Source organism: Netta rufina (assembly GCF_964035555.1).
Source record: "Netta rufina genome assembly, chromosome: 17".
NCBI lineage: Eukaryota > Metazoa > Chordata > Aves > Anseriformes > Anatidae > Netta > Netta rufina.
In genome coordinates this window covers 9,090,363-9,161,016 of record NC_140141.1, presented here as the reverse complement: position 1 = coordinate 9,161,016, position 70,654 = coordinate 9,090,363, and the positions used below count along the sequence as shown (strand labels likewise).

Sequence of the window (70,654 nt, the reverse complement as noted above, 5' to 3'; positions counted from 1 at the left end):
TATTTTTGTACCAGCGCACGCGTGAGCCTCCCGGATGCTGCAGGTTTAAGGCCTTGAATTGCATTTTGGGAGACCTACCCTGGTGCCTGCGCCTGTGTATGAAATACTTTTATAAAGTCTCCTTTCCAGGTGCATTTTCCATGATGTGTATGCATATACCAGAACCCCTACGTGACTGTACGGGGGGGGGGGAACAAAGTCTTTTTGTTACTTTGCAGCTCTGCCTGAGCAGCTTTCAGGACTCCCAACCTGGCAGACCCTGAAGTCCAGGCACAAAACAAACAGAAAAGGCTGGGAGTTGGGGGGGTGGGGGGAAGAAGGGAGACGTTTCTATTGAAAAGGAGAAATTTCTGACCATGCTACTTTTATTGGCCTGGAGGAACCCTATAGATTAACAACCAGCAATACCCCCCACCCCCCCCACGCTCCTTCCCTGCCACCCACCCCCACTCCAACCCGGAGACCTTAAACAATCCGGTAGAAGGTGTGACTTCAAACTTGGTGGTAGGGATAAAGAGAAAGGAAGCCGGAATGTAAGCACTTGTGTGATGTGATTATTCCCAGAAATGCCTCGACATCTCCCCGCTGTCCCGGCACGGCTGCCAGCGGTGCCGCCGAGCTCCGAGCTAAGGTGCTGACCGCGGACTGCAGAGACACTGTGATACCTTATCGAGGAGAGGCTTGGGGTCTCCTCGTAGTTACAAGCGGAAATAGGGCCGGTAGCCAGCCCAGCCTGCTGCCAGGCCTCGGCACCCATGAGACCCTGCCTGCTGCCAAGGTAAAGGGGCTCCCCTGGGCCCCCCTGGCTCCCCCTTGCCTGGGGGTTCCCTTGGCCACAGGCTTTCGGGCTGCGCCTGGGGTTGGCCCCTATGGGGTTGGACACGAGTGGGGTGAGGGCTGGGGGGATCCGTGGGGGAGAATTGGGTGGGCGTGGGGTGGAGCTGATGGGGTGGGCAGGCGCTGGCTGTGGCAGGGGGGTGCCCGTGCATAGGTGCGGATGTTGTCTTTAGGTTTGGGACTACATGGAGGGTTTGGGGGATGCTGCCCAGAGTGGTGGCTGCTCTGCAGTGGGCAGAGGGTCTGGGGCTTCCTCTGCCAGGGTTTGAATATGAAAGCGCCAGAAGATGCAGTGGTAGAAGCCATCTAGCTGCTTCCTAAATGCCTTATTATTCATGTATTCACCTTAAATGATGCCCGGTTCTCCAGCTCTGGTCCCATATGTCAAGGGAGAAAAACAATACTCTTATTCTCTCATTTTTTGCTTTCCTTTTTTTTTTTTTTTTTTTTATTTTTATTTAAATGATTTCATTTACAGGGGAGGTGGAAGTGGGAGAGGGCTAATGTATAACAGGTGTTTTGATTTCATGTTACTCTTTGAAAGGCAAATCTTGCCATTTGGACCCCGTATTCACCCTGGGTTGGCAAAGAAAGTAATAATAGGAATTGTTTAGGAATTCATCAAAGAAAAACCCACCCCCTTTCCCCGCCTCCCCTTTCCTTCACCATCGGTGGGATCCAGCACCCCCTGATTGTACGTGGCACAAAGCTTGGGGCGTTTTGGCTCTTTAATTTTTTTTCTTTTTTGGTCTCTTTTCGAAGACGCTTTTTGGGTGATGCACATTAGCAGCTTGTCACCGAGGCTGTGGGGCTGGCTTTTCCCTCCCGACAGCTGCAAGGGACGGGGCAAAGAAGGGGGGCAAAGCTCAGGGAAATGCAACCGGGTGCCTGGGGGTCTCCCAACCCTACAACCAGGGGGAGGGGGAACGCGGCCGAGCTGCTCCCGAGCCGCCCCCAGCCCTGGCAGGACTCCGCTGCAGCTCCGCGTTTGTTCGTGTCCAAGAAGTAGCTCTGCAAAAATATATATTTCTTTCCTCTTTCTGCTTCCCTCCCACCTCGAAAATAATGAAAACCATTATTCATATGAAGCCCGACCCGGCCACTCGGTTACTGCTGGAAGTGAGTGGGGTCCGCAGGCAGGGACTGCGAATATAGGGCATTTTCTTCCAGTTTTAGGAAAAGTATCGTTAGCCGGATTAATCCCGTTTCGATCGATTTCGCGTCGTCCCAAAGCTCGGAGGTGCATCCCCACCCGTCCGAGGATTCGTAAATCCCTAAAGCAGAGTGTAGGGCTGAGGCAGATCGTTGTAGCGGGGGGAAATGTGCATTTCTCTGGGCGGGTTTGCAGCAAAAACAGTGACTGGGGAATTAATGTCGGGATAGAAACGTGATGGTAGAGACCCTGGCATGCTGAGGGGTTCAGTGCTGTGTTTAAATCGAGGTTTCGAATGCGCCTAAAATGCAAGCATCTTACAGCTTATGTCTTCGATGTCAGGATAAACTGGATTCAGGATCCCAAATGATACCCAACAAAATATATATATATATATAGGATATCCTCCTCAACCTAAAAAAATTAACCAAATGTCTCGCAATTAATGAGCCCGATCCCGCAGCTGGTTTCAGAGATTGCTTTTGATGCCCGTGGGCACACAATTTGGGGTTTTGCTTTCTCCTGCCTGCTCCCGCTGGAGGTGTTTGTGCACAAACTCCTCGCTGTAATTGCTGCGAGGTTCAGGGGAGCCGTGCCTTTCTGGAGCCGAGGATAATTTTCCTACCAGTGCCCTACGAGGCTGCTCCATCCCCAGAAAGAAACCCGGGATAATTTATCGGGATGGTTTAATATTCACCCCGAAGGCGAGGGAAGGAACCAGCCCTTTCCTCATCCGGCTCTCCGGGTGATTTCCCTGCTTCAATGTGAGCACAGGGTGATGTGAGTGGTATCCCTCGGAGCTAACACGGCTTTTGGAGGAAAGCTGCAATAGAACATCTTCCCTCCGCCTTGCAAAAATCCTGCAAAAGCTCCTCAGCCCCTCACCCCGTCGTGTTTTCTCCGGCAAGTGCAATGCAAGAGCTCTGCGGCTCGGGAGGCGTTTGTGTTTTAAATTATGGGGAAAGGAAAAGAGAAGTGTTTTCCGTGTCGAAAACAGAGAAATTCTGTCTTTTTTTTCCTAAGGAAAAATATTGCTTTTTCTTGTGTGATGAAGCCGTTGTAATTTATCACTCGAGCTCGTAGCAAGTCTGATAATATTTTTTCGCACCGAGGCCACTGCAGCTCTGTCCCTTCGTAGCCCGACTTCACGTCTGCAAAGAAAATGGGACCCTTGCTAATGTTGCCCGTAAACTGCTTTATTTTCCACCAAAACGGGGCTTCGGTGATTTTCTCTAAAACTCCCCCCAACCAGCCCCCGAAATATTTCGTTAAATCCAAACCCGAACTGCTGGCAGACCTGGAGCTGCTGGGAGTCGCTTTGGACACGGGTTTGGGGGATTTCTTTTTGGTTTAGCGTGTTTTTAAAGGAAATACTTTTCTTTCCTATTAGACACACACGGACACCCTAGAATTTCTTCCTCCCCCTCAAGGGGTCCCGATTTGAAGGGGGGGGGACACGAGTGAAAAGGAAAAGCCGCCGTGCGCAGCCCGAACAATAGGAGCCATAAAACGAGACGAGTATAAGAAAGTTGTCGGGAGGGACGTAGGAACCACAAACACATTTTTTTCCCCTAACCATACAATGTGGAAACTCTTAAAGGGCGCTATCTGTAGACATCTTGCAATCACTGGTCTTCCTTGTCATCTGAAGGAGAAAGGGGAAAATATATTAAGTGAAGACACACTTTAAAATTACTTATACATTTTAAACATGCTGGCAAAGGGAACTGCCTGATAAACTCTTGCCCAGATTTCCTTTTTCTGGGGTAAATTATTTCAAGTTGTTACACAAATATCTCCCTCCTCTCTCCTTCCTCCCCCCCTTTTTCTCGTTTCTTTTTCTTTTCTTTTTCTTTTTTTTTTTTTTTTTCTTTTTTGCTTCAAACGAAGCCGCGGTCTCGCAAAGAGCCGGGGCCGGGAGCGCAGGGCCGGTCCCGCAGCCCAGAGGGGGGTGCCCGTTTTGGGGCTGGAGGGGGAAATTGCTCTGCTTTGGGTTGATAACAGCACGGGTGGAAATGCCCGATAACCCTCCCGCACCCCACCAGGGTCTGCAGCCAGGTGCGGTGGTGTTGGAGGAATGGTCCCCGGCTGTGCTTGGACACCTTCTCCCCAGCTCAAACCTCCCCACACCAAATTATTTCTCTCTGAACGAATTTCCGAGCTCGGGCTCCTGTGCCTGACTGCCAGGGCTTCAGCCAAGAGCACGTTGCCGCCTGTAAAACCGCCAGCTAGAAACGAGTCAAGCGGTGGAGATTTGGGAATAAGGAGCGCAGATTTCCCACCGGGCGGATGCGCTCCGTGCCTGGAGCTGGGATTTGTTCGGGAGAGGGGAGCGAGGCGAAAAGGAAGGGAGGGCCCGGCCGTTTGGTTGCTCTATTTTTCGTTTATGGGAGATAATTTCGATCTCTTTTACTATTTTCGCTCGTTAACAAAAAATCGGGAAGGGCCTGGATTTGGGATAGAAGAGGGAAAGAGGGGGCGCTGCCCAGGTGAGGGCATCCCTTCGTGGGGTGGGACAAAATCCCTTCGTGGAATGGGAAAATCTCTTCGTGGGGTTGGAAAATCGCATTTGTGCCTGGTCTAAAAGCGAGGGACAGGATCGGGCCCTCCTCGGCCAGCGGGGTCGCCCGCAGCTCCCAGCACCATCAAACGGCGTCCAACGCACAACCTGAGGGTAAAGGGGTGGTGGTAGTGGTGGTGGTTTTTTTTTTTTTTTTTTTTTTTTTTTTCCTAAGTCTCTTTCAAGCTGAATTTATGTTTGTGTGATGAAATGCCCCTCTGTGTTTAACATTCCCAATGATCATTTGTTTCCTTAGCTCCATTACTCCTTTATGAGAGCGCCTTTCGCCCGGGCATGTTTAATCATAACCGCTTACGCAATATTTTCTTTGGGATAGATTCACTCAGCCTTATTACATATCAATTATTTCCTTACAACTTCGTTCCACACCAGCTGCTTTGTTATCTGGGCCTGCCACCCCCTACCCCCCCGGCGTGTGATGGGAAAGGAGGGAGACGTTTGTTTTTCCTAGGATAAAATACTGCTAATAATAATGCAGATTGAGGGGAAGGAGCGGGTGGGGGGAGAAGCCCCGCAGCCGGCCGGGGCTGGGTGCGCGGTGTCGCCGGGGATGCTCCGCGCTGCTGGGGGCACTTTGAGGCAGAGAAAGGGGGCGCACGGGACCGCTGTGGGTCGCAGCCCCTTTCCTCGCCGTGGGGGCTCCCTTCCCGTGGGGGTGCTGGGGAGGTCTCCCCGTTTCCCTGCCTTGCGCCAAGCTCCGGGGTGCTGCGCCGCGCCTTGCGCCGTATTTTGGAGCCGCTGCGCGCTGCCTGCGCCTCCTGGGCTTGGCGCAGAGGAGAGGCTTTTTCAGCTTCAGAGCCTCCCCCGAGGACATTTATCCCCCCCTCCTTCGAACATCCTGCAGCCGCACGCCTGCAAAGGACATTTCGAGTCCATTTGAGCTCCCTTCCCAAGCCCTCCTTGGGTTGGAAATATTTTCAGCGTAAGTTTTATCGAGATTTTACATCGTAAACGCGCTGCCAGACTTGGCTTCTCTCTTGCTCCTCTTTCCGATGCCTTGGAGCTCGCCGACTTCCCACGGGGTCTGCCCTGGGGTGCCCTGGGATGCCCCCCCACCTGGCCACCCCCAGGGATATGCAGCAGCTCTGGCCCTGTTCTCACGCCTCATCCTCTGCTTTTTACCCTTCTTGCCCCGAGCTCGGGAGGCAGTATTTAATTTCTCATCTATAGAGTCCATAGCACAACCTAGATATCATTTTTTTTCCTTTTCTTTACTTTTATTTTCTTTACTTTTTTTTTTTTTTTTTTTTTAATCTTTCTCTGATGTTGAAAACCCTGAAATTCTCTGGTTAAGCCATGCCTTTATAGGGGAAATATACATATTTCTTTATGTGGGTTATAAAGCTACTTTTGGGGAAGCAAGTGGGGCCAGTGTGTGTCCGACCACGAGTGGAGTGGGGGACACGCGGGTTTGGAGCACGGCAGGAGTCCTGGCCACGTAGGAAATGCTGGGGAATTGGGGGGTTAATGCTGAATTTCCTGGCTCTGGCGAGATGGTCTCTCCATCATCTTTACGCGCACACACATATATGTGAACAGATGACTTGGCACTGGCGAGCAACACTTAAAATAATGCCTCTGCCTCTGACCAGGCCTGTGTAAATATCTCGCTCTCCCACATGCCCGCCTAGCTTTTCCTGATGCTGCGTTACTTGATCACAAATACATAATTTGCAAGAGTGTGTGTATACATAGGGCCGCTTTGATCTCGGTGCAGAAATACCCCCCCTCACATTTGGAGGGGCTGCTGCCCCGAGAACAAAAGCAGAGAATAAAAATGGTCAAATAACACATTTTCAAATGGGAAGCGTGTGTCGGCTTCCTCGAGAGGTTCTGGCACTTGGGGGGGGGGAAGAGAGAGAAAAAAAAAAAAAAAGAGACTTTATTGAACATATAAATTTAAACTTAGTTACCGCTAACAGTTGCCTTATAAAAGGGGTCCATATAACCCACGTCAATTTTTTTTCCCGGAGTCCCCCGGCACGTTTCCCAGCGCACCCGATCTCTTGGCAGAGGCGGCTGCGAGGAGCGGGGCTGGCTGCGGGCTGTGCAGGGGGAGATGTTTATTTTTCAGTCATTGTTGGCTCCCTCCCCTGGATTATTTTACTGCTGCAGATTTAAGCCCTCTACTTATTTCTGATTCTCTGGCAGCTCTTTCCACGAGCACTCCCAGCTCTGCGCTTTCTCCCTTCGCTGCGTCTCAGGGTGGTGAAATTACAGGGTATGAGGGAAATGTGTAAATTATAGGGTTTATTAAAATGTAGGCGAGCGCGGCTCTCTAGGCGAAACAGATGCAGGATGGCTTGAAGTCAGCCGGCCTGACAAACTGCAGAACAGGGGAATCATTAGAGGGGCATTTCCCGCAGGGAGAGAGGAAGCGGCTCTGGGGTGGGGGGAGAGGCTCTCCATCAGGGAGCCGAATCCCCAAAGCAGGGCTGCACCAGGGAGGTTTCTCCCAGTGAGCAGGATGAGGCCTTCGGGTGCGCATCCCCGGTGCTGGCATCTTGCATCCGCCTCTGCCAGCCCCCGGGGGGATTCTGGTGCTCCCTGGTCCCAGCAACACTCCAGAGCTTTCCCCCTCCTCTCCCCACCCAGCCTTGCAGGCGATGATTTATTTAGGCTAAAGCGTAATTCTCAGTTTATAGTTTGGCTTCTCTGATATTAACCTCGGCCGCTTTTATGTTAGTTTTAAGGATGATGAAGGGACTTTCGGCGGCAGGAGAAAGCTCTCAGCAGGACTTCGGGGTTTGGGCACTGAGGCTCCAGCTCACTCTGCAAACTGGCAAGAAACAGGGCTGCAGCAACAATACAGAATAAGGGAGAGAAAATTAGCCCTGAATGAGGTCACCTTAGAGCTGCCCCAGCTGCATGAAGCTGTTGTCATCCTGCAGGAGGGCAGAAAAACTTTCTGTGGGTCCCTTCTCATCTCAGGAGCTGCCTATACTCTTGCCCTTTGCCATCCTTGTCAGTGCTTGACCGCAGATCCACGACTTAATGGGAAAGTTGTCTTGAAGACAACTTATCTGCCACAAGCACTGCCTTATTCCATGCCTGAGGTGTCCCTTATTGCAGTATTTCACAGAAAGCCATTAGGAAAGTGGGCTGTGGTGTTTGAGCTGCCTAGGATTGTGCAGTTCAGCACAGGGCAGCGAGGATTAAAACCAGGTAGCAAGCCAGACAGCCCTGCTCAGGCTACTGGGACATCCTCTGTGGATCCCCCATGGTCTAAGGTAAATAGGTGGAGTGGTGCAAGCTGCAGTACACTGAAGTTTCCCTGAGAGTTTTACCAGCCCTGCCATGCTGAGGAAGCACAGAATAGCCTTTGAGCTGCAGAAAATCACACAAAATCACACCTGTAGGGTCTTGCAAGTCCCTTAGTCCCACAATATTGATTGCTCATAAAAGATCCTGCAATGGGAATGCTGGAGATATTCTCCCGTATCCATCAAATGTTTAACACGATCGAGTCTTTTTACACCACTCCTGTTTCAATATCTCACGGGGCTGATGAGGTCTGTATTTTTTCATTATGTTCTGTTTGTTTTGGAGGATGTCGGATCTTGGCAGAGCAGCGTAAAGCAGACAGAAAGGTTAACAAAGGAAAACATTGTTTACTAATCCCTTCGCGTGCTCCCAAAGCCTTTGAGGCAACTAAAACATGGTAATAAAATAGTAATTAGTGAGTGCATTCAGGTATTCATTCAGTTTAGGGATCTCCAGCAACCTGGTGTTTGTTAAGCACCACGTAGCTGTCATCTGCCCCTGCTCCTGGGTCAGAATTGGTGCAAAAGGTGCCTGCCACCCCCTCATCCCTTCCTTGATTCACGGCAGTGGCCATCAGGTGTGACCCTTGACTAGTGGCCTGAAAGCTGACCTAAGAGCTCATCTGCTCTTCTTCCTCCTCCTTGGTTTTCAGCTGCTTTGGGTCCCTTCTAACTTGGATTTTGTTTAAGGGGAATGCATGGAATAGGAAATGGTCCTTATGCAGCTCTGGGAGTGGAAGAGGAGACAGGTCTGGGTAGGAGAGACAGCTGGATTTTAAATAACAAGGATGTGGAAGAGCTCGGGCTGGATAGTGGGAAAGGGAGAAGAGGGCAGGTCAGTGGGGAGCAGGGGGAGAGCAACTCCCTGACAAGCTCGGTTCCTCCTCTGGGGAAGTCTTGCTCTAGACAGATGGAAGAATTGGTGAGAGCTCTGTGTTCTCATTCAGTGTAGTTTCCTAGCTAAAATGCCTTTGAAAGACAAGCAGATTTGCAAATAAAGGACTGTCAAAACCAGCTCCTCAGTTCAGATTTCTCTCTTTTTTGAAATAGGAAGGGGAGTCAAAAGAGGCTGGTTGCTGAATGGAAATGTGCCTAACGTGATGTGGAGAGAGCTTATGCACTCAACAGTTGTATTCTCAGAGCAAATAGGGGTCTTTTGTGCTGCTTGATATTTCAGCAAAAGCTTAAGAGGAAATGAAGCAAACCCGTCTGCATTTCCAGGGGGAATTGTACAGTGTGCATGCTGGAATATCTCCCCCTTTTCCCTTGGACTTTATGGCTATTTTTATGTCCCCAATCCTGGGCACTCTGACTACTTCTGGGGTGCTCTTATTATTCTTATTGATATTTGCTTTTGATTCTTGAACATTGGCTCTTTTCCCCAATTTTAAAATGATTTTTTGGAGATGACTAGGTTGCCTTTTCAGCTGCTGGCTCAGCCTGGGTGAGGGAGATCTTTGCATAAATGTCAGTGCTTTGCCTCTGCACTTATCTCAGCCGTACATAATTCTTCCAGTGCTCCGCTGATTTCCGAGACACGCACAACGTGGCGAGTGCAATGCTCATTGCTTGATGCAGAGGACCAGGGGAGCGGGTTCATGTGTTTGGAAACATTAGGACAGCTGGCTGGGCAGTAGCTATCAAGTGTGAGGGTGATTAACGGAACGGAGGCCTGGAGGCTGCAGGAGCAGAATTACTGGGCTGTGGAGATGGAAGAAGGCAGGTGTCAAGTGCTGGCTCTCAGCTGTGCATGGAGCTCGTGTTATTCCATGATCTAATGCCCAGGCCAGTCACCCCCTAGTACCGAGCTTAGATGTTCCTCAATTAATGAACTAAACAAAGCAAAGGTGCTAGGTGAAGAGTCGCTGGGTAAAATTGTCCTGCTAGAGCTGTAGCCGCACTCGTAGGACGTGTAGGCAATAGTCCTGACTGATGTAACAGTGAGTAAAGAGTGCATGGGGCTAGCTGTGTGCAGGAGGCGATGATAAAACAGGCGATATTTAGTGGGAGGGAGATCCTGCCTCGCTACTGAGCAGGTCTGAGCTTCTGCTGCTGGAGTCAAGTGGCTTGGACAGTTGCCTGGGCTCTCCGCTTCAGCAGGCTGCTCCTCCTGCTGCATCTATCAGCCTCTGACTTCTTGTTTCCACTCCTGCGCCAGCTTTGCCCATCCGTGTCACGTTCCAGAAGAAAAAGGTCACGTAGCCATTCGTGGTTTCTCTCTCGCCTGTCTGCTTTGCAGTGATGGCACTTTGATCGACAGCCCACCAAGCCCATTTTCTGCTGCTGTGTTTTTTGGGCTCTCCATTCCTCGGCAGCAGGTCTGTTGTCACAACCGTTTGCTTGAGGTTTGCTGTCTTGGCATACGGCTGATGCGTGAACTAGGCACGAGTACTTTTTTTGCAAGCGTGTCTAGGCACCATATCCTTTCTGCCTAAAAATGGCTTGGCCTGTTGTAACGATCCCCCTTGAAATTATCAACGCGTCCCTCTTCTGTTTGCTGCTGTGGCTTCAGTTCCTCTTACGGCCGCTTGGGACGTGACATGGGTTTTATATGCGAAGGCAGAAAAGCCTAGAGGATTTTATTGTGTGATATGGGGAGGATGGATGGAGATGGGAACCCTGAGAATTCCCAGCTAAGGATCGGAGGAGGCGCAAATGAAGCAAAACTGAAGCAGGCTATTTGAGGCAGGGGGGGACTTCTGCTGGTGGGATAACAGCAAAAGTGGTCCTGGCTTTTCCATTTGAAAGGAAGAGCAAGGATGTGGGAAGGGAAGAGGTATACGAGCCCACTGTGGGAGAGCAGAGGCTGAAAGGAGGCCCCAGCATGAATTCTTCCCTTCCCACTAACGTAGAGCGTTTTCTCTATTCTGTACAGAACATGATACTCTCTTAGGAGTGACCCCCCTGACCTCCCGCCTCCTGATAGGATGGCGAGTAAGTGAGTGCAAAATAAATGGCACCAAATAGACTTTTTCAAAGAGAACAAGGGAAATAAATCAGGTTATTCTGGTGCTGCATTGACAGCACGTCAAAACAACTCCCCAAAGCGTGAAACTTGGCTGGGGAATGGTAATTCCACTGCCATGATACTTGCATGCCAGATGTATAGCTTATCATCATGTCTGTCTGTCTGCCTACCTGTCTGCCTACCTGCTGTTATTCCAGGACCAATTTTTTAAGGACAAATACAATTTGTATGTTCCTACCTCTGGCTTTGGAGCAGTAAGTGGGATCTAAACATATGAGGATTGCTCAGGGAGGGAAGCCTACTAGCTTGGAGTGGCTGGTGATGCAAGATAGGAGAATAATCTTTTGGTCAGTGAGGTTCATGGTTGTGTTTTACTTACTGTAGAAGTTCTCTCACTGAGATGAGTACGTGCATGGGCAGGTGGAAGGCCCCACTCCAGGCTAGCATTACCCAGAGCACCTTCCCACCTTTCTGAAGAGCAGTGACAAACAGATCTCGAGCTTTTCCTGCCAGAAAACGCATTGCATCGTATTCTGCTGAGACCCAGCCTTCATAGCGCACACAGAAAATTACTGCTCGGTAATTCCACAAGGAAATGGAGAAATGAAATCCAAACACGACGAACACCTCCTAGGCCTTCAGCATTGATCTGTGCTGATCAGTATGAGCTGATGAACGAGGTGTAAGAAATCAGGCTGGGGAGCTCCCCACCCTCTCCTATGTGGTTCTCCGGACATACATCGCTGAGCTTGCTGCGTACAGGAGTCTTTGAGAGTGAATGCATTTGTGGATTTCATGCCTGCAAACTTGATGGTTACCCCAGTATGCACAGAATAAAGAAGGCTTAGAAATGCTGATGAAGTTAGTTAGTATACTGGAACATTCCTGTAGATTTCTATAAGTTCAGGAAAAAAAAACTGTAAAAAATTATACTCCCTAGTAATTTCCAGGGCTAAAGGCTGAGCTCACTTCCAGTAGTGCAGCTGCTGTAAATTTATACTAATTAGCAGTAGTCTGAGTAATTTGGGGTGTAGTTAATGTTTTGGCATTGGTGTGCTTGTTTGTTTTTCTCTTTGGAGGATTAGGGGGAAATATATCTGCGCTGCACATTGGAGCTGGGAGCGGGAGGGGGGTTCTGTTGCTCATTTTGGACCAGATTTCCCGGCTGTGCAGTGTGTCTGCACAAGCAAAGTTCGGGACATAGCCAAGGGCTTGTGCACAGACCCCCTGGATCCCAAGGAAGCCATAGCAGCTTGGTCCTTTGGGTATTTTGTGTTTCTGGAGACAATCCCAACGCTGTCTGTGGGCAAGTGTAGGTCTCTCAGGAGCACAGTGTGCTATCAGCAGCACTGCTGTCACAAGAAGCACCCAGATCAGGCAGATGTGAGCTTCAGGATGAAGCCTCATCCATAAAGTAATCTTGATCCATAGGTATTTTTTGCCTGGGCTTAAATTTAGTGATTTCAGACCGGTTTGCCATGCAGGATGTCTGTCTGTCTGGTTCTCCTTCCATTGCTGGACACAACCAGTACTGTACCAGCACCCATCCTACTCTCTGCACTGGGGTGTTGCTGCATGGATGAATTAATGATGTAACCAGGAACGAACTGAGTACAGAAATCTGTACCCATGTCACCCAGCAGGAAGCTTCACACTGTACCACTTGATGCTGTGCTTGGTTTCAAAGGTCTGGCACTTAATAGGGATGAATCTGTCCTGGTCACCTGCTCTGCAGGAGTTGTGGAGACCCAGCTAAGGTCAGAACCACAGTGCTAAGCTCATCATGTGCACTTAACAGGGCTAAGACATCAAAAAATCAGAAAGTTTAAGCTGGTTGTCTAGGCTCTCTGTGCTCTCAGTGGTTGGGTAGGGGCTAGTCAACCCTACTGCTTTAGGAGGTGTCTTAGGACTGGACAAAACACCCACCCCAGTCTCTCTCTCGATTTCAGAGGGATCCTGGTGTAACCAGGTAGGGCTAAAAGCCTAGCCAGGGGAGTGTGAAGGAGGGAAGGGTCCCATGCAGCCAGCCAGTAGCAAGACAGGAGTGGAGCCCAGGTTTTGTAATTTCCCAGTTCCCAGGGCTTCAACCTTGTTTATTATCCTAATATCCCCCATCACCTTGGTTTATAAGCACCCCATTTCAAATAAAAGAGAGGAGAGATGTCACACGTGACTTTGCTGCATGCGCAGTTCCCTCATAGTTTGACGTCAGAGCCCTGCTACTGGAAGGTAAGGGAGGGGTGACAGCACGGGGAGGGACCACCTGCATCACCGAGCACAGGCGCTCACAATTACAGGTGACCATGTAATAGCCGCTTAATCCAGAGGGGTCCCCAGAACATCCACTGCATACGCTGCAGGCCATAAAACACTTCCCAACACCCTATAACAAATTTAAGACCCTTAGTACAAAAGACCAAAAGCCACAAAAACTCTAACATGCAGGAGAGATCAAGGGCATTGCCAGTGTCCCAGGTCCCGGCAGTAGCAGGGAAATTGTTAGGTGAAAATGTCCAGATGATCTTAGGAAGTGGACCATGGCCCACCCTACAGAGTAAAGCAAGAAAACCTTACCAGCCCCTGCCAAATCTGACCCGAGGGGAAATTCTTTCCTGAATACGGGCCAAAACCCAAAGTAATTGCACATGTAGTCTTTAAAAATGGATTTTATTTAGGAGAAACACATTGTCATCATCATCCTGTAAACTGCGCCAAATGTGCACTAAGGACTTCCCGTAGAAGTAGAAATTGAAAGGCTATTTTATTTTTTTATTCTGCAGAAATGCAGCAATGAGTAAGGTGGCTCCATCCCACCACAACCTGGTTGGAGGCCCCTCTGCAGGTACCCCAGATAGCTCAGGGGAAGAGGCATTGCTCAGCTGGAGCTGTTTTTTTCTCTCACCAGGGTCCCCAGACAGCTAGGGTGTATTGGATTTATGGCTTACAATCAATCTCAGCCTTTTGAAAGGGTGACAGAGCTTTGTGGAGGGTTTACTTGAGGTCCTGGTCTGAGGAGCCCTGCTTGGTGTTGGTACATCTGCTGTGGTGGGTTTTGCACAGTGCAGCTCCTCTCTGTTTCACACAAAATTTTCTGTGATGCACAGAGCTTGTAAAAGTCGCAAGTGCCACTTAAATCTAACTGAGGGATACTGAAGGACCTGTTCTTAGGGCAAATTTGCTTCTGTTTCCTGCAGTCCCAACCCAGTTTCTCTTTTTTCCTTCTCTGTGATTTGACTTTCCACTCTTGGTTATGGCAGTAATTGCAGTGAGAGCTATCTAGGCTGCAGTTTAACAGTGTCTGTAGAAGGATACAGATTTTAGAGTGTTTTCTAGAAAGGCTTACCCAAATTAAAGGGCTGCTGAGTCTCCAGCATTACTAATGTAGCCAGCTATATGCTCTGGATAGAGTCAAGACCAGGGCTGGGAAGGCACGAGCAGATGCTTCTTAATCTCTTAGATCCTAAACTGCTGTATTATGAAAGGGCACACCATTCTTCAAAGCATGGCCCTAAATGGCACAGAGCCATTGGGCTTGGACTTTCCAAGCTCCTGGCTGGTGTCTTAGGCACAACTGTCCTTGGCAGATGTGGGGATTGGTGCTGACATGACTGGCCTGTGCCCAGAGCTCACCAGGAAACTGCTTTGGTACTGCCTGCGAGCATGGGACGTGTGCTGGTTCCAGGTGTAATAAGGACACTTATGCACTAGGGACTGCACAGACACCACCAAAACCAACTCAGGAGCTACCCAACGGGACAAGCCACAGCTGTTACACTCGGGGTTATGGAGGGCCATCAGGGCTGTAGGTATTTGCAGCCCAGTGGTGTTGAAGTGGCCACCTAACTATTGGTTGTATCGTGATGGTGGTGGTGCATGCAGAGGACTGATATTTCCAGTGCCATGGGTGCTGTGAGCACTCCCTGGTGCAGCTGTGGGACAAGAAGCTGGGGCAGGGGGTCTCCAGCTGGGCACTTCCATAGAGTGAGGATGAAGCCCTACTGAACATCTTCCCTGCTCCGCCCGGTGACCTCCTCTCTGTTTCAGCTTTGTCCCCAGGACAGTGGCTTGCAGGCAGCCTAGGCAGGGCTGTGGCTTTTGGTCCAGCAGCGTGCTTCTCCTCCAAAATCTGCTGGCAGAAAACCTCTGGCAGAGGCAGCGTTGTGAGCAGCAGTGGTTTGTGTGTGCCTGGCTGCCCAGTGGTGATTCTCTGAGACAGGAGTTGGTTCAAGTGGAGGTGCAACTTCATGGCTCCTCCTGGCCCCCAGTCTGTTCTCAGTTGGCATCCAGGGCCTGCTTCCTTCTGAATTCACTGTCAGGATGCTCAGGCTGGCTGCTGAGCAGGCTGAGCTTTCTGGCAGCTTGGCTTTGATGGGAGCCTTGCTGCAGGCTCCCTTCTCGTGCCTGCTGAGAGCCAGGAGCAGCACGATCCTTCTAGGAGCTGCTGCAGGGGAAGGGACAGCCCTGTGCCAGCCCTCACAGCCCACATTGCCCTTCCCAAATCCCACCAGCTCTTCCCTTGCCCAGTTATCATGGCAAAACCAAAAAAGACAAGATTTAGTGACAGCTAAGCCATTACAGTCAAAGAGCCAAGTGTTGCTGAGTGTTGGCATCAATATTTTTAATAGAGGATTTTATATATATATATATGTGCATGAGTATTTGGAAAGAAGAGGCTAAAAGCAAAAGTCAGTGTTAAGTACAAGCAAACATAAAAGAAATAAAAATAGCCCGGGTTGGACTGGATGAGGAGAAGAGGAGGTCGCACTATTTCCATTAAGCGTGACATTTAAATGGAGGGTGAACTTGATGCTTTGACAGGACCGTGCGCATCCCCTCCAGAGCCTGCTCCCGCAGAGCAGCGGCCACACGGCTTTCCCTGCTGGTGATCTCTTGTTAATTTGAGTGCTCCTCTTGGGTGCGGGGAAAATTCAGTGAGAAGAGGGATCATGAGCTATTTTCCAAAATTCTTGCGTCAGTATCAAGCTGCTCTGCTACTGGGGACTTGATTTTGGAACTGATGCACTCTTCATTCCTCTCTGTGAGAAAAACGTATTAAAGGACGCGCTTGAGTGTCACCCTTTTTAATGAAGACCTGTGAATGTTTAATGATGCTGGCTTGGCTTTGAGGTATCTGTCCGGACTTTGGAAGGGTTCAGTTCTTCCGTGTTCAGAACCTGCTGAGCCTCAAGGCTGGATCTGAAGCTTGTTGTGGGTCCCCAGTCACTGGGGCCAGATCTTTGCCTGTTTTCATGGGGTTTGTCTTTCTCCCAGCCACAGAGTGGCCAAGGGGAACCTGAGCATCATCTCCTTCCAATCCACTGCAGGGAAAGCACGCATGGCAAATGGAGTGACAAAAAGTGTGAGCATACAGTTCGCTGTACTTCCTGAAGAAAAAAATAGAAACCAAGAAACCCACAAACCCACCCAATTTCCACTTCTCTGTGATTCCAAGTGGACAGTTTGATGCGGTGAGATGTGTTCGGGCTCCGCCGAGTGGGGCCACCCTGCCGGTGCTGCTGGAGTGGGTCTATCCAGGGACAGTCCCCAGTGCTTCCCTGCACCCCGTGTGGCTGTAACCCCAACCCAGCCTGCCAGGCAGAGCCCTCTGCAAGCATTAATAACCCGGGGAAGGTTCCTGGTGCTGCGGCCAGAGCAGGCCTTGCTGCGCTCTGAGTCCTGCGCCAGTCGTAGGGGTCAAGCTAATGCTGACACTGGGCCCTTTGATTGTGCTTGATTCATGTGCGTACACCACTGGTAGGTCAGATGGGCCGTTAATCCCCCAACCCTTCCCCCTTCCCCAGAAAAAAAAAAAAAAAAAGGTGGGGGGAAGGAAAATGAGAAATAAGTTTAGAGGGCGACTTCCCAGCTCGTTTTGAGGCTTGTGATGTGAGCTGGCTGCAAGGTCTGGTTGTTTAGGATTGAGGATGTTTTCTGTGCTCTTTGGGTTTTGTGGTAGCCTGGTGATTGAAAAGCACAGGAGGAGAAAAGTGGAGCTGATGTGAGCAGTGGAGCCGGGACTGGCAGATCCTCTCAGGAATGGGTAGTGGCTGCTGAGCCCTATGGCAGGTCTGGGGGTGCCCTGGGATATACAAACAGAGATTAAATTCCTATTTACATTTATATTTCTATTTAAATTCGTGTTTATTTAAATTTCTATTTAAATTCTGCAGCCGGTGGGCAGGAGGAGGCAGAGTCGTGCAAAACAGCGCATCCCCACCCGTTGCCCATACATAAGAGAGCTTTAGTCCATTCATTTCCTTTCTTTGTGATTTTTTAATTGATTTACTTAGTGTTACAGCTGATGAAATGAATCGGGTGTCATGGGGAGCCCCCGTCGGCAGTTTAGAGGTTTCTTCTGCCAGGACACAGGGGGCTGGGGCAGCCCCGAGGTGGGATTTCTGCGGGGGTCGTCGGGCTGGGAAATTCCGAGATTGGGGCTGGAAATGGGGGGGCTGGGGCCCTGACACCCCCCTGGAGGGCTGAAAATAGCCAAGCTCCGGGCTGGGGAAGCTGGTGTGGGCAAATGCCCAATTAGGGAATCTTTGTCAGATTCGGGCAAGCCGAGATAAGTTTCTTTTATCAGCCTATAAAAATACCACTTTCACTTATCTGGAGCTACCTACGCTGCGCAGCTGCAGGAGGGGGGGGGAGAGGAGGGGTTACGGAAGGGCTTGGGGGGGTGCAAAACCATTTTGTGCTCCTCAGCGAGCCTTCTTCCCCTCCTCTTCCTCCCCTTGTAGTGGTGCCAGGGCACGAGTGGGCTCGGATCGCAGCACGGAGGGCATCCCCCCATCCTTTTCCCTTTTATTTTTCCATTTTCCCCCAAGCGTTGCGCTCCGGCTGAGCCCACGCGTGCTTAGGGCAAGGCTTCGGGGATCCCGTGGCACCCATGGGTGGGCGTGAGCCCACTGGGTGGGGGGCACCCACGAATGCGGGTGCGTACCAAGAACCCCACTTCGGGTGCGTAGCTGTTGGCTGGGTGCCCAACCGTGCACGCATTTTTTTTTTTTCCCCTTTTTTTCTGTGTTTCCATACAAATTCTCAGCTCCCCGCAGCTGGCACCCCGAGGCCAAGGGGCTCTCAGCCGGCCGTCTGTCCGGCCGCTGGGTGGCTGGAGGCACGGGGGGGGGGGTTAAAAAAAAAAACAGAAGACGTCGTGCATCTGGGCGAGATCCGCCCTGCACGCATCTCCCCAGGAATACCCACACGCAAACAGAGGATCAAGACGTGGAGAGAGTGCTAACATGCATTCCTACTGTGGGAAAACATGCTGCACTTTGATTATTTTCTCTGTGGTTTCCAGTCTATTTGGGCTGGAGGAAAACGATCAGATACAGCGTGGAGGGGGGAAAAAAAGGTCAGGCGTCTAAAGCCAAATGACTGCTTTCGAGGCTTTTTAGGGGAGAGTGTCGGTGGAGGGAAAAGATGATGGAAAAGGCGGGCTAAAGTTCGGTTTTGGGTTAAAATCCCCCAGTCGGGTCAGCCCAGGTGGGGCGTCTTCCTCACCCCTTGTCCCCTCGAGGTCGGGGGGGAACGAAAATAGCCCCTTGCTATTTTTTTTTTTAAGGCAGAACAAGCAAATCCAGCTGGCACGGGCAAGCTCAAAGCCGCTCCACGGATATCCCCACCGTCGCGGGGGGGCCGTTAGGTAAATTTTAGCCATCGGGGCTGGAGGGTTAGACCGGGGAGAAGCGTTTCTCTTCGGATTTGGGCAGGCAAAACTTTGCACGGGATTTTTTTTCCTATCCCCTTTCGAGGAATAAACGCCGTCCCCGCCGCGGGTGGGACGCGGAGGCTGGCAGCGGAGGGACACGGAATGGGGGGGACAAGGGGAAGGGGCAGCCCCCAGGGCAGCCTGTCCCATCGGGCCCGTACCTTTCGCACAGATTTGCTGGAAGGGCTTGGAAATTCTTTTCCAAATATAGCCCCGGAGCGCCCGTGTCCCCCCGCCTCCTCCCGGTGCCCTTCACCAGCGCAGCCCCCACCCGGGCCGTGCCCGGTAGCCGAGGGGGGGAAAGCTGGGTAGCCTCAGGGGTCGAGCCTTCCACGCAAAACACGCGTGGAAAGCCGCCGAGCCCAGCTGCTCTTCACTTTTCCTGGGAAATTGATTATTTTATTTTATTTATTTATTTATTTTGAGGGGGAGAAGGGGATGTTGCGGTCCCCATGTTTGAATTTTCGTGTCCTCCGGGCGTGGGGGGGGGGGGCACTGCTGTCACCTCCTGTCCCTTCCTTCCCGAAGCAGGGCACCTTCCCCGCCTGCCGTGATACCCACGCAGCGGAGGGCCAAGAATTTCCTCTCGTAACCACGCGGCCTAACCAAAAACTGGGAAATCCCACCCAAAAGTCCTTGGAGGAAAAAAGGGTGCAGTGCTGGTGTGGGGGAAACGCCCAAAGGAAACGCTCAGCTCCGGGGCTTGGGGGGAGGACTGAATTTTGGGGAGAGAGCCCCCCAGCACCATTCCTGTCTTCGAGGGGGATTTTGCCGGATTTCTCCCATTTTTGGACCACTGATGCCTGTGTGGTGGGGGACAAGGAGGGGACAGCACTTCTCTGCCGGGGGAGCCGAACCCCCTGCCAGCACCTGGAGCGGGGGCACCCCTCCCGGGGAGCCTTCAAAGATCATTTTAGCAGCGCGTTTCGTTGTAATATATATTTTTATATATTTTTTTCCATTATGAAAGGCTCCGCCTGGGTTGTTTCTCCCCCATCACGTTTTTATAGTGAGATCAAGGATAAGCTTGTTGCGTTGTGGTGGCGAGTCCTTAGTTTCCCCCCCCTTTTTTTTTTTTTCCTTTTTTTTCTAAACTCTCTTTGGGGTAAAGCTCTAAGAAGTTTGCTGTTCGCCCGGTGCAATTAAGAGGGAGAGGGAGCGAGATCTTGATTGCTTCTGCTCGTTCTGATCGCTTCGCAGGCGGGGGGGGGGGGAGAGGCGGGCGGGAATTGATTTTAGATTTCTCTTTTATGTCGGGTCTGGTTTCTGGTGATTAAATTTCTCTCTTATGTGGACTGAACCTACGGATAACTGATTAATAACATGCCACTTGGCGCCAACACGGGGTCTCGAGGCCTTTAATCGGCAAGATGCACAAGAGAACAGAGAGAAACACAGAGCAGGACAAACTCCACCAACTATTTTAGCCTGCTGTTCTCTGCCTCGGCGGATTTTTTTTTTTCATCTATTCAGTATTTCCTGCTAAACTCGTAAACTTTATTTGATTTACAGCTATTTCATGAACCTGCTTAAACTAACATGTGTTCCGTCTTGTCCAACTGAATCATAAAAAACAATCTTGGATCCAAACGAGATTTTTTTTTTTTTTTTTTTTTTTTTAAGAAACAAGTTATTAATGACAGAAAATAGGCATTGTCTCGAACGGCGGCTGCTCCGGCCTCCGGGGGCCGGCAGCCGAGGGGGGAACCGGGCTCGGAGCCGCAGGTAGTGCCCGGGTTCTCGGCTCCACCGGGGGAGGGCTTTGCGCGGAGATTTGAGCTCTTTTCTTTTTTTTTTTTTTTTAATTATTATTATTCCAAAGCATAAAATATTTATTCTTTGGAAGTGAACGGTTTCCAAGCGCATGGGACCCAAAAAGTGCTCTCCAGAGCTGCGCTGGCAGCCTGCAAATGCACGGGCAAGAAAGCAAAGACACCAGGCTGCTTCCAAAAAACAGCTGCTGGGCACGAAAAGAGCTGTTGATATTGTATTAAATACGGGAAAACATCCTTTTTTTTTGGGGGGTGTGCACAGCCACCGCTACATCTAGACCAAAATAGACAAGGACGTACCCAGCTTGAACGCTTAATATAGGTGAAACAGGTATAAATATATGGCGATGTACATTATATATATTTATTACATATTTAGGGTAGTACGCATGTGTGTGCATGAAATGGTCTTCACCCAGCCGAGTGTCACCCCGAACAGCCCTTTGCATCCAAACTCTCAGCCCCATTCCTCATATCCGTGGGGAAAAAAACCCTTGGGGACAGCGACCTGCAGCCCCCAGCCCCCGAACCAATTTCGGTGCTGCAGCGCAGGGCTCTGAGATTTACAGATCGCGGCCTCATCCAACACTTGCACAAGGGGCAAGGCTATGGATGGGGGAGGAAAGGTTCGTTTTTTCCTGGTCTCTTCATTCTGTGAATATTTCACGTTATTATTGTTGTTATTGTTATTATTATTATGCGCCTAACGTTAGCTGGGGAGCACCACCACACCGTCCCAATTAGGAGCCGTTTGGGTAACACATAGGAGCCGTATTTTCACCGCGAGGACAACGCGGATTTGGGGGATGCCCCTGCCACCCGCCCGAAGCCGGGACCTGGCAGTTCCCAGCCGCTGTCCCCGGGATGGGAGTGGAGCTGGGGACCGCATTCGCCTTTCTGGGTGTTGGGGAGGGGATCCGGACCCCAAATCGCGTGGTGGTCCCGTTATTATCAAGGATGACTTCAGCCAGGCTTGGCCGCGCTTTCGCTCTGCGTTATTTAGGGCAGGGGAAAGAAATAGGACGGGGACGAGGAAAATGAGGGGAAACGGGGAAAAGGAGAAAGAAGGCGAGAGGGAATAGAAAGGGGGAGAGGGAGAAAAAAAGAAAAAAGTGTTGGGAAGTAAGGGAGAGAGAACACGTGGCGGGGCGACGGCGCTGCGCCGTGCCCGGGGTGCTGTCCCCACTCCCGTCCCTTGTCCCCCCTGGGGCCGGGGCCGGGCTGCGGCACAGGAGGGGACGGATGAAGCTGGCAGGTGGCCCTGGGGTGGCCTCGGGCCCCTCTCCCCAGCCCAGCCCGGGCCATCCCGCCCCCGGCTCCCCCGCCAAGGTCAGTGCAAGATCACTTTCAGCGAAAGGCACGGGGCGCTGAAGACTTTCCCCCTCTTGCCCCCTTCAGCTTTCTTCCCAGGGCGAGAGTGAGGCCTTATCTTCTTTTATTTTCTCCTTCGGCCCGAGATAAAGCCCTGATTGACACCCTGTTTGGCGATGGCAGATTAGCGTTTCTATTCTAGCATCAATAATGCGCTTCGCTCCATCGGGACGCATTGATTGGGGCGGGGAGGGGGATGCTGAGCACCCCGTGCCAAAAGGTTACCCTCCGAGCTGGCTCCCTGAAAAGGGGGGAAATGAGAAAAAAGCCCAGTCCCCATTCCTTGGGCAGCACTGTGCGAGTAGGAAAATCTGGGGAGGGGACCGAGCCCCGGGCACCCCTCGGGATGCAGTTAAAATGCCTTTTTGGAGGCGGAGAGGGCTGGGAGAATGGGTCTCTCTTGCTCCGGGGATGCTTCTAGCCTGATTTTGGGACTCCTTCACCCGCTCCCCGGTTGCTAGCTGGGACTTGCAGGGGGGAAAAAGGGGAAAAAAAAGGGATTTCCATCCCACAGGCACGCGTGGGAGGCAGCGCTGGTGCCTGCACAGCGCCGCGTTTTGCAGCCCTGCCTCTGCCCCGCTGGTTATTTTTCATTTTCGTCAGTGTTTTAAAGCCTGGACTTTTCCTGGGAAATTAATGGGCTGGGAGGAGGGGGTGTTTTTTAATTGCAAACTTTTTTTTTTTTTTTTTTTTAAGTATTAAGAAGGGCGGGAAGAAAGACCCGAAACCACAAACTTTTGAAGAAAAATGCCGTTCACCTGTAATAACGAAAAATCAAACAAAAAGTTCGACCCAGGTATCTACACCAAAGGCTCTTATAAACGTAGAAATTCTCGACCACCGAAAGTGGAAATGGTGAGACGACGAGAGCTATGTTTGTGTTACTTTGAGACAAACATCTTTCTGACAAACCCTCAAATCAATACAGCGAGCCACTGCCCCCCACCCCCCCCCCCCCAAAAAAAAAAAGGAATAAAAAGAAGAGTGAATGGACCAAAGTACTTCCAGAGAGGATGATTATTTTAAATACTTGTTTTCTCCCAGGTGCGTATTTCGCCAAAGCGGGTATGCGGCCAAAAAAAAAAAAAAAAAAAAAAATTAGAAATAAAAGAGGGAAGAATTGGTCGGAGAGAAGTAAATTACCTAAAAGTGGAAAAAATATATTCTTGCTATGGGGGAGCTGGAAAAAAAATGGAGTTAGAGAGCCAAAAATGCTGCAGTATATAGGTTTTATAAGCTCCGAGGCGGTCAGCGGCGCACTGCCCCGGCCCTGGGTAGGGGCGCTCCCGGGGAGCTGCAGCGGAAAGGCTCCGGGCTGTGGTGCGGCCCCAAAAAGCGGCTTTAAAGGCAGCGAGTAGGGCTGGGGGGGCGAGGTCTCGCTCCGCACTATTTCTTACTGCTGACACCTCGACCCCACTGCAAACCGGCACCCCGGCCGTGCCCCCCTGCCGCCTCCTCTCCAGGGTGAAACCCGCCAGGAGAAACCTCGAGAGCCCCTCTGCCACCCTCTGAAGGCGGCGAGGAGGCGGGGGGGGCTCCACCAGGCTCCAGCCATGCCACCCCCAAAAGCGGGGGCTCCCCGTGGTCTGCGACCCCCGGGCGCGGGGAGGCCGGGCCCGGGTTGAGGGGGCCTGATCCTGCGCTGGTGGAGAGGAGCTGAGCGAGCCGGGGGGGGCTGAGAGGACTCCCCCACCCGGCCACGCACCCCCGGCCCACACAGGTAAGTGTCCACGGTGAGGGGGGATGCTTGGGCCCGTGGCTGCTGAGGGATGCTTGGGGATTTCCGCGAGTGCGGGAACCTATAGCGCCTATAGATCGGTGTATAGGCGGTGCGCGCACATCTATCCGCTCCCCAGCTTTTTATTTTATTTTATTTTTTATTTTTTTTGGGGTGTGCACGGCTTTGCACGCACTCTGGGGAGCGAGCAGCGGGATCCAAGAGGGTGGAGGCGGATTTCTGCTTGTGCTCACCCAAAATGCGTGCGGGAAATATAGTTGGGAATGGAAAGAGCCCCGCGTGGGTAGCGGCGGGGGCACGGGTGGCTTGCACACGCGGAAATGCTGCTGTGTGCGTGTGCACGGCGGCCTCGTTATTTGCACGTGTGTCTTGGCGATGCGCGTGTCCGGGCATCCATACAGCTCTTATATTCTCTCTCACCGATGTCCTTCTGCACGCGTGTGCGTCCCACGTGCAGCCTCCATGTATAAAATTTGCATCATTTCTTTATCGAGGACACGGCCCCGTGCCTGCGTGGTTTATTTTTTTGGCAAACCGCGCGTGTGTTCGCCCCCGGGCGTGCGCGCACACCTCTGGGTCACGTATATATATATATTTATATATTTATATATGTATAGGCTCCTATATGCTGCCGCTCTGCTCCGACTGCTTGGGTTTGGCCCGTTATAGGGCCGCGTTTGGCGGCTCTAAAGCAGCAGGGCAGGCATTGCAAAGGGCATGATCGTCCCTAGGCTGCCGGGGGGGGGTGAAGGGGTCGCCCTCCCCACCCCTCATTTGAACGGGTGTCCCCAATTGAAGGCCATGCAGGGTAAATGGGGGCCGGGTGGGGGGCTTCTCCTCCCCGAACCCCTCTTTTTTTTTTTTTTTTTTTCCATCCTCTCGGCTGCTTTTTGCCAGGGCCTGCTTCTTCCCGAGGAGCCCCGAGTGTCGGCAGGGCTGGGGGGGGACCCTTTTTGGGAACACTTACCCGGTGTCCAGATCCTGCAGCAACTTCTCGCTCTTCCTTAGGTGATGCTCTTTATTTTCTCTCTCCCTATTTCTCCTCCTCCTCTTCCTCCTCCTCCTCTCTCTTTTTTTTTTTTTTCTGTTGGAGGAAAGAACGTTTTAAGCATCTTTGGTGAAAAGTTTGCTGCAAGCTGCCGCGACTGCATCGCAAAAATCCCCGCAGGTTAATAGGAAAGGCGCTGGGACGCAGGGAGCGCCGCGGCTCCTCTGCAGCCACTGGCTGCGCTGGAGGGATTTGGGGGTTTGGGGCTTTTTTTTTTTTTTTTTTTCCCTTGTCAATCTCATTTGGCAAATAATCGCCTCGATTTACTACTTTTTTTTTTTTTTTTTTTTTTTTTTTTAATCACAGCAAATAATTGGTTCCCGAAGCACGCTTGAATCTGTGCAAATAACCAGGTTATCATTTACTATATATAGCCCAGAGTGTTTGCTTCCAGAGGTGCCTGAGCATTCATTTGACAAGTTTCCTGCTCACTCTAATAGCGTCTTTTTTTTTTTTTTTATTAAAAATTAAGCTGAACAATGCCAATACGGTTGGATTAACCGGGCTGCTCCTGATGAAGCGGGAGCTTTGCTACTGGTTTCCCCTTTTTCCGCCCCAAGAAAGAGTGGGTTTTCCTGGAGTTTCCAGCGACTCCGTGCCTGCTTGGGTGACACACACACATATATAACATGCACTCCGTCACACCCACATATATACATGTGTGTGCGTTGTGTGTCTTATATATTCATGTCTATACGTGCACTCGCATCTATATGGGAGGGTGCGCACACGCAGAGGAGCACGGCCAGCCTCGGCGTAGTTTGCGTTGCGCCGGTTTCTTTGGAAAAAAAAAAAAAAAAGAAAAAAAAAAAAAAAGGAAAGAAAAAAAAAAAGAAAGAAAAAAAAAAAACAGGAATCTCACTGATAGGGCTTTAAAAGAGGAGAATAATACAAATTAACCTTCCATTACTGCTGCAGTCAACCATGACAGAATAGGCCAGTTGCGTGGTTGGTGACGTCTCCGTGTCCTATAGGAGCAAAGCTCGTGAGATAGCAGCTATCGCCTTGAACTCTCTTTATTTTATTGGAGTATGGCTGGTAATAAACAGTAATATTTAATTTGTCTGAGACCACAAATCGGCTTCTAGCTGGAAGGCTCCTTCGCATTGACATTACAGTCCTAGAGAGCCTGGACTTGCGGTCCTTTTCCCAGCTTTTTTTTTTTTTTTTTTTTTTTTTTTCCTCCTTCTTCACCCCCCCCAACCTGCAGACGGAAATAAATTCGATTTATTTGCATCGTTTTCAACTTGTCTTCAAGGTGTTTGAGAGCTAGTGTGGCATTGGAGAGGTGAGTGCTCGCTTTGCGCTAGCAGTGCTTTCAGGCAGCGGGCAGCAACCGTGCTCCTGCAAACTTCGAGATTTTCACTTTTCCCTTTCTTTCTGGCGAGGGGAGGTGGTGATCTCTCTCGCTCCCAGCTGCGGGCAACCTTTTTCCCTCGCTGCTCGGATTTATTTTTTAAGGAGAAAAAAAAATCTCGGGCTCGCTGGCTGTTTGGGGAACCTTCCCCTAGCAGCCGTTGCTTTCCCCTCGGCCCGGCTTTCCCCCAACCTGGACGGGAGCTGCTGCTTTTCTTGTTTCCCCCCCAATTTGCACCTTTCCGAGGGCGGCCAGGGAATGGAAGGGCTCCTCCAGCATTCGCCATGCCAGCACCCAGGCCGGGGCTTGGGGCTGCGGCACCCGCGGGGGAAGACCCGCCCGGTTTGCTCCTTCGTTTGTTTGTGTTTGGAAGGGCTCCACGGCTCGTTTCCCTCTAAAAATAATGAAATATGTGACTAGCTTTGTTCTGTTTGTTTAAGTAGCGTTCGTTGGCTAATTCTCTGCGGCTACAAGTGCAGTTATTTTATTATTCTGATTTGCAACCGTTTAGCGTGTGCTGGATCTCCTCGAGTCGCTGTGGAACTGGCGTGCGCCCGGGAAGGGTTTGGGAGATGCCAAATTTACACCCACACATGCCCCCCCTCCCCCCGGAGCCTCTCACCCCCGCGGACTTTTCGCCCGGTGCCTTTTTTTATTTTTATTTTTTTGCTCACCTCCAACTTTTCGGGGGGCTGCGGCGTTATCGCGCCCTGCGAGGGCTCGGAGCAAGGCTCGATTTGCTGAAACTTCGGCGAAATGCACGAGAAATGTCCGAGAAGGAGAAAAGAGCGAAGGTTTTTTGTGGGGGGGAGGGTTGGGGGGGCAAGGAGAAGGGTGGGGGAAGGAAGAGGAGGGTGGGCAGAGCAGATCTAAACCATGCCATTTATTCCAAGTCTTATCAAAAATCCGACTCGCCAATCTGGTTCTCTTCAGGCTGCAGAATGCGACAGGGAGGCTGTTTACCCTGCGCTGACCTATTCAACTTTACCCTCAAAATAATACATTAAAAAAAAAAAAGAGAGAGAGAGAGCGAGGAGGGAGAGAAGGAAGATGCAGATAAAGCCACATCCCCGCTCCTTGCTGACGGCTTGATTATTTGAGCACAGCGGAGGCTCCGGGGGCTGCGGCCCTCGGCCGGGCAACGGGGCGAGGAAGAGGATGGAGAGGGGCTCGAGGGGGTGTAAAACTCAATGGGTCCCCCTTCGGCTGTGTTTTAGCCCCACTTCTCTGTGTTTCATCCCTTTGGCCAGGTTAGGAGAGTCCTTTCAGAGGGGATCTCCCCCCCATACCCATAAAAAAAGTATAATAATTAAAAAAAAAAAAAAAGGGCCTCTGTGAGCAAAGCTGGAGATGGGTGCAAATCCACACCTCCAGGCTGCCTTTGAGGGCAGGGGGGGCCGGGGGTGGTGTGAGGTTAGCGGAGCCAGCGATTTATTTAAAGGGGTGAGGGAGGAGAAGGGGGGGTGGATGGTTGGGGGGAGTAGAGGGGGAATATTCCCAGGCGCTGAATTTTCTCTTTGGTTGGGAGAGATGGATGGAGGAGGGAGGGAGGGAGAGGAGGTAAGGCAGAGGGGGAGGGCTGCTGGGGAGTTTGGCGATTGTCTTTGTGCCTTGTTCTTGTTTGCCGGCCAGAAAAATAGGCTGGAAAAAAAAAAAGGAGCTTTGGGGGGGAGGGGGCGGAGGGGAGGGCTTGTTGGGGGGGGGGGGGGGGGGGGAAGGAAGAGCGAGTCTCTCCGGAGCAGGCTCCCAGCTGGTTGGCCAGCGGGGCCCGGCACTTGGCGAGCGGAGCTGGACGAGCCCGCGGCACCTCCGCGCTCCGCGCAGCGCCCCGCAGCCCAGCGCGCCCGGCTCCGCGCAGCCCCTGCCCGCCCGCCCGGAACTTTCGGCAATTTGCTTTTTAAAAATTATTTATTTTTAAAGGAGGGTGCTCTTTTTCCTCTCTTTCGTCCCCTCCTTCTTTTTTTTTTTTCTTAAATTATTAGTATATTTTTTTTCATTATTATTGCTATTTTGAGGAGGGGGAGTAGAAAGAGTGGGGTGGGGAAAACTGTCTTCCAGAGCAGGCTGAGAAAAGGGGTGGGGGTGGGGGCTTTATCTTGGTCTCAGGATCCTTTCTAGTGCGTCTGACAACCTGGAAGTGTTTGGAGAGAGCAGGAGAGAGAGAGAGAGAGAGAGAGAAGCAGGCAAGCAGCTTGCGTTGGATAGATCTTTTTCTTCCAGGCTGGGTTTTCACATGCTGATCCGCAAATAAATAAATAAAAGGAAATATGCACACGAGAAGCCTGATCCCATTGTAATTTCCATTGCCAAGGGGGAAAATATACACATACATATATATATGGAGATGCATTGATTGCATGGAATTCAACAAGCAAGGTAACAGCTCTTCCATTGCCATGTATGTCCGTCGGTGTCTGTAATATGTGTGTGTGCGTGCGTGTGTGACCGGGAGAGAGCGAAAGTGCCTGGCTGGGGTCATTGTTGTACACAAATTGTCTGTGCCGAGCCTGCAAGGCCCCGGGAGCCGCGGGGTGCAGGGGGGGCCGCTCTCTGCAGGGCTCCCGGGGCTGGCTGGGGGGCCTGGGGGGGCCGCTGCGTGCGGGGCGAAGCGAGCACAGGCTGGAACAAAAGGCTTAGGGTGTGTTTTTTTTTTTTTCCTTTTTTTTTTTTTTTTCTTTATTGCAAACCCACTTGGTGCTACTTTAGCAAAGCGAGATGCATTTTTCATACAGCCGCCGCGGCCTGGTTCTGTCAAGCTCCATTTCTTCTCAGAAGCTCTTTAAAGGGGAAAAAATTAGAAGCTGCGGCTCGCCAATTGCTCCGAGTTGGTGGGTTGTTTCTTTGACCCCCCCGCTCCCTCCTCAATTATTATTATTTTTAAAAAAAATGTGTTTAATTATGCCTGGACCCACCGGCATGCGGAGCGCTCTGCGGAGGCTCGCTGGAGCCGGGCTCCCCATAGCTGGGTCCCTCTTTGTTTTAATAAAACATGCTTTTTTTCCATCGCCCTCCCCAGAACTTTGCTGGCTCGGGGTGGGGGGGCAATAAGGGATTGGAACTGGAGCGAAATCGATTAAAAATGAGTCGCTGGGATTTCCGAAGCTGCAGCGGGGGAAAAAAAAAATAAAAAGAGAAAAGAAAAAGGGGAAAAAATGAAAGAAAAGGGAAAAAAAAAAAAAAAAAAACAGCTCGGGAAAAGAGGAGGAGGGGAAGAGAAAAGCCTTACATGGTCTCTGTCTCGGGAGCTTCGGGGCTGCCCCGGAACCCGTGGGATCTGCCCGGCCCCGGGCCCGGCTCCCGCTGCCGGCCGCGCACTTTGCGCGCACTTTGCGCGGTTTTGCCTCGCCCCGCAGCCCCCGAGCGCAGCCCGCCTGCCTGGGGCGTTGTGGGAAAAGAGCGTTGGGAAGGGAGGGAGGGGGGCACGGCCGGTCCTGGGAATGATCTTTAGCTCCAGAGGTGTGGACCCGGAGTCCCTTCGCTTTTTGTCCTTTTAAATTATATATACTGCATGTATAAATTGCCCACCACTAGCAAGGAAGATCATTCCCCCCCCCTCCCCAGTTTTCCTCTACATTTAAAGGAGAATTGCCTTTTTATTTTATTTTATTTATTTATTTTTCTTTTAAAGGCTTTTACGTATTGTTTCATGGAGAAGGAGAACTCATTTCAGACCATTCTCATGTACTTAAAAACAATATTGTCTCCATATGCTTGGCCTTTCAAAATTGAATCCTCTTCTTTGAAACATGCGAGAGATTTTTTTTTAAGCTGCTAAAACTCTAAACCCCTTAAGAACAAAAAACTAGCAGATAATTCAATCGCTTTTATCTTTTTTTTTTTTTTTCCTCCTGCTTTGAAACTTTTACCATTCCTGATGGAGCCCTTAAAGCTCCATCAAAATACTGCCTTTAAAACTCGCCGTTGTTACTCGCATCGGATGTAAGCCGTATTTTTTAAGCTCGGTTTTCTCTGCTGGTACAGTTTTACTCGTGTTAGGGCTTCGGTCGCTTCAGCCCCAAGTGTAACCCCGTCCCCAAGCCTGTACGCAGGTTACCTTGCACTATATCTAGGCCGATGGATTTACTTGCACTTTTATTTTCCAGTCGTCTCGTCCATCCGATGCTGCTTGTCTTGCAACCGTTCGGGCCGGGGGTGTTGGGTTTTGGGGGGTGAATAAACGCCTTTATTTTTGCAGAAAGGTCGCGCTTCGCAGGGGTGCAGAGAGTTGGATTTTCTTAGAAAATGGGGTTACACAAACGGCATCACTTTTCGGAGGCATTTGCCTGGTGGCAACCAAGCGGTGCGGGCTCCCACCTCCCTGGGAGGACCGGGGAGGCTTGGAGCCTCCTCGGCCTCAGCGAGCCCGGCCTCGGCCCGGGGACTGGGAGGCTCTCAGGGCCGGGGGGAGGCTCTGCCACCCCCCCCAGAGGGGGACACCCCATTTCTTCTGTCTCTAGTGCCATGAGTCCCTCGGTCCCCGGCCAGGTGCCCCCACGCAGCCCCCCGGTGCGCTCTGCCATCGGGCTGCGGGAGAGAGGCTGTTTACCTTTTTCCGAAAGATGCATTTAATAATACCGCCTCCCCTCTCCCCCTCCCCCACCCCCCCCAAATCCTATCATCCCTTGCGGGTTGCGATAATAAATAAAAGTCTTTATTTCTCCCTCTCCCAAAGTTAAAGGGCCTCGTTCCCTTCCCCGGGTGGCTGGAAGTGAGTTGCGGGTTCGCCCACCAGCCCCGCCAGCGCCGGGCTCCGTGCATGTGATTTTCTCTATTTACATATATATATATATTTTATTAAACGTCAGCCTTGACTTCTGCGTCTCTTATCTCTGCTCTCTCCCCGATGTGTGCCTGCAGTGGGGGATTCGGCGAAGGAAGCTCGTAACATGGCGGATAGCGAGGAAGGCTTTGGGCTCCCCACCACGCCGGCTGACTCGGAGGCCAAGGAGCTGCAGGCTGACGCCAAGCAGGACACGCAGCTGGGGGCCCCCAGCAAGCCCCCCACCTCTCCCCAGGCAGCCTTCACCCAGCAGGTAAGGATCCGGCCTCAGCCGGCCTCCCCTTTGCTTTTTATTTTTCCCCTTTTCTTCGCATTTTTCCCCCCAGCTCTGGGCAGCGAGGCGTCCTTTTAGGCCCCACGGAAGAGAAAATTCCCACCTGGTTGTCAGAAATGTATTTTTTTTTCCCCTGCTTTGCCATTATCCGGGGCCGTGGTCAGGCGCTGAGCGAATGGTGAACGTGTCCGTGGGGTGCGTGGGGGGGGGGGGACACGGGAGGAAAACCCACCCGAAACATGCACGGCTCCTGCACTGACACGCACGGTCCCACGCGTCCACACCTGGGTGTGCAAATGCCCCCTGAGGCCGTGTGCACAGATTTCTACGTGCCCACGAACTCCCGTGCCTCTCAGCGTGACATTTACACGCCGACGAGCTCCCACCCCACGGCCGGGCGTGCACTTACACTGCTCTGCCCGCACCCACGCACCCGAGTGGGGGGTCACGCATGGGCACCCCCGCAGCCACCAGGGGCCAGGCACCCCCGGCGGTCCCCTTCGCACCCGCCCCCAAGCTCTCGCCCCCCCGAGGCTCTGCGTGGTGCTGGGACACGCGTGGGCTCCCCCGGGGGCACACCGGCTGCTGCTCCCCGCATTGCCAAGGAGGGGGTTGGGGAACCGGGGCGGGGGGGAGAGAGGGATTTCCCCACCGAGCTGGCCCCCGTGTTCCTCGTGGGTAAATCCTCACGGGGAGACCTCACGCTCGGTGCCTGCTTGGCCTTCGGCCTTGCTTTTTATTTGGGGGGGGGAAATGTGCTTGGTTTAGGGTGGGGGGAGAGCAGCCGGGTATTGCTCGCGGCGTACCGAGGATCCTATCCAGGGATCCCCTTGCTCAGCACCACCGGGGTCCGGCCTGGGACCCCCCCACCGACCTCCTCCCGGCTTTGCAAACCGAGCTCCGGCTTCTCCCTGGGGTTTGGGGGCTCCGAGGCTCCCCGGGCGGGTAACCCGGCTCTGCTTCCCTTCCTTGCAGGGCATGGAAGGAATCAAAGTGTTTTTGCACGAGCGGGAGCTGTGGCTGAAATTTCACGAAGTGGGGACGGAGATGATCATAACAAAGGCTGGAAGGTAAGCGACGAGCATCCAGCAAGCCCCTCGCCCCCCTTTTGGGGCCGTGGGGCCGGATCCTCCTTGGTTCACGCGTGTTTGTGGGAATCGCTTTGCACTGGGCTGCCCCTCCGGGCCTCCCCACGCGTGTTCGCGTGTTCTGTGGATGCCCAGCCGCTGCTTCCCCGAGCCCCGGGGATGTTCGTGTCTCCTGTGGGAGAGGCCACGGCTGAGTGTCGCAGCTCCAGGACAGCCCGCACAGCATTGCCCGGGCTGCTCGGCTCTGCCCCGGCACTGCCGGGCCCTCCCTGCGAGGATATATTGAGGAGAAATTGTTTCTTCTGGCTCTTTTCTTAACCAGAACAGTTGGATCGTTAATCCCAATTTCAGGCCTTTGGAAGCTTTCCAGGCAAGCGCGGATTGCAACCACTTGGCCAAGAGCTAACCTTGTTTAGAGCAGCTCGCGGGGCGATTTCGTTATTATTATTAATTATTGTTATTATTATTTTTAATTAAAGGAGCAGTCCCGTCCTTCTGCGATTTTGTAATGCCTTCCGCTGTTTCCCGAGGCTCCTTATTTATTGTGTGCTCATTGGGGAGAATATAACCAGAACACCCACACCACCCCATTTAAAAGTCGATGTGGTCTGAAGCTCCTGTTTATGTACTGATAGCGCTGCTGTTTAGATGCAGAGATAGACGTGCCCGCAAATAAATAGCATGCGTATCTAGCTGCGGCCAGATCCACATTTCTATACGTGTGTGTTTGTCTGCGTGGGTGTGTAGAAAAATATACAGCCTCGCAAACCCAACTTTATTGGGACTGGGCGTAATCGATTCCATGAGCGGCTGAGTAAACCTGATCCGCAGATATATTTATATGTGTACGCGAATATATTTGAGGCGATTTAACATTATCCCTAATATTGATGTCCTGGAGGGCTGTTAAACGGAGTACCTAATGCAGAGACCCAGGAGCAGCTTCTCCGGTCCCATCAGCAAGCTCCTGTCGCGGGGCTCTTCTTGTCGCGATGTTATATTCAGCGACTTACCTGCTGCTGCCTCGGCACAGAAATAGATTTAAAAACAGCTTTAGATTGCGAGGGCACAACAAACCACGCGGAGCCAAACTTTCATTTTGCTCTGTCATCTGGTAGTTGTTGTGGTCTTCCAAAATTTGCCTGAAGAGGGAGGGGAAAAAAAAAAAAAAAAAAAAAAAAAGAGCCGGCTGCATAAAGTTTTGCAAATAGATTTGTCTCACGGCTCGCCTTGCCTTTGAAGCTCTCTGCAAGCTGAAAATGGCGATTTTTAAAGGAAAAACGGCGGTGCGAGAGCTGGGGACAGCCGGTGGCTCGGCGCCGGCTCCGCTCAGGGGTGCGGGGACTTCGCGAAAAAGCAGTTTATTTTTCCCAAAAAGCAGCTCACGAAGGGAGACAGACACGAACCACCTTGCAGAAATTTCAAACAAATATCTCCACGGCTAGAAACCTCGTCCGGAGAGCAATAAAATAGACATTTACAGCGCGGGGTCTTTAGGGGAGAGCACACGCTTCACCGGGGTAGATATGGGCTAGTTTCACTTATTTATATAATTCCTTCTGTTTATTGTTGGAGAAGTCCGGGATCTTGCTGGTCAGGTGTTTTCGATGGAGTTACAGATTGTCGTTCAGGTGGAGTTTGGTTTCTTCGCCCTCAAAACGTTAAGGCTAACCCCCCACTTTGTCCGTTATTGCCCTTTTTTCTCCCCCTTCGGCTTTTTACTGTGAATTTAAAAAACAGCCCAGATGCCCTATCGCAGAGATAAGAGCCCAAGGCTTGGAGAGGAGTGCAGTATTTTTAGAGGTGTGGGTTTTTTTGTTTATGCGTGGTTTAAGTCAAGGGATACGTTTTCATCTGCTTTATTTTTAAATATTTGGAAAGCTCAAACTAAAATAACATCGGTGTTTTAAGTCTCTGCCTCGCAGTAATGGAAAATATTTCGAAAAGCCCCTGTCTTCAGTGTGTATCTGAATGTTTCCAAGTATTTGTCAGGTGTGTTTGCTGATGTCTTTGTATGCGCACAGATTCGGTGTTACACCTGAGCGCCTGTATTTTTTCCATATCTGAACACAGAACCGTTGATACACACGGAGGCTTGTTGAAATAGACGTCTTTTAAATACGTACGTTTACAGAAATATATATATTTTTACTTTCTTTTTTTGGCAAATCTCCCCTGCTGTTCCAACACTTTAAGCAAACAGGAAAGTAACTCGCTTCCAAAAGATCTCACGACCGGATTTGTTTATTTTATTTTTTTAAACGGGGAATCGAAATATTGGCGAAATAGGTGATAACAAAGATAGGAATACACGAGCAGGTAAACAAATAAAGCTGCCAGGCTCGGAACTACGACTCAGCCGGGAGCCCGCCCGGCTCCCACGCCCCAGCCTGGCTGCAGGGGCCACCCCAGAGCACGGCATCGCCCCTTTGTTAAATGCCCCTCTCCCCCCCCCCCCAAGTGCTGGTCCTCACAAACACACTCCCAAAACCACCTTGGGAAACTTTCCCTTCTCTCCTTTTTATACTGATGTACTTATTTCTTTTACAGGCGCATGTTCCCCAGTTACAAAGTGAAGGTCACTGGACTTAATCCAAAAACTAAGTACATACTGTTGATGGATATTGTACCAGCGGATGACCACAGATACAAATTTGCAGATAATAAATGGTACGCAAGTCCAGGGGGAAGGGGAGGGAGGGCTGCTTCGTGTCGGGAAACCTGGGCAGCACGAGCTGGGAGATGCTCGCGAACCGGCGGCGAGCACCTCTTGTCGGTGCTGGGGCTTCGGGATGCTCCTCGGGAGAGGAACTTAAAAATAAATAAATAAATAAATAAAATAAACAAGGATTAAAAAAAAAAAAAAAAAAAAAAGAAAAAGGAAAAAAAAGTTGCAATTAGCTAACAATACCTGCAATCCTGTTAAACGATGGGGACTATTGGCTACTGAGGAGCGGATGGTTTAATTGTAATTAAATATCTGCGGGCAGGGAAACGGTGAAGGACGGGTACGGCGCGGTTGCTCTGCTCCTGGCTGGGGTGTCGGTAATTAGGGAGGGGGAAGGATGGGGTTAAACGGGGAAACAGCGATCTGGGACGGGAAAAGTGCCAAAGCTCTCAATTAATTCTCCGCGCCGTGCGTGTGTCTGTAAATGTCTTTTCTCCCGAAGACCGCCCGGCTGCCTCTGAAACCCGGGGCCACCTGCGCGGTGCTGGGACACCCAAGGGTGTGGGTGCCTCCGCCGGAGCTCAGTGTCCCTGTCCCACGCAGGTCCGTGACGGGGAAGGCAGAGCCGGCCATGCCCGGCCGCCTCTACGTGCACCCCGACTCCCCCGCCACCGGAGCGCACTGGATGCGGCAGCTGGTGTCCTTCCAGAAGCTCAAACTCACCAACAACCACCTCGACCCCTTCGGACATGTGAGTCCCCCCACGGTGCTTTGGGGTCGGGAGATGCTTTTTCCCACCGGGGCGGGGCGGCAGGCGACCCACGCGTGCTCCCGTGGGTGTCCCCAGGGCGCGTCCCCACGCGTGGCACCCCTCCGGTGCCAAGAAGGTCACAGTCCCAACCCATTGTCATGGTGGGGTGTTATTTTCTGCCTTTTTTGGGTGGGATGAACCCCAGTGATGGGCACTCCCAAACATTCCATAAATAATTTAAATAAATAAAATAAAAAGGAAGAAAAAAAGCTATTTCGTAGCGCTGCGTGGGAATTGATTACAGACCCCGGGGCCCGGCTTAATTGACTATTTAGCTACCTGATTTTAACCTCATGGGGAGTCTCCGAGCGGTAAAATCTGCTCGCTGCCTCCGCGAATTTGGCTAACAGGTAAAATCTATCAGGCGTAATTATTCGAGGAAATAGGACCTAAAGCCATGCGGATCCCTCGATCCAAAGGAAAAAAAATAAAAAAATAAAAGGCAACAATAATTAAAGACAATAAAAAAGAAGAAAAAAACATCCCACAAGAGCTTCTTGGACATAAAAAGGGCTTTGCTAGACCCAAGGGACCGTGAAAGCTTGTGTGAATTCTGCAGCCAGAAACAGCTCGCCTTCGAAGGTCTCCAAAGATACGTGTTTCTCTGAGCGAATGTATATGTGCACGTATGAATAACATATATATATAATTATATATATAATTACTTAAGCGAGTATCCGAATCCAGATCCCACCACCCCCTTCCAAGAGCGTATTTTTCTCCAGTCTCATTTCAACACTTCAGTTTCATTTTTCTCCCCAAGCTTTTTTTTTTTTTTTTTTTTTTTTTTTTTTTCTTTTCGCTTTTTAATGTTAAATTTTGTGTTCTTAAACACGCCCACGTGGGGGCTGAGAAGCGGCCGGCGGAGCCCCCAGCCCACCCCAATGCCGAGCATCTTTTGCCTAGTCCCTGTTCCGTCTCCACGCGGGGGGGATGCTTTAATTTATTTTATTTTATTTCATTTTATTGTGTTTTATTGCCTTTACCCTGGGACTTGGGGAGAGGCGCTTTGCGAGCGCTGCTTTCCAGGGCTCGGGATGTGCCAGGAAATGGGTGGGGAGCTCGGGGGGCACCTCTCCCACCCCCGGGGCGTTTTTTTCTTTTCTGGGGGGGGCTTTTTATTTTTTTTGGGTGTGCGTGGAGGGGGAAGGCATCCCCCCGCTGCGAGCAGGCGGCTCTGGGGAAAAGTCCCTGCAAGCAACGCCAAGGCTCTGGGGGGACGACAAAAGGGACTTCAGAGGCGGAGCTGCACCGGGAGCCTCTCAATTAGAGTCGCGGTAATGAAATTAAAACCCATTAGATCGTTCACCGTTGATGTCTGCGGCTTTCCCGGATGTCAAAGCAATTTGCTTAAACCCCCGGGACGGGGGAGGCAGCGAGGCCGTCGGGGCCCGGCGTCGGGGCGCGCTGCGTCTCGCTGTCGCCAGTGTCCCCCCCTCCTCCTCCCAGAACCCCCCCGCCACCGTCCCCTGAGATTAACCCGGTACCGAGGAGGGGCGGCTTTTTATCTCCGAATCAGCGCTTCCCTCCCTGCCACCCTTCTGTCCTCATCCTCCAGGGGTGGTGGGGTTTGGGGGGAGCACTAAATCTCCCCCCTCCCCAGTAACCCCGCTTCTTTCCCCATATCTTGTAGGGTTACTGGGGAGGGGGGCTGAGATGCCTGTGCTGTTGAGGTGGGGGCTGTGGGGGTAGGAACAGCCCCCCGCTGGCTGTGGAAACATGTATTAGGGTTTCTGGGGGGGGAAACACAGCAGCACAACCCAGGGCTGCAGGGGGGGCAGCAGGTAAGGACCCAACTTGTCCTGTAGCCACAGAGGGGTGCTGCTTGGGGGAATGAAGGGGGCAAGAAAAGAAAACCCCTGATGGGCTGTGGGGGGGGGCTGCTTTTCTGGGGAGAGATGTCCCCAGCACAAGTAATATCCATGCTGGGGGGGGGCTGAAGAGGAGAAGCTTTTGAGGAGGAAAAAAACTTTTTTTGGGAGTGTCTGCTGGTCCCTCTCTTTTCCTCTCCCTGTCTGCGGGCTGGGGGCTGCGCAACATCATGCCCCCCTCCATTCCCATGAGATGTTCTCTTCTCCCCATGCCTAGATCATCCTCAACTCCATGCACAAGTACCAGCCCCGGCTGCACATCGTGAAGGCGGACGAGAACAACGGCTTCGGCTCCAAGAACACCGCCTTCTGCACCCACGTCTTCCCCGAGACCGCCTTCATCGCCGTCACCTCCTACCAAAACCACAAGGTGAGGCCGGGCAAACCATGTCTCCTCTTCCTCTCTGCCTCCTGCCACAACTCCTTTTGAGGCCCTCTGGTCCCCTTCTTCTCCGCTCCCCTCCTTTCTCCCCACACGCCCTCCCCATCCCTCGGGTTTTGTCCCATCCCCTGTTATTCCTGGCGACGCGCACAAAGCATCCAAAGACTTTAGGGCGAGCCGAGGGGGAATGAGCTCAACAGGATGGTTTGCTCAGAGAGGAGACGACCAACCGAGGAAGTTGGCTTTATCTCCTTTCCCCCCATCGGTCAAAGGCTCTCGTAATCTGGCACTGGAGAAGGGAGCCGGGCGCTCCCCTTGGCGGCCGGGGGGCCCTGATAACCCGGGCTGGCTGCGCTTCGTCCCTTTGTTTCGGGGCCGGCTCCTTCCCTACCGGCTGAGGGCTGCGGGGTTGGCAGCGAGACCCTGGCAGGAAGGGAGGCTCTGTGCCTGCAGTCGATTGCTCCTGCCCCAGCAAAACAAAGCAAAATATATGAAAATGTGGCAATTTGGGCTGTCCTGGTGTGCCTCTGCATGGTTTCCCCTAGTGGTGTAGAAAGCAAGGCTTTTACTTGTCCTTACAGGCAGGTAGGGTAGCTCCCTCATGCTTGACAGAGTGAATTATGTGATTATTATTATTATTATTATTATTATTTAATGGAGAAAGGTCATTTAACACCCTGGATGCTTTCCTGGAGATGTAACAGGGAAGCTCCTAAACGTGCGTGAAATGGTCGCGTTTCCTCTGTCCGCCGGTTGGCCAGGGAGCCATGGGTAGGCTGGAGAAGAAAGAGTGTTTCACCATAGCTAGGGAGAAAAGAAAATACTTCCCTGCCCTTTAAAATAGGAGCTGTTGGCACGACCAGGAGAGGCAAACCGAATCCAAGTTGAGCCCTCGCCAAATTATGCCTTAAATTATAACTCCGCTGTGGATGCTATAAAATCAAGTTTAACTTCTGCTTGATGGATTCGGAGAAAGAATATAATATTAATAGAACTGGGAGTTAATAAAACAGGACACACTGCTTGCTTTAAATGCATTTCCCTAGGAGAAAACAGACCTGAAGTTAACTGCTTTCCTTTGAAGAAAAATAGGACTGTTTTGTAGAGAAAAAAAAAAAATTACCATGCAAATAAAACAAAGCGAAGCAAAAACATGTAAGCACAGTAGTTTGGGAAAACTGCCATATTAGGAGGAGCAGGAATATTTGATTGTAAATCAACAACATCTGGTTGATAAGAAATGACATCTGCATATCCGTCTCTGTCAAAACACACGCACTGACGAGCGCATGAATCCCTACAGACACACACACGCTCGCATCCCAGCAGACACATGCACACGCACACACGCAGACACCACTACATATTTTACACACCCCCTACACATTTTACACACACTCGCATCCCTCCCCCCCCCAACATGTGCATTCCTCCTCTTGCTGCATTGAATCGCTTGGGGGAGCGAGTAAAAGCGAGGCCATAGCCCCAAGATAAAGCCCCAATTGAGAAAGATAGGGCCATAAAAATAAACCGGGGAATGATCTACCCTAAATGGCATCTCCCTCCAGGGAAGGGAATAAAATTTGCAGCTTGCCCCAGTGCGGGTGAAGCTCAGCACCGGTGCACAGCTGATGCTGTTACTGGCACAGTGACACAGGAGGGGTGATGGCTGCAGGAGTTGTCCATGGGCAGAAACCCCAGCATGGCTTTCACAGCTAAGATGGGATTTTTTTGGGCAAAACACATTTTCAGGTTGTGGTGTGGACTGTGCTTCCCATTGCCATTGGTGATGGCAGGCTGTCTGTACAGAGCTCCAGGGAGGGTCTGCCCATCCATCCATCCTCACATCTGTGCACTACTTAATTATTCCCATTTACAACTCTCTCTTCTACCCATCACCTGGAGAGCACCCTTCACACAAATCCTCCTCTCCGCACAGTTTTTATACACTGAAGCATTTTATACATGCAGCTTTTATTCACTGACATGTTTTACTCGCATATATACACAATAATCTATACATACCCATGTTTCAGGTTTCAAGAGCTGCGTTATAGGTGAATTATATCACGGTATTAATTGTATGACTTGCCCATAAGTGCGTTTGAGTCTGTGCTTACACAGCTTATAGAAATACCTGCCTGATTTTGGATCAGTCAATTTATTTCAATAGCACAGCTGCAATCCCCATACAGGGCTTGTGCTTATTTCCCCTGATATTTCAGGCAGCCTGCAAAGACGTTTAAGCCCACTGGGCTCTCCTCCTCCCCAGCCCTGCTCCCCAAAAGGAGGGTTAAGCTACGAAGAAAGTTTTTGTAAAGTTTTCAGTGTGCTTGTCAGCAGCTCGGTTGGCCACCTCCCCCCTCTCCACAGCCCTGAGAAAAGACCCCAGAAATATTGAGGTGTTAAAATAGGTCACATGCGCATTTCATTTCCTTGCCGTTTACACAATGGGTGCTTGCAATCAGGTTGATTCCCAAATATTAACTTCCCCCCCCCAAGTTAAGTACCGTTTCACTGTAGCTTAAATCATTGTGTTACTAGCTCGTATTTATTAGGTACTAGCTCTCTACTTAGGACCAGGAAATGAACCCTAATAGACAGAAATAATTAAGGTTCTGCCCTCTTGAGGGTTCTTTCAAAAGCAAGAATTCACAACAATTATTCTCATTAATTTTTACAACCTACTTTCCCCGTTAGCTGGACTTGGGCTTTATATTGTTTTTCCCCCTTAGGATATCCGGTTTTATGCTGATTTTTTTTTTTTTTTTTTTACCCCCTAAGTTATTTAACATTCTTGGTAGCCCAAATTCTTTTCAGGAAACATCAGCCCTAGCTGCAATGCTGTGGGCACTGTAGTGATGAGGAGAGCATGAAGACAGGTTGGGTGCATTCCCAGGTAGCTGATGGGCAATGATGGCTTTCAGCCTTTCTGCTCCAAGTGCATGGCCTTTTGTTGCTCTGTTGACAGGACGTTGTGGGTGTAGGTGCTGCCAGGCATGGGCAGATGTTTGGGCTCAGGATTTGTTGCTTTGGGATCTGGCTTCTCCTTGGCTTTGGTCGCAGGTGGCCTCATTCATTGCTTTGGTCCATCAGAGGCCATGAATGTGGGGCCTGGCTGGCATCCCATGGGGTGATGACCACGTGTCTCTTCTTCATCACCAGCATTTTGTGCAGCTCTTGGTGGCTCAGGGACCTTCTTGGTGACCTGAGCTCTTCTTCTCTTGCTGCGCCCCATGGGGGCTCCTTGCAGCCCTGCTTTCAAGGGTTTGGTGGCAAAGTGCTTCCTTCAGGAGGCCTCGTGGCCTTTGCAGCCCCTCTCTGAGCCACCGCTCTGCCTCTTGGTCCCAGTCTAGTCCCCATCTGTCCAGCAGCTCCAGGACAGGGTGCTGAGCCCATGCCTGGCCCCATTGGGTCCCTTGATACAGGCCCCCTCCCCAAGCTGAGCATGGGCACCTTGCCTCTCTCCACTCTGGCCCTTCCCCACCTCCTCCCCCCCAGGCACTGTGCAGGGTCTGTCTCTGCTCGCCCTCCCAGTTCAGCCAACAGCCTCCTCAATGGGCTCCTCTGTCTCACACCAGTAACTCCGACCAGCCACTGGCTCCCAGTCCCTCCCATTTCCTTCACTGGCTTCTGGGTTCGACATCCTCCCCCCTGCCAGCAGCCTCCCCCTTCCCCTGGCCTTTCCCTTGGGCTCCGAGCCCCCATTCCCTATCCAGCTCCTCTGCATGGCCCAGCCAGATGTCCGTAGGCTCAGCAGCCACCTCGTCTTCATCCAGTTCTTTTCCTTCCCGCTGCCCTGATTTGGCTTCCTCCTCCTCCACGCTGACTTGGTTTCACCTGGGGTATGTGAGAGCGCAGAAGAAAAAACCCTCTGTGCTTTCAAGCCGGAGGCCCGGCCTCCTGGTTGCTCCTAGCACAGTGGCTGCAGGGCCATGGTCACCTGCAGGCATTTTCCAAAATGCCCAGCTTTTAGGAAAGCTTCGGGATAGCCTCCAGGAGAGCCCCGGGGGGGCAGAGCAGTGTGTTTTCCCTTGGCTGTGTTGCTTAGAAAGCAAGGATCAGGTTTGCTTGATAGGAAAATAAGTCCATAAAAAGGAGCCCAGAGCAGACACCTGGTGTGGAACATTTCAGCCATAAAAAAGTTTTGCTGAGTTATAAGCAATTGAGAAAAAAAATTATCAATATTAATTGATAGTTTTAACCATGGCCATAGCAATATTTATGAGTCTGTAGAGACACGTACTTGTATGAATACTTGGCTGTGCTAAGAAAAAAAAAAGTAAAGGAAACATGTTTCTACCATCTAAATAGATGCAAGGCTAAATTTTATCATGCTGGAGCAAAAGATGCCGTTGGAAATGTCTCAGCAGACGTGCTTTGTGGTCAGTTAGCCCAGAGAAAGGAGCATGGAGGAGTGGCACTGAGATTTCATTGGGAACTGTCACTTCCCGTTAAAGTGAAGATGAACCCGTGGGTCGGACAGGCACTGAGAAGTGTAAGTCAGGAAGGCTTCGCTGGGGAAAGCTCTCATTTCAGGAGGATCTGCAGCAGCACTACCAATCAGTGGTCAGAAACTAACTTTGACATCACTTTCTTGCAGTAACAAATTAATAAACAAAGCCCTACAGTTTTATTGAAGCCGTGCTATATAATTTACCCTCAGGCATTCTGTCTTAATGACCTTGCAGGACGTGTTTTTTTTTTTTTTTTTTTTTTTTTTTTATTCTTAATGATGTAATTTTTATTTGACTTTCTGACAGCTTTTTGTCCCCACCCCCAGTGAGTTACAGTCAATTAAACAGAGTTTTGCTGTGGCAAAGTTGATCCAGAAGAAGGTAATTTCCACCCATTTGTTTGCTTTTCCACCTCTCAGATAGTTTGCAAGTAAGACAAAAAGAAGCCAAACAAAATACCTTTCACAGGGCTGTTTTCTAAAGCAGAGATCCACCAGGTTGCTTGTTATTTTCTGTTTGTTGTGTGCATTTTTTTTAGAACTGGCTTGGAGTTGGTGCTAAGGTTGGTACCCCAAGGTATCACCTAGAGAAGCTGCTCTAAAAGCTCCTGCTGAAATCCACCTGAAGCACAGCAAAGAGCTCAGACCTAATTTAAAGCCTACTGTAGGACCATGGTTTCTAGATACCTTTGAGGTAGCGGATCCTGAATTTTAGGGTGTTTGAAGTTTGCTGTGCCTCACTTGGGGCTTTTTGCTACCAACACATGTTAATCCCATTGTTTGTAACAGTGTTCCCAATGAGGGTTAGGAAACTTCTCCTAAAGCAACATGTTCACAAAATTGAGGTCACTTACGATATTTTGTCTGATGTTTGTGGGAGACTACAGGCTTGATTTGTCAAACGGGGCATTTAACCAAGGTGCTTACATAGAGGGACAATATGTTGATGGTTCCTCCTTCAGTTAGCAGAGAGTTTGGGACCCGCGAAGGTGATGCTGCCCACCCCAGGGCCTGCGTGTCCTCTGGCAGTGCCCATCTCCCTCCATCCCTCTATTCCAGCAGGAACACCCGGAGACAAGGTCCCCAATGCAGGCGCCTTGGTTAAAATGCCTACGGTCAGGTTGGGATGAATCCGGCCCTTTGTACGGCGGGATGCCCGTGCCAATACTGTAAATCCTCACTCTGTGAAGGACTTCACTTATGCAAGCAAATATTGCCATTGGGTTCGGCAAGTGAGGACAACTTGTACATTTTGTGTGCTTCAGAATGTAGATTGAATAGCACAAGCATTCAACGTTTGAATAATATCTATTGTTCATTATAGAAGAGCCACCACCTTGATGGTGGAAACCGATAGGCGGTCTCTTTGTGAAATAAAAAGCTGGCTGTCTAATTATTCAGGGCTTTTAGTTATAAAATTTGTCCAGGTTTTACTGCTAGAGAACACCTCAAATGGCGTATCAGTCCAAAAATATTGTTTGTTCACACTTCTCTTTGAAATCTGAAATATGTGACAAAAAAAAAAAAAAAAAAAGAAAAAAAAAAAGCAGTGCTTGTTTGTGTACTCAATTAGGTTCTGATTTAATGGGAACACCCATGGGGATGAGCATGTGGGTGATGGGGTCTGTGTGTGAGATTTGGGGCTGAATTAGGCAAAAAGGGCAAGTAAACGAATGGCTTTGGAAAAAAATATGCTAAAAGATGAGAAAACAGCAAAATAATCTGGTTGTGCAGACACCTGGAAAGGTCTGCTGTTGACACGAGGCGAGCCAGATTTTTCTCTTTGAATTTTGGTGAAAGGATGGGTCCAGCTGATGAACACGAGCCTCTCTCTGTTCTCCAGCCATCCACCTCGGGCTCTTTCCTTCCCATTGGCGCCGCTGTTGGTGGGGCGGCAGGACCGTGCTCCCAGCAGAGGTGGTGAGAGCCTGAAGTCCCTCTGGGGGCAAACACAGGGCTGTCTCCCCTCCTGAGCCCTTGCAGGTGGCTCTCCCTGCTCCTAGCTGAGGGCTCAGACTGCAGGGCTGTGAAGGAGAAAGGGAAGAAGGGGAACTGCTGCCTAAATATTAAAAGTAAGCTGTATGGGATTTTGCACAGAGACCCATCCTCTCCTCTCATCCTAAGGATGGTGTCTCTGATTTCTGCCCCTGGCTGTGTGTTGTGGACAGATTTGTTTCCTATAGCAGTGAATTTATGGCTGTGTTTCTGCTGGATGAGCTAGAGCTTGAGCTGCCCTTGCTTTGCCATGCCAGCCCTGGGGCAGCAGCTGGCATGGGGCTGGCACTCGGGGCAGTGCAGCTAGTCCACACCTGGCCCAGCCTCATGAGTAAGGGTACCTTCTTAGCAGCTCTTTAATTTAGATACTGTAAGAGGACCAAAGTTGTGTGCTTGAGGAGGATTCATGCCAGCAAGCTTTAGACACTGAAGGTAACAAAGTAGTCCCCTTTAAATCCTTCTAGAGTGAATTGGGAGAGAAATATTCCCCCAAGGCAGGATGGCCAGAAGTGGGATTGCCCTCTGAGTGCCTAAGGTAGTTAGTCCCTGCAGTGCCTGCAGGTGTGGGGCTGGGTGGGGAAGGAAATCAGCTGCAGAGCACCTGCAATCCAGGTAATTGCTCTGAAATACAGCAAGGGTGAGCCTGGCAGCCTGAGAGAAGCTCCAACATCTAAGATACGAGGCTTGGGTTGTGGTGGTGCATTGATGAGACGTTACTTGTTGGTGTCCGTGGGGTTTGGGCAACGCTGCCCTCATCGCTGGTCCTCTGGTCAGCACAACCCTTTCTATTCCAGCAGCAAAAAGAAAGTAAGTAATTTTCCAGCTTTCCTCCAGTGAGAAATATTTGTCTGTGCAGCTCCATGTGTTAGGTATGGGCCAAGCCTGAAAGAAGTGAGAGGTTGTTGACAGGTGATATTTTTCCAGCAGACAGATCTAGAGGAAAGCCCATCTGGAGTGGTCAGTGCCTGAGCTGAAGGATGACTTGTGTTCCTAAAAGCTGTTTTCTCCCCCATCCCTACTGGCTTGGGTTTAATAAACAACATCCCCCCTCTCCCAGGCCATGCCTTGGACTTGCGATGAACCCGTTGCATTTCCTCCCTTTCAGATCACCCAGTTAAAGATCGAGAACAACCCCTTTGCCAAAGGTTTCCGCGGCAGCGACGACATGGAGCTCCACAGGATGTCCAGGATGCAGAGGTAACACTCGCCTTCATCGTGGGGACCCCTCGGGTCCGGGACATCTGCCTAGGTTTTGCTTTGCGTGTCACTTGTGGCTTGAACTAAGCAAGGACTTAGCAGCAGGCCCTTCTCTGGCATCTGCTTGTGCATTTTAAGTCAAGCTGGTGAAATACCTGCAGGATGTGAGGCCAAAATCCAGGACTTGCCACTCCGAGGTTAATGTCTTAGCCACAGGGTTACAGAGGCAGGATCTTATGTGTGTTGTTCTTCTGGCCACAGGGACCTCGTATTTCTTTGTCATTTGTCTCCACCCAGAGCAACTTCTAGCCTCTCTGTCTGCTGCTGCATGTGGGTTTAAACTTGTCTAAAGCAACAGGAGGCTCAGACTAGCTCTGAGAAGCTCTGCTCGTCAGACTATTGCACGAGAGCTGGTGAATGTTTTTTCTCCAGGTGGCAGTGCTTTGAAGTCAAACCTCCGAGAGCAGGTTTGCTAAGGGTTCTCCCAATGCCTCTGGAGACCTTGGTGCCTTGTGTTGGTTGCTGGCTTTCAGAGGGTCTCTGGCAGGAGGGGAGACCTTGCCTGGTTGGTTCTGGATGTGCGGGGCAGGAGCATAGACACGGTGGTTTCAGGTTGAAAAAGGAAGGTGTTAGAAAATGTTGGATCTCCAGGGCCAGGTGACTGAAGAGGTCTTTTTGGATCTCAGTTTTGGATGTAAGTACTTAAGCTGAAACACATACCTAAAGCCTGTTTAAAAATCCCGTTTCAAGTCCTTTTCTAAATGTCAGGTCCTGCTGGTAATTAACCTCACTTCTTTCACTGAACTTGGAACTCCGTCTGTGTGTCAAGTTACTTCCTGGTGCAAATGTTTTGCAGGAACGTTGCCATACCCATGATTATACCTAAGACAGATGTAGAGGCTCAATATAGCATTTTCCATCCAGGAGGGCAAGAGTGACTCAGATCCCTTATTCTCCAGGACCAGCAGAGCTGGCTCTTGGTGTGAGGCTGTAGGGACCTGCGCTGTCACTTTGTCCTGGGATGTGTTCCTCCATGGCCAGCCCAGGAAGCTGGAGCAGATCTCTCCAGACTGTAGGTGGTCGCTGCTGCCTGGAGCGCAGATGCAGAAATTTCTTCCCCTTGCTGTGTTTGGGGACCCAAACGTGGATCTCACAACCACACAACTCCTGCTGGTGGGCAAAAAATAATGCCTGTAACCCTGCAAATGCTTACACCCCCATCCTCACTCAAATCATAGAATCTTTAAGGTTGGAAAAGACCTTCAAGACCATCTGGCCCAACAAAATGGGCAAACATATGCCTGTGTACAAATGTTTTAAGGCTCAGATCCAAAAAAGCCAATAAACAAGCAAATATATATATATATGCACACATATACATATAAATAACACTTTTCTCAATCTAAATCATCTCTGTGGTCTTCTGAATGTGCCTGGTGTTCTCTGTTTGCCTGCCCTTTCCAACGACTGCACAGATTCTGGCACTGCAAGTCAATATTTATTTCTTTATTTTCCTGTGCACTGCCCCTTGAAATAGCTTCACCCACCCACCTCCCAGTGCCAGCCCCCCGACCTCTGCTGGAACTCGAGTAACGATGTCCCAGCGCATTTTTGCTGCTAAACTACCCTTTCATTATGGTCGGTGGAAAGATTTGAAGGTTTACATTCATCATGGGGTTTTTGGAGGGGGGAGGCAGAACAGCAAGGACTATTAGAAGGGCTTCATGCCATCTGAAGAGCATGGCACCTAGCCATGTGGAGCTTGTGCTAAAAATTGCTTGGCATTTTTGTGCGGGTCCTGCGGTCGTAGTCGATAATACAGTAAACAGAAGCACTTGGAATATATAAAAACACTTGCTCAGACCTGATGTGGTTGAAAGGGTTAAAATCCCCAGCGTTGACTTTGCAGGATAATTTTTGATGCTCACTTCCTTAATAACTTATCCTCTATACAGATAGCAGGGAAATAACTGTACATTTACAAATATGTCTTTTTTTTTTTTTTCTTAAGGGAGAGCAGGGTAAGATCGTGTTTAAAATTAAGAGACATTCAAGGTTGTAAACAGACAAATATGCACTCACCTTCATGGATTTTATATATCAGAATTAATACAAACTCTATTAATATATAAAAGCATAAAATTATATATATAAGGAAGAAACCTTTACCATTGTGTATATTAGAGAAGTATGACCTACCTTTGGGGCTTTATGTTTAAAATATAAATATATATTAATATGTATTTAATCATGTTTTAATATATATATATGTGTTTGTGTGCACATACGTAATGAAGTTATTTCCACGAGGAACCTGCTCCCTGGCTGGCAGGTCCCGCTCCATTGGTTTTGGGAGAGTGATGGCTGTATATATCCTTGGAGAATGTGGTGGGACACACTTTTAGAGCAGTTCCTTCATTATAGAAAAAAGGTAGCTGGAAAAAAAATAAGCTTTTACAAAACAGCACACAGCCTTTAGTGCCGGAAACTGGTGACCTGACATTCATCAGGTCACTGATCTCATTAGGGGATAGAGCCACGGAGGGAATGAATTTTTCATGCTGGAAAAGCACCTTTGTTTTCTTTACTTGAATCTTAACTGTGCCTTGAGTCCCAGTGTAGGACCGTTGCAGAGGGACTTTTCCAAGCTGACAGCAGACCCAGAAGAAGCCCACCCCAGCAGAGAAGGCCGGTAGGCAGTACTTCCCCGCAGGACGTGCGGGCTGGCTCACAGCATCCTGGTTTTGGGGAAAACCCATTTAACCAAAGGCTGTGGTCAAGGCACATCCTCTCCTCACCCCCCAGCACTTGCACTCCTCGGAGCAGCTTAGGAGGCCTGTGTCCCGTGGATACATGCTTCTAGTACTAATCCTTCTGGTCTTAGCATGGTGCTTGAGGCATGGACCTTGTAGGAGCAGACATGTGTTGGCTGAAGGTGCCACCTAGGAGCAATGTCCCCAGGCTGGGCTGTGTTTCTGGGCTCCCTCTATGCAAAGGGTGCTTTCAGAGAGCAGAACTGCTATTCTCTGAGAAATCAGCTCATCAGATAGGTGCAGGCTGGGCTGAGGAACCCTCCCTCTGCCTGCAGAGTCAGAATGATTTCCTTAGAGCAGACACCTGCCATTTAGATAGGATGGGGTCCCTCTCCTGTAATTTCAGCTGAGTTAGAGAGTTTTACTCTACCAGCACTGGTGGTTGTGTTGCACCTTGGGCTGTCAGAGAAGGAAGGCACGGCAGGACACCAGCTTGCTGGGCTTTGCACCATTTACCTCTGTGCATCCCATGTCATGCAGTGAGCACAGCAGCAGCAGCTCTAGATGAGGGCAATTTGGCTGTTGAACACCCAGCCTTGGCAAGCAGCAGCGGCTGCAGGGAAGGAGGATAATGCAGGGAAGAAAGGTGAATTTTGGCATCAGAAATGAGTTCTCAGCTGCCTTACTGAGGACTTTCCCCTCTCTCTCTGTGTATCTCTGTGCTGTGGCCAAGGAAGAGCTGTACATTGGCAGACGTGTGTGCAAGTACAGCCCTCTCCGTGCTCTCCTTTGCAAGGCCTCCGTGTTGGTTTTTCCCCTCTCTCTTCCCAGAAGAGAAGTTAATAAGTCTGTCCAGGTAGAAGACTTCACTGAGGAGCGTTATTAAACCTTTCAGCAGCAGATGATTTCATTCAGAACGAAGAGCGACGAGCCCCAGAGAGACCCAAATTCCAGCGAAGGCAGCCTTCTGGTACACGTTCACTTCCCCCTGCCTCCCCTTTCTTTCCTGAGGCACACGGAACCCCTTCAGCAGTTTCATTGACAGGATGAGTGCTCTGGGACAGCACGCTTTTTAACTTTCCAAGCATGAGATCAAGTTTGTTGCTTTCCTGATTTTTTTTGTCTTAAAAAAATATTAATAAATAAATAAGGAAGACATGTTAGAGGAGAACGGAGAGGGACGTAAGTTATACTCATCTGTGTTCTGTGGTCATGCTGCAAGTGAAAAGCATAAATCAGGTAAAAATTATGTAGTTGTGATGCTAGGAATATAAGAGTAAAACAGGCAGCAGAAATTCACCAAGGGTGAAGTGCGCAGAGAGATGATGAGATCTGTATTGCAGATGCCAGTGTAGGACTTTGGCCAAAGAAATTTCCTGTGCATGAGAGTTAATGGAACTGTATTAATAAAGCATAGCTATTAGTTATTGAGTAATCTGGGGGGCTGTATGCAAGTCATTATATATATATACAATATTTTATTTTTTAATCTGTAACTGCCAAAAAAACAGCAGGGGAGAAATGTTTGTGGATCTGGGGCTAGAACAATGTGAAAGAGTAATTCTGTTAAACCTTTTAACTGATTTTGCTGTTCATTTGCAACTCCCATTGTCTTCAGCAGTTATTATGGTGCTGGAGAGCTTCTGGAAGTCTCAGGCCCTAGTTACTGTTCATTCAAATTACTGCAATTAGTCCTTGAAGCTCCTCATTGGGAAAGCTTTTGATTGGAAAGGCGATTATGTGAAAGGGTGACTCTTGGCTCCCTGGATGGCTATCCTGGGCCTTTCCAAAGTGAGCCAGATCCAGAGCGATGCGTGCAGTGAAGGGAAGAGTGGCAGTGTAGTTCAACGCTGTGTATGTGTTTTCTCCGTCAAAGATCACGAGCTGTAGCTTGCTTCCTTTGGCACCGATCCACAGTAATCTTCCTGGCTCCAAGGGAATTATTCCAAGTATTTCCCGGTGTAACTGAGAACAGAAACTGGGCCAGACCCAAAGGATATAAAATCAGTACCGTGATTCAGAACTGGCACAGCGGAGAGGCTGGTGCATTTTTGGCTGCCAATAGAATAAATTGATGAGTCGCTGGGCTCTAAAAGTGTCATCTACCCTGTCATGCTGCCATCATGTTGGAGTGATGGATCCTGTTCTGCCTAATGCAAGTGGGTCTCAGTCCGCTGCAAAATGACCCCGCTCTCATCGCATCTTCTCATTGCATCTTTACATCCACTTTCATTTCCCATGTTCTGTCACTGAAATCTCCCAAGAGCCAAATGCTGTCCGAAATGTTTTCAGTGTGAGACTTAGAGTTGTAACATCTGTTGGAGAGATGAGGTTTTCCTCCGGCAAATGGCCCTGAGGAAAGTTTCCTGGTCAAAGCCCCAGTGGAAACTGTAGACTTGAACACCATTCTGTAGAATCTGATGTAAATCAGATGAAATCTAAAATAAGACTCTATGGATTTCACTGGAGGGTATCCACAACTCTTTTAAAGTGAGAGTAAGCTCAAGAAAAGCAGGGTAGCTGCAATATCCTCCATTGCTGGCTCTGTCCAGCAGGACCCAATCTGCAGTGGCTCAGCCCAGCATCAATGCTTGTTGTTTTTGTCTCTGTTGGCCAACATCCATCCTCCATTTCATCTCACATTCCTCTTACATGATCAGCAGAATTTGTCTGCGGGGCCCTAGCTTTTCCGCTTGCCTTATGATGGTAGCTCTAGGTCTGTAGCATTTTCTCTTTGGGTTTGTTGCAGTGGTCTCTTTGGGCTGCACTGCGCATTCAAGAGATGGGAGCACTGGTTCGTAACTTGCACCCAGAGTAGTTGAACCCTCTCCATGTGTTCAGCTCAGGACATTTGGTATGCTGGTGGAGCATGCTGCTGTGCACAACCTTCTGTGTTTCTCTGTGGATGTTTTGCATTGTTTTCCTAGACATCCAGCCTAGGGCATTATTTTTTTGTGGGGCCGGCCTATGGGCCCCATGCACAGAGAGCTCATATTTGATTTGAGGTAAGAGTGAAGGAATTACTCAGGAGTCCCTCTCTCACCAGGTCCTCTCACACTGTAGATTATCCACCTCAAGCTCTCCAGGCAGTCTCCTGAGAGTGGTATGATTTTATTACAATATGTTGGAAATAAGCTGAAATGAACATGCAGTGACAATTGACAATTGTTTGCTGGTTTATTTTTTTTCTTGGGAGGTGTTATATTTATTCCAGTCACATTTTTTTTTTCTTCCTCTCTCTATATCTTTTGTGGCTGACTTCCATTTCTTTCCCACTCTCAAGTCTCAGCAGGAAGGACAAAAATTGGTGGCCTGGGAAATACAAAATCAAATGCCTTTGAGTCATGTTTGAACATCTGCAGTAAGGTTGTGATTCTGCACTGCTGCAGCCATGGGTGCTGAGCGGATGGAGAGCGCAGGGCTGGTAGGACAGCAGGCATTTGTCCTTCTATAACGAGTGCTTGTAGGAGCTAAAAATCTCATGACACTTGGGAAAGAGTGAAGGGGAATGTCTGGTCTTGGCCACTTGATACACGATAAACCAGCCTTTAGACTAGGAATTGTCACCGTGAACAAGATCTAGACAAACACCAGATTTGGGTCTCCAAAGGATGTTGTGAGACCATGGCAGCACAACCATGGGGAAATTCCCTTTCATTTCATGCCCCTTGTGGAGGTATTGGCATGGTCCTTGAGGGCTGATATTTAATAGCTCTTTTGAAGTCTTGTTACCATGAGCTACAACAACTCTGGAGAGCCTTGATATATTTGCTTTGTTAGGGAAAAATCAGAAGCACCTTCTTAAACCATTTGATTAGGGCCACTAGGGACTGGGTGTTGTAACATGGAAGCTTCCCAGTTATAAACTGTGGATTTTTGAAGAGCTTTTTAACTTTTTTCTTTTGTCTGCCAGCCGCATTTACTATGCGCTGGCTAGTACATTAGGAAACTTCAAGTCTGCACATGAAAATATGTTGAAAATTATTAGTCTCTTACAACATAGCGATAAGCAAGAAAATGGGCTGGATGCCGCTCTCTGAAGATTTCTCATTTTTTCACAGTTTTTGTTGGTTTGCAGAGGCCACTGAGGTTTCCAGCTGTGAGATTACAAAACCTCATTGAACTTCCTCCTCTAAATCCTTTGCTAGATGTGAATGTGTGGCATAAGTGGCCTCATCCAGCTCCCGAGTCTGTCCTGGTGAAGGTGTCATTTGGCTGGGGAAGATGTCATGAGATGTGAAAATGGGACAGGTTTCCACCTTGCCCGGCACAACTCTCCCTTCTTCCCAGTGCCCCTCTGCTATCGTAGTACACGAACTATGGTATCCGAATATTCATTGTTAGCCACTCAGACTTTAAATAGACCAGTGACAGCTTCCTTCCTCGTAAATTCTTTCCCCAACCAACTTTTCCTTTTCTTCCAATTTTATAATTTTCAATGAGAGAAAAAAAAATCATTCATTAACACATAAATATGAAACTGTAACTTGCATTCTGGCTCAGGAACAGCAGTCTGTCCCGTGCTGCATGGACAACTGCCTATATTGCTAGTGTTAAGTCAGTCTCTTTTTTTTTTTTTTTCCTCCTCCCAACCTCTCTGCATTTTTTTTGGACAGCAACTGTTCTGGACACAACAATCGTTTTGTGCCAGCAGTGAACAAAACCTTTCATTCCATTAAACTGTGGCCCAGGATTACAACCAGCTATTTTGGGAATAGTGACTTTTAGGCACTGAAAAAAAAAAAATCTGATACATTTTTAAAGACCAAAGGACAATATAAAATGGTAGCTGCACACGGTCCATATCGTGCACTCAGGAAACAGTATAAATGTTTCAAGATGACTGTTGTGTTTTAAGGTACCAAAGCAATCTTTTTATTAGAGTGCAGCTCCTGTAAGGAAGAAAAATGTAGAAATGTGGAGATAACTGCCTTTGTGCATAGAAAAACAAAGTGAAAGGAAGAAAATACTTTTGATATTTAGTTAGAAAATACTTTCCTTCCTCTCCCTCTCAAATAGTTCATTTTTTGGCAAAAATAGCACCCAACATGTTTTGACTGAGATGGAAATATTTCGGTCCGAGAGAAGTCCTAGCGGTGCCTCCTGGGAGCTGCTGCTTGGAAACTTGGTGCTTCCAACCTGTGCTGGCTCCAGCACGAGTCTGGCTGCTCCACGTTCCTTCTGACAGCCACGGGGGCTGTGGTTTCACTGGGGAAATGCAGTCAGGGAAAAATTTGGTTCTCAGACCACAGCAGGAGTGTGGGACTCTGACACCACCTGTGCTGGCGCTCCAGGGTAAAAACATTGCAGTTTAAGGCATTCAGCTCTATTATAGAAAAGAGAACTTTTAATCAGTGAGAAACAACCTTGTTTTTTTTTGTTGTTGTTGTTGTTGTTTTTTCTTCCCCTGCTCCCCCAGCTCTCTATTAGGTCAGAAAGCATTGATTTAGGTGAGCAGTGTCCAGCTGGGGGCTGTTCTAAGTGTTTGGGTGGTGCTTTTCAGAGCAAGGCAGCTGACATTGGTGGAGGTCCCTGTGAGTTACCAAGAGAGTTCATTCCTGTGGTGTAGAAAATGCCCATGCAGATCTAACCCCACTTGCAAAGGGGGTGAGGATGACTCTGTCCAAAGGAGACATCCAAATCTCCCAGCACTTAAGCAGCAAGAAACTATGACAGCAGTTACCTTGGCATCCTCCAAAAAAGCCACAGAAAACATGGTGTGACATCCGGCCATAGTGTGTCCCCCTCCTCCTCCATGGCAGCTTGTAGGCAGCACGTAGTGTTTTTGTTGTTGTTTTGTTTGTTTTTAAGTAAATAAACAAGACTGTGTAATTTTTGGGAGGGATGTGTGTCACCTTCTGGCAGCTTTTCTCCTCAGAAGAGAAATGTGGTGAGGATGCAGCTTTGGAGTGTCATCTCCATGAATAGTGTTGCATGAGCATGGCAGGAGAAGCCAGCTGAAAACCATGATCTAGTAGGGCTGGGAGACCTCCTAGCACCTAGCAGATTTGGAGATCACTTGAGAGGTTTGAAGGCCATAGCTCTCAACCTTCCTGCACCTCCCAGCAGGAGCTCCTGGGATGAAAGCACTAGTGGTGGCTGTCCACTGATGGAGAGGTTTTATGAAGCCCACTGCATCCTCTGGCATCCATTGCTACCTTGTGTATGAGAAGGACAAGTCTCTGCTTCCTCCCAGGTTCCCCCGTCCATCCCTCTTTATTCATTGTGCACAGCTTGGACTTCACTTCTGGACAAAAAACTTTCTGGTCAGCCAGCCCAAGTGGGTGGAAAGCCCTGCTCCTGTGGGGATGAGCTGCTGGGCTTCCAGGGGAAGAGACCCCCTTTTTGAGTAGCCTCTGCTTGGCAAGCCACCAGTGCCCGGGGTTTGGAAAGCTTTTGTGGCACAATGAGAGATGCATTCATTTGGTTTTGAGCTCCTGGGTGAGTTTCCCCTCCATAACAGCTCGGTTGCTAATATTTCTGGCAGTCACTGCAGCAGTGGTTTGGATGAAAGCTCCCTGCTGTGAGTAGGTTTATATAATTGGTATTGTTAAATTTTGTAAATAAATTCTGAGTTTCTACAGCAATAGGTCCTCTCTACGGGGCCTAAAAGGAGATTTGGGGCTTCTCCTCTATGTGTAGGTGGCCAGGTGAGCCTACTCAAGGTGGATTTAAGGATCTGTCCTCACTCCAGCAGAGCAGCCTTGGGCAGGTGAGTAGGGTACCCCAAAGCCTCTTTGGTCCAAAGGCTGCAGCTTCGAAGATGAGAGCTTGTGTTGTAGCCTGGGCTCTGGCTTCTCTGATCCTGGTGGCACTTCACAGGTTGCTGCTGTGCGACCTGCTCTTAAGGCATTTCAGCAATCTTTGGGTTCAGTGTGTGCCTAGCTGTCTTTCCAGCAGACCAGAGGTAGGTTAGTACCTCCCGTGAGGTCTCTGAGCCCCCCTGTTCGCTTCTCAGTCCTACAGGGCAGAAATAACCTTGTCTGCTGATGTGCTTGGAGAAATGTCTCCAGAACTGTAGGGGCTTGTAGGAGAGGGGTATGTAGCCAGGGCTGGCAAAACATCCATGCTCCAAAACAGATTTCAAAAAAGTGAATAAACCAGACTTTCCATCAGCGCTTGCCCTCCCAGCCTGGCTCCATTTGTGCACGTGGCTCTGGCATGCATCAGGTCTCGGTGACTTATTTATTTCTCTTCCCTGAGCACTCTGGAAAGGAGCTTGTTCTCTGGCCCAGAGATCGCCTGCTCAGGAGAATCAGGCTGGAGGAGCCTGGGGAAAAGGAATGGGGACGATAACCAAAAGGCGAAAAAGTAGTTCTAAATATTTAATCCATCTCCAAGTAAGCTTGGTTCCCTGTAAGCAACTTGGCAGAGATGAGGTTTTTATTCACACATGTGCTCCCATACACAATATAAATAGTATGTGATTTATAAATGCTATTACAATATTCACGTAAAAATCTTGCGTATTTTGCTAAGAGGACATGTATATATTTTGTGTGTGTGTGTGTCAAACAGCAACAGTGGTGGAAGAAGCAAGAACATAATGGGAAAAATACTAAACGGAAAGCAAAAGGGGAGAGTGCTGCAGCGATAAAGCATGACGGGGCTGCAGTCTCCTGGGAGGGACGTCTCTATTTCCCTGAAAGACTCTTCAAACACCATGACACTAATGTACTGCCTTCGTTTATTAATTCACCGATCTATTTATTAATTGATTGCTTTTCTGCTTTGTATTTTTTATTTGTTTGTTTGCTTTTAGTAAGGAGTACCCGGTTGTTCCCAGGAGCACGGTGAGACAGAAAGTGTCCTCAAATCACAGCCCCTTCAGTGGTGAGACCAGGGTCCTTTCCGCCTCCTCCAACCTGGGCTCCCAGTACCAGTGTGAGAACGGGGTGTCGAGCACCTCCCAGGACCTGCTGCCGCCCGCCAACCCCTACCCGATCTCCCAGGAGCACAGCCAGATCTACCACTGCACCAAGAGAAAAGGTCAGAGCTTGGATGCTCTCACTTTGCGACTTCCCCCCCTTCCTAGCGTGACCATCAGCATTATTCTGTGGTGTTCCCCTTGCTGTTAGACTTGAAGATGCGCAAGGGGTGAGGGCAATCCACCGAGCTGGGCTGGGGAACTCATCTCACCAGCGTGAGCCTAAATCCCCTTTCCTGCTGCTGGGCTGGGAGCGAGCTATTTGGAGGGGTAGCCATACCTTCCACCCCAGTTGAATCCACATTCAGCAAGATAGCTGTGGCAGGAGATAAAGCTGGCTTATCTGGCTCCATGGTCCCTCAGACGGGGTTAATCTCTGAGTGTAGATACCTTGACAGCTTGGGTTTTGCACAGTTTTGGACCGAGGGTCTCACAGTTGGGAGATATTTGCCCATATGCAGAAAGCATTTCCACTTAAATGCCTGGTCTAATGAGCGGGGCATGGGATTGAAAACCATGATATCCATGTTCATTCCCCTCTGGCGTGACTGACCTGCTTTGACAGAGCTTGAGGGATCCAACTGTGAGTGCTTTACGCTGACTGCTGAGCTCGTCCTGGCGTGAAGGACCCAGGGTAGCGAGGGGATAATTGTTCTCGGGCAGGAGAAGCACTTGGCAGGCTATCCCTTCCTCTCCCAAAGCAATAGGAGTGCCCAGCTGCAAGGCTGAGGTAGCAAAACTCTCAGATCAAGTCCAGACCCTCAGAAGAATAGGGAATTTCCAGGGCAGAGCGTTACAGGGTGGCCAGGAGATCATTGCTGCCCTTTCCCTTTCCTCCATGATTTAGCACAGGAAAAGCCAATGGGAGACAGCACTGTGGCAAATGCACCAAGAACTGCTCCAGCTTGGTAGCCTCTTCCTACAGCAGATCCCTTCCTGCTTCCCTGCACTGTCCTATCAGCCACATCATTATTTTTAGCAGTGTAACCCCGGGGACACTGGGACATGCAGAAAAGGCTCAGGGCAAAGGTAGCGGATGCTGGGAAGTGCTGGGAGATGGGGCAGGAGGCAGTGGAAATTGGGGTCTCTCACATCCTTGGGGAATCCCCCAGGTGTTGTAACATCAGTTGTGGGGGCATGTGTATGTGTACAAAGGCAAAATGTTGAGAAATCATAATATTTTCCTGGTGTAAAAGGCAAATGGAAAATAGAGGAATAATTTTCTGAGCATTCCTCCATCCTCGTGCTCATAAAACCTGTGTCAAAGCTGCAATGGGAAATGGTGACGCTAGGTTTGGGCTAGCTGTCAGGCAGGGAATAAAGAGTAGCAGAGGCCTCCCAGGGTGTCCCGTAAGGTCAGAGGTGAGCCGTGTCACCCTTGCTGTCCCCATGCTGATGCAGAGCTATGGATGCAAGCTGCCGGGACGCAAAACCCTGTCGGTGGTTGTGATGGGACAAGAGGTCACATTTACCCTTGGCGTCCCTTAGTCTGAGCTCCAGCCTCAGTGCTTCTCTGCCCCAGGAGCTGAGCTCTCACCATTCCTCTTCCCCTTGACAAAACCTAACCCAAACGAGCTGCCCAAATGGCAGCAACCCCTTCAGACAACCTCTGACTGCTGCGTGTCCCCGCACCGCAGGGCAATCCATCATTTGCCTCCGCGTTGTAAAGCGATAAGGACTCAGCAGAGGTTTCCTTCCAGTTTTGGGATTCCCGCTAAGTGGTGTCTCCATGGGTGGTTTCCCTCAATCCCCCAATTATCTCACTTCCTCTTATTGTCACAAAAGAGACGACTATCTGCCCCATAATAAGCTCCCCGGCCCCTTTCTGGCCTGCGTGGCCCTTGCCAAAGTGCAGGAGACCAGCGGAGCGCGTCCTTGTCTGTAGGGCTGATGGCCCCTCATTATCTCACCGATGGCTTGAGTGGCACAAGCAGTTAAGGGCCTTTTATCAAAGCCGCCAAACGCTTTAATCAAAGAGAAGCAGCGTCCTGTCCGATACCACTGGCTTCTTCCGCGAGGCTGCTGTCTCAGGAGCCCGAGCCCTGGCTCTCCTCGCTGTGCTTTTTCCCCTCCCCATGCATCCAAGCAAATCGAAAACAGCCACCAGGGCTTAAAGGAAAGAAACACAAAGTTAATGGGAAACAGAGAGCCAACGTAAGCTGCCAAGCAGCTCTTTGCAAAGTGAAATTAATTAAAAAAAAAGAAAAAAAAAGTAAGTAGAGATGAGCAATTCTGTTCAGATAAATCAGAACGTGATCCAAGGTTTCGTATCAGACTCAGGCTGTGCATGGTACTTTCTTCTAGTGCTGAGCAAGGGTCTTTATTAAACGAGGGAAAATAATCCTACCTATAATATTTCTCTTTATCTTCCTCTTCCAGCCTCCCCTTTTCCAGTGAAATATTAAGCTCTTCCTCACACCTCTCCCGCTTTCCTGCTTTAATCTTTCTGCACAATTTTTAACAAGCCTTACGATCTCAGGAAAAAATGTAGCAGCATGTTGAGTTCTAGCATACCTCTGTCTATTTTCTGGATTGGGAATTTTATTGATTTCATTGGATCATCGACTTCCCAAACATTGGCTCCTCTTCAGTCGGTTCAGGATTTGTCTCCAGCAGATTATTTCCCCTCCACAAGGCTGTGGTTGTGGGCAAGTTTTTGCAGGGGCAGAGGGCAGTTCGCCTGGGTTTGAGACCAGCTGGTGTCTGTATCTTCTGAAAAAAATACCACCCCTGTTTTCCAAGATAGTCTCTCGGATACTGCTCCTTCCAGCTTTGACATCTTGTGATATTTGTCTGGAGCCCTTTTAATCAGGAGGGCAAGTCTTCGTTTAGGCTTGGTTAAGAATAGATCTGTGTTCGAGCAGCTAAAAGGAACCTCGTTTGACTTCTACTTTCTTGGTGACTGAGGACCAAGGTTTAGCTCCATGTCTGACAGTGTTGTTCTTAGCTGTCAAGTCAAGATGGATTCGCTCTGGGGATCTGATATAGAGTTGCATTAGGGGAGAGCAGCAGGGCTGCGAGGGGATGTTATCTCCGAAGGCTCCTCTGTCTCAGGGAGCTGATCCTCCTCTGGGCGAGGAAGGAAGGACACATCCCAGAGCCACAGCTCTGGCAATTCCTGGTGCCTGGCTGGGGACCTGGGGTCACAGCATTGGGAATGACCCCAGCGTGGCGTGATGAGGCGGCTGCTCCAGGCGCTTTCTGGACATGCTAAATGCAGTCCCTGAGGCAGGAATTGTCCTGCATTGTGTCCTAGCTCCACGCTGAGATCACTTATGGCATTTCACTCAGGCTGGACTTGGGTGGATGTATGAACTCCAAAACTCTGTCCTACTAAGGAGTGGCCTCAGCTCATGATGTGGATTTTTAGGCTGTAACAAAGATCTGTTAAAGCTTCACTCTTTCTCTAGTTCTCCACTTCTCCCTCTCTCGTTGCTGTGCTTGGAGGAGACCAAAAGGATTTTCCAGCAGGCAGCTGGCTTTGTCTTTGATTTTAGCCCCACATCCCAATTAGGGCATCGGGGCTTGTTTTCCCTTGTGTTATCCTCTCCCCTCAGACTTCCTGTGAACTGAAAAGTCATCCCTCTAAACCCCTGCTCCCTCCCAGCCTTACGCAATCTCAACCACTTGGCAGATTTCTGGGATGCTTGCGATGCTGAACAGGAGGCAACTGGAACAGCCTCTCCCCGGGGAGGTTATAAAAGTTGTCATGTTGGCACTCTGAGGGAGAAGGATGCAGCAGAATCCACCGGCTCCAGCCAGTGAGGACTGTCTCCTTCAGCCTCTTAGCTTGGACGTGACCCTGCCCATGGGGAAGAATATATCTTTCATCCTCTTCCTGCTCTGCTGAGGTTGGTGGGGATGCAGCAATGCCTTTCCCCCATTCTCCTCCATAACAGGCGCTGTTAGGGAGGAAAAACCTCTTCATTTCCCAAGCTGATTTCTCCCTGCCCAGCTTTTCTGTCACTTGGAGAAGCTCTAGGACCAGAGCTGAACAAAAATCAGGTGTGGGAGGTCTACTTGGAGGACTTGCTTCTCATCCTGCTGACGGTTTGGGAGATGCAAGGAGTTTGCCAAGCCTTGAGCTATGCTGTGGCCAGAGCTGTCTGCAGCTTGGGTAGAGGCAACTGGGAGCCCGGAACAAGGGGGCTGCTGGGCCACCAACAGAGAGGAATAATTTTTCTGCATGGTGGGGAGATATTCAGGGGGTTGGTGTGTGCCCAGCCCTGCTGGTGGGGCTGTTCTTTCAGCAGCTTCATGCAGACTCCCCGCTGTCTCATCAGGAGATGCTTCCTGTGCCTTTGCAGGGGCTGTTAGCTGCCCCTGGAAGAGGCTCCAGCTTTTGGTGCTGGGTTTTGTTGCCCCTCTGCTCCCCTGCAATGCATCACAGCCACTGCAAACCTTGTGACTGCTAGAACAATAGCATAGCCACAACGCGTCTTAGGTTTCATGTCCTAGGACATGTGTCCTGCTTGCCCTTTAAAGATGCACATTTTGGTTAAATCCGTCTTTTTCTTTTCTTCTTTGACAACCCTTGTCAGCTTTGCACGTTGTGATTAGCTATTCATGCTCATGCTAGATTCATACAAGAAACCAGACTGAGCAAGACAACAGCGTTAATGACAATCATCCATTGTGCCTCCCTGACAAAGATGGGATGAGCCTACTGTAATGTCCTGAAAGTGTGGGTGAGCTTTAAAAGCTCAAACAATCGGGTCCTGTTCTGCATTGTCTTCCATCCTGGGGAGCTGATTGTCATGAATATGAAAGGAGATCCCCTGATTTACACCAAGGGAAGAGATGGGCCCTGGACACCCTGAAGTCCAGAGATTTTGCATGTTTGCATTTCATCCTGGATGGCCCTAATCTTGGAATTGGGAAAATTCCATTTAAAAAGCCATTTGTGTGGTATTTACAACCCAGCTGGAAGTAGTAAATACCGGAAACCTTGGAACTGCTTATACTCTCGCTCAAGCTCCTTCGTTAGATAGATCATCAAATTCCTTGCACGGGAGCCAGTTTCCACCCCGTTCTGCAGGCTCCGTTTTCCTTGGACCCACTTCGGAGCAGCTTCTCCCGGGTGCTGGCAGCTTCCCCCTGCTTGGCAGAACCCTTTGCTTTTTGAGGTTTGTGCAGTATCGAGGGGCTGGTCGCAGGAGCTGATTGCCACCCTTGGCTTCCAAGAATAGCAGTGAGGATGGGCAGCATCTCCCAGGACCTCCAGCATCTCCTGAGGGTGTGCAGCACCTCCTGGGGCTTTGCCACCAGGGGAAGGACAATGAAGAGCTGTTAGGGAGCCAGGATCATGAAAGAAACCGGAGCAGAGTGGATGCTTCTCTACTATGTCCTGCTGATGCTGAGGAGGTGAGAGGACCTTCAGGAAGAGGACGTAGCCTTGGGGTGCAGTGCCCAGGCTCCGGAGCAGGTGGGGATGACTAAACAAGAATGGGATGGGAATACCTCCTTCCAGCATTGCAGGAGAGCTTTCTTTGGCTTGTTCCACTTTTTGCCATGCTCTTACTTGAAGAAGTCCCCTGCCTGCCCCCAGATCTGTGGGGATAACCTTCACCTGCTTGGTGTTGGCTCTGATTTCCTCTGTGAGGAGTGGTGAGGTAATGCCAGGTCAGAGTAGGGACCACGGACCAGTGCAGATCCATCAGCTGAGGATCTCTGCTCTGCATCATCCCACCTTCAAGATGGACCATTCTCTTCTCTTCAGCACTTTGAGATTACACAGGTGGGAAAAGCATCAGGAAGAGGGGCCAGAGGGTGGGCAAGAAGGGTTAGGGTAGGCTGTGACCTTTGTTAGCATCCCCTCTAGAGACACGCATGCTGCGCTTAAACAACTTAAGACCTGGAGTGACAGTGCCCTTTTTACACTCAACATCAGTAAGAATAGGCCTAAAGAGGCCAGCAGAGCAATTGGTAGAGCTTAGGAAAGGAAAGAGGGAACCTATGGGTTTTCACCAATGTGCTGGCTGTTTTTATTTTTCTCTCTTCACCTGCGGTGTGCTCTGGAAGAGGATCCGTGGCTCTGCCTGGCTGTGCTGTGGCAGGGAGAGAAATGTCTGGGCTAAATGGAAAAATCAGCAACCTCAGGTTGTAAGTCAGGCACACTTTTGCACCATGGAAAAACAGGGTTCGACTGTTTTGTGTTGTATATATTAAAAAAAAAATAAAATAAACAGTCAAACCCCAAGCCAGTGATTTCTAATGCCAGCAGAGTAATGCGGTTTAATGCTGAAAACTTTATTAGCAGAACAATGCTTCATTTTACAAGATATTGTTTTTCCACCCTAGTGCTCTTATTACTCAGTCTTGGGTTAGGGATCCAAAACTTTTAGGCTGCCTGTAAAAGCTAGAGCTACTCCAGCCATATGTACCTCCTGCGATAGACCCGTGCTCAGCAGGGAGCTGAAGGCAGTGTTTCCAGCTTCCATCCTTCAGGGAACTTCATCATTTTCCCTATAAAAAAATAAGCCTGATCAGGAGTAAGGGCAGTGATATGCTTTTTCTCTGCTCACTGTTTCAGCTGTGTTAAAGATGCTATTGCAATGCTTGGTTCTCATGCCCAGCTGTAGTGGCTGCCCTTGGTAGGCACCTGAGTGGGAGTAATGGGTTATTTTACAAGCAGAGAGGGTGCAGTTTGGAGAAACATGTCTGTTTACAGCAAGGAGGGTACATGCGAGTTTGCCAGCAACAAACAGTGCCAGTCTGCACCTCCCGAAGCTGAGACGTGGAGCAAAACCACAGGAGTTTGTGCAAGTGCCTTCTGGTGGGGACGTGCTTTTGTCCTCCTTTTTATGGAGCTGTTTGTTTCTTTCGTGTTTCAGGGGTTAAAAAAAAGAAAAAAAAAAAGGCAGCTCAGATCATGCTAGTTGAGGAAATTTGAAGAGGGCTATTTCTTGCAGTATTCTTTCCCATTTTACCCTTGTTGAAAGGGTTCAGGGCTTTCTGTCCCGAGAGGCTGTAGTCTAAGTGGGATGTTTTTCTGCCTGCACCAGGAATCCTGCTTTTGAAGCAGCAGCAGCAAAGTTAATCTGGGTCAGAACAAGCTCCCTTTCGCTTGCCTCGCTGTCCTTAAAATCTCTTGGTGAACTGCTCGTCCCCGGGCACTTTGCCATCTATCCCAGCAGAGCTGGATTTCATTTGGTGACCCTGCGAATGAATAAATAAGCACACATTCATTTATTCATTTTGCTGCCCCCAAGAGATTTCACCTAAATTGTTTATCTCCTTCCCTCTGTTGGCACGGCGTTGTTGCGGGAAACAAAGGGCTCTGCAAGCTGCGCCTTGTTGTTTTGAGATGGGAAATTCACTTCTCTTTTTCTTTCTGCTTGGCCACAGCACGCAGCTCTGCGTGGATTTATGTGCCCCTTGGCACAGCTGAGGGCTATAAATGTCCAAATCTTGATTGCCTCAACTTCGCTGTAGCTGGTGCCCTCCCGGTGGGATTTTTTATTATGATCTCTATTTTTCCGTCACTTATCACAAAAAAAATTAATGTATCATTGTTAAAGCTTTTTAATTAACAGCATCGGCTCTGAGGCTCTGGGTGTGGGGACCTCTGCTAGGGTATTGTGTCTGCAGGCAGGAGGTGCTGCTCTGGCCAAAGTGCTGGCAGCAGCAGGAGATGATAAATTTGGTGATGTGGTGGCTTGTGTGGGTTATCACCAAAAAAGATAAGTCTCAAGGTCCCTTTGGCATCTTACAGTGTTGCTTTTGCTCACAGAGCTCCCAGCTAACCCCCTCCCTCCCCGGTCCAGGGACAAAAACAGTGGTCAACTTCAGTGGGATCCATTCAGACCGATCTCAAGGGCTGTGACACAGCTGGGGGAAGTCTCTGGACTCGCTCCGTGCAGGCTGTGCCCCTGGCAGGAGGAGGATAATCCTGCCGGGCTGCAGGGCACGGTGTTGGTGTTGGCTACCAGGAGTTTTCTCTCCCAACAGATGAGGAATGTTCCACCACCGAGCATCCCTACAAGAAGCCCTACATGGAGACTTCTCCGGCAGAAGAGGATCCCTTCTACAGGTCCAGTTACCCCCAGCAGCAGGGACTGAACACTTCATACAGGACTGAATCAGCCCAGCGCCAAGCGTGCATGTACGCCAGCTCCGCTCCCCCCACGGACCCCGTGCCCAGCCTGGAAGACATCAGCTGTAACACGTGGCCCAGCGTGCCCTCCTACAGCAGTTGCACAGTGTCTGCCATGCAGCCGATGGACAGGTTACCCTACCAGCATTTCTCTGCCCACTTCACCTCGGGGCCGCTGATGCCCCGGCTGGGCAGCGTGGCCAACCATACTTCCCCCCAGATAGGAGACACCCACAGCATGTTCCAGCACCAGACCTCGGTTTCTCACCAACCCATCGTCCGGCAGTGTGGACCCCAAACGGGCATCCAGTCCCCCCCCAGCAGCCTCCAGCCCGCAGAGTTCCTCTATTCCCACGGCGTGCCTCGAACCCTCTCGCCCCACCAGTACCACTCGGTGCACGGCGTGGGCATGGTGCCAGAGTGGAGCGAGAACAGCTAACCAGGCAGCCACAGCATCAGCCACGGCAAAAGAAATGGAGGAAAAAGAAATAAAAAAGGAAAAAAAAAAACAACAACACCCTGTCAGTAATAAAAAAGAGAGCGTTTTGCAAGACTCCTTGAAGTGAATGTTCACCGTTAGCACTCGAGAGGGACGGACGCTGATTGACACCACGGACAAAGCAGTCATCGGCCTCGGTGTGACTTGCCCCCCCTTTTTTTCTTTTGGTTCAAAAGGAAAACCAACAGATTGGCACGCTGACCCCCACCGTGCCCACCACCCAACTTGTGTTGCTGCCACAGCGAACCCCCTGCCCCATCGCCCCCCTCCCCAGCCCCTGCTCTTTTTGTTCTCAAAGGGACATGAGACTCCTGCTGCCTTTATCAACACGGCCAGAGTGCTTGAATGAAAACAACTAGGATGTTACCTTTTTTTTTTTTTTTTTTTTGTGGTGTTGATGTTGACGATGTTATATAATAAATAATAATATATATATTTTTTTCTTTCAATTTTCTCAAAAAAAAAAAAAAAAGACACTGGCCCTTTTTACCAAGGGTGGATCTTGGAGTGCTGTTTTTATTTTTTTTCATTAGTGTTATCGTTGTTGCTTCTCAACAGAAAAGAGGTATTCTGAACCCGCAAATAGGAAAAAACAGGTACCTGTTTCGCCCAGGTGTTGTACCACGAGTGAAATTGCTCACTGCTATTTCCTTAAAATCGCCATATGTCCCCCAAAACGCATCTCTGTGGGAACCAGCCTAGGAACCTCACCCCCTTGCTCACTCCCAATTCTCTCCTACTTTCCTTCCCACCTCCTGGTCTTTCCAGTCCATCAGCTGTCTCTGTCAGAAATGTGGGGTATCTTTCTAACTTGAAAACCTCCACAGCTTGTCTGCTGCTGATTTTTTTGCCAGCGCGTGGAAAGTGAGGCTGTGAGCCAGCTGCAAGGGGGAAGAGAGGGGGAGAGGATGCGGGGAGCAAAAGGAAAATCTGTAAGCATGATGATGGTGATTGCTTGCAATCCTCATCTTTCAGTTTGTTGGTCATTCTTTTTCTTCCTCTCTACAAATAAAAATAAATAAAGAGAAAGGGATACCTGTCTGGGTATGCCGAGACATTTAGTAAATGTGTTTGAATGGAGCAGAAAATGATCACAGGGGGCTAGGAGTGGGGGAAGCAAGAAGAAAGGAAAAAGCAAATGCTTGTAAGTAAAAATGCCTACTGCAAGGACTCTTCAGGTGTAAAATTTACTGGTTCTATTTATTTATACATGGGAGTTTGAGTAAGTCCTAATGTGTCACGAAGCCAGAAAAGCAGCTGATTCAGAGGGGCTCATGGTTTATTGAAACTGAACTTTGCTTTCTTCATTTTTTTCTCTCCAAGCTGTGCCCACACTCTATATAATTTACATATATTTTTAATTAAAAACAATTCTAATGAACAAAAGAGGTATACCTGTGTGTCAGCAGAGGAGAATGTGGGCGTGAATGCGTGGGAATGCCGGTATGTGTGCAGGAGGGACCACAGACAGATACCCAAACCATGTAGCTCAGAAAAAAATCCCTACCTAGCTATGCTTTCCTATTCTTGTGTGCCAATTTATATCTAATAAATACCACATGCTACAAAGTGCAAGGGACCTGCCCACCATTTTTTTTTCTTTTTTTTTTTTTTTCTTCTTTCTGCTTGATGCCAAGAGGTTTGTTTTTTTATTTATTTCTGGAGAAATAAACACCATCCTGGAGGGGAAGGCTTTTAGGCAGTGATGGGCTGAGCTTGCTGTGTCCAGATCTGCATATTTCTCCTCTACAGCTCTGCGTGGGTCCCCTAGGTCCTTCCCACACAAACCATCTCCCCTTGCCAGCCCTAAGGTTGATCATAGAGTGGCTTGGGTTGGAAGTGACCTTATAAAACACCCACTTCCAACCTCCTTCTACGGACAAGGATGCATCCCACTTAGACCAGGGTGCTCAGAGCCCCATCTAGCCTGGCCTTGAGCACCTCCAGGGATGGGGCATCCACAGCTTCTCTGGGCAAAAGAAGTTCTCAGGGTCACTTTCCCACCAATTCAGATTTAGGAGCATCCCTGGGAACCCAGGTGGGTGCAGGGCTGGCACCACGAGGAGCTGGTGGAGGTGGAGCTGCCCCCTCTTCCCACTTGGATGGGGTCTGTGGGGAAGTCTGGTCTTGGGGAACTGCAGGACCATACCCCAGCTTCAGCAAGGGAGGGCAGGATGCTGCATACTTCATGAATGGGAAGAAGATGGAAAAGCAATGCCAGAGAAAGAGATTGGACTGAAATAGGCGACATCTAGGATGTCCAGTGGGAAGGTGTCCTTCATGTGGCCCTGGTTGCCCCAGGGAGCAACGTGGCTGGGCACTGGGGATGTTCATATCCTAACGGGGCAAAAAGTGAGCAGGTTTCGAAGCTGCCTTTACCCGATGATGCCCCCACCTGGGACCTGGGGATGGTATCCTATGACTGACCTCAGTGCTCCCACAGGAGTCCCACAGGAGCCTGCGCTGGGTACCGGCCGTGCCTGCTGGCAGGAGACCCGAGTCTCGTGTATCTCTGCGGGCACGGCTGGGATGTGGAGCTGCACACAAAGCTGCCTGTCTTCATGGGGCCGCCCCCTGGGAAGGACTCGGATGTCTCATTGCTCAGTAAATCACATGCTGTTCCCCCGAAATATGCAGTTACCCAAGATTAATGATGGAGTAAATTGCGTTTTGAGTTAAGGAATAAAAAATTACACTGTATTTAGCTGTCAATTACATTGTACTTTCCAGGCTTCGTTATCCCACTGCTAATCATGTAATCATCTTATCACTATATGGTAATCTACATGTAATTAAATGGCCAGTGGTTACTCTGTAAGTAAAGAGGTCTTACCAGAAATGTGTGCCATGCATCTCAAAGAGCATTAGGGAAACTAAATCCACATGGTAAACTATTTCTCAAGCTTCAGAAGTAAAAGCCTCAAGCCTTCAACTTGACTAATTTCCTCTGAGCTCCTTGCATTATTATTTTAGCTCTGCGGGGAAATGCCAGGGCTCTTCGGTGGGTTCTGCGATGGGATCTGATGGCTGGCTTTTGGCTGCCAAAAACTGGGGTAGGTCCAGAGCAGCCTTGGGGAGCACCATGGTTTGGGGAGCAAGGAGGGCATCAGTGGGAGCATCAGTGGGGCTGCTTCACTGGGGACAAAGACAGGGTGGGTAGGAGGACACGGTATAGCCTGCTGTGACTCTTCCAGAGGCCCATGGTGAGTCCCAGCCTGGTTGTGACTGTGCCTTGTCTGTGCGGAGCCTGGAGAAATAGGTTGAGCATCTTCCCAGCTCACCAGCTGAATGCGGGGCCCTAACTATATGGGGAACAGGCAAGGAGAGGGGTGTTTTCTCCCTTTGGTTGTGATTTTATTTTATAAAGAGCCTGAAGTGAGTTCCCTTATTTGTCTTCTTAAGGACTTATTCCTCAGCAGAGGATGATGATGATGATAATAATAAAGAAAAATGGGGAAAATCATATGCAAATTGATGTCATTGAAAGAAACAGGCACAAGAGGTTGCAGATTTTACTCTTTTCAGAGCTAAGCTGGTAATTCAGCCATTAAAGGCCATGAAATTTGAGCAGGACCATCCCCACCTAGTGTGAGGGACTGCGCATGACCACCATGCACCCTTCCCTTCTTGCCTGCAAGCCCTAGGTGTCATAAAAAGGTCCTCAGAGTTGTCTGGTGGCTTCCCACTACCACAAGCACCACTTAGGGTCCTTCTGCCATAGGCCTGGGGACAGAGGTGATGGAAGGAAGAGTCCTGGAGAGCTGGACTTGCTGGTCCCACATCCTGGAAGGGACCTGAGGGGCAAACAGTGTCCCCAGGTGAGCTGGGAGGAGGAGGTGGCGGTGGCCCACCCTCTCCTCTAACCTCTCGGTGATGACCTTGGAGCTGCTCTGGCAGCGTGGAAAGCAGCCATGAACCATCGCCAGGCAGAAAAACAGAGCTTTCTATACAAAACATAATAAATAAGTGCAGGCTGTGCAATTCCTTCGACCCAAGGAGGAAAGAGAGAGAAACCCAAGCACCGCTAAAAAACATCTTTCAGAGAGCGAGCACCAATTCGCAGGCTGTGGTCGCAAACGCTGTTTTTTCAGCTGCCTTCCTGGGCTAAAACCCTCCTGCAGTTGCCATCCTTTGTACCCGGGGAGGCTGCAGATGCCCCAGGCAGACAAACAGAGACATCTTTGTTTGCCCCTATCAGTTTGTTTTCGAGTTTCGGCAGCCAGGACATGGGGTGTTTTTCGGGAGCTGGCATTTCAGGAGCTGGGACCAGCGAGGTTCCTCCTCGGGATGAGGCCACCTGAGCAGGGCAGCCTCCACTGAGGCTGCTGTCCTCCCTCCCTGCCACCCTTTGAGCCTCCAGGGCTGAGGGGAGAAAACAACCCAAAGCCTCAGGATTCTTGCCCATAAATCCAGCCCACAATACCATAGATTTTTACAGAGCTGCCAACTCTGACAATTTTATGATGGCTCTCATGTGATTTGCTAAGTGTTGTTGTTGTTTTTTTTTTTTTTTCCCCCCCCTCCCCTCTCTTTTAAAGTTCCTGGAGTCCTGTGATTATATGAGACTCTCAAAGGATGCTGAGGGTTTTTAGTTTTTTCTTTCTTTCTTTTCTGTTTTTTATTTTCTTTTTCTTCTTCTTTGTTGAGTTTTAGGCTATAAAATAAGGCTGGAAATGTTATTGGAGAGGAAAGCAAGGCAGAGAAAAGAAATGGCTTGTCTGGAGGTGGGATTAGAGCTCATCACCAGACAAAAATATTTTGCTTTCTTTTTTTTCATTTTTTTTGAGTTCTCTCTGGAAAAGTGGAATCCTTTGCTACATATTTTTGGAGTAATAAAGTTTTCTAAGTTTTAAGTGAATGGAAAACGTTCAGAAAGTGGACTGAATACATTCCTGCCCCTTTGAAAAAATGGAGAAATATTCTGCTTATGTTTAGAGCATTTTACCCTTTTGAAATTTCAAAGGAAATTTTTCCACCCCAAGTCACTTCAGGTTGAAACCCTGACGTGTTTCACTTGGAAGCCCTCGCACCCGGCAGCTCTCAGGCCTTCCACTTCCTTTGTTTGGCTGAAACAAATCCTTCGGCCCCGGCGGCTGCTTCAGTCTCTGCTTTGCGGTCACTTCTGCAGGCTTTGTCCTGAACCTGGGAGGACTCAGCTATGATAACGGATAGCGAGAAGTCCACAGACTGTATGTGTTACATCTCCCTGAGCAAATAAATAAATGTATTTAGGTGTGATGGGTCCTGTCTTTGGGCAGAAGATCTGGTGGTGGGACAACTGCTTGGCAAGGGTGTTCTGGCCATGTGTCCTCTTGGCATTTTCCCCCTCCTGGGAACACCTGGGTGATGCTTGTGCCTTCCCATCAGCATGGGGAGAGGCTGGTGGGACATGCAGCTGCCCTGAATTAGGCAGTAGCAGCTGGAGACAGTGCCAAAGGCTTGCACCAGCATCATCCGTGGTGAGAGTTATCACCTGTGTGAGTTCTCCCGCCATGGGGAGTAAAGGCAGAGGTTTGGTAACCACAGCTCTTGGTGATGGTGTGAGCTCAGAAGAGAGCTTGGCTGCTTATGTCAGCACTGTGCTGGAGCACATTTTAAGCCTAAGTAAGTAAAAAATGGGGGTGTGATGTGGGCATGGGAGTTGGTCTCTATGACTGGGTCTCTATGGAGTCTGGGCAGCACCCTCACTGAGGGCTGGGTAATTGTGTGTGTGCAGAGGGGGTGCTCTCCGCTTCAGCCCTAACAAATATTTTTTAACCGTGTTAAGGAAAAAAGGAAGTTACTTGAATTCTGAATGCAGATTACAACCTCAAATTGGGGTTGAAGCACATAGAGAGCTCTTTAATAGTGTGTGACTGATAGCTCAGGTTGTACTTATATTAATAAATGCTGGTGTTTGAGATGCTTTTGTTGTGTAAGGCCAAATATGCATATTATTTGTATTATCATGATAATAATAACGTACTGTTGCTCATACTCTATTTTGTGTGGTCTGGCATGTGGAGGATGCAATTACCAGTGTGTGTCTGTAGCACTGTGAGGCTTTGTTCTAACCC

General features: G+C 49.8%; 1 protein-coding gene across 1 annotated transcript; it reads left to right on the top strand.

The window, feature by feature from the left end:
* Nucleotides 1-28,147: 28,147 nt before the first annotated feature.
* On the top strand, nt 28,148-64,538 carry TBX5 (T-box transcription factor 5; the record flags this gene model as incomplete). The annotated part of the gene is made up of 9 exons (XM_084297620.1): nt 28,148-28,178; nt 30,660-30,835; nt 31,832-31,926; nt 34,495-34,614; nt 35,216-35,363; nt 37,512-37,664; nt 45,233-45,324; nt 55,840-56,066; nt 63,955-64,538. Exons 1-9 carry the CDS (start codon nt 28,160-28,162, stop codon nt 64,536-64,538), a joined length of 1,614 nt encoding a protein of 537 aa, XP_084153746.1. The 5' UTR covers nt 28,148-28,159.
* Nucleotides 64,539-70,654: the final 6,116 nt, after the last annotated feature.